Below are 72,089 nucleotides of genomic sequence, written 5' to 3' on the forward strand. Positions count from 1 at the left end.
ATGGACTCAGAGACTGCAGCTCCCATAAGATATATTATGTGCATATTATTTTACATTTATTTAATAAAAAATGAAAATATTTCAAGTCACACCACAAAATGCTTAATTTCCAGTTTTCAGAGGAAAACAACTTATTTTGAATAATTTAAATATATATATGGAAATTGCCAGTATTCTTAGGAAGGGAGAAATAAGAGCTGAGGAGGAAAAAGAGCAGAGGTTTCATTGCTTCATAGGAAAGCTTTTGATAAAAAATTCTGCATCAGAATGGAAGATTTTAAGAAGCTTGTATTTAGTACTGTGGGGACTCAGCTTTTAGGGTTCTGTAGGAATTAATCTCTACCATTCCTTGCATTTCTTAATTGATGTCTTCACGTGGATTTATGCTTTTGATACTGTTTAGTTTGGTACTGCTTACACTGTGTTGTCCTGAGCTGGCATCCAAAAGAGACTGATGCAGAGTACTGGGACATGGGCAAGACAGTTGTCCTTATTTTAGTTCCATACAAGTTTAACTTGAGAAGAGTGGGTTGCAAATGCTATAGACCTGACTCTATATTCCAGGATTCAGTTTTTGTACTCTAAATGTCATAAATTTCATAGATATCCTCAAATGATTAATGCCTTCTATTTTGCTGAAAGGTGACATATATTAAGACGCAGAGAACACTGCTGGGTTAGAGCCATCCGTGCAGATTCCAATACTAGGTTGTGTGAGGGCAACTTCTGTATCATTGTTGGTTACCTATTGCCATTACTGAGTGCACTAGCATCTTTCAGCAGCAGAGACCATGGTGATGCACTGGCTGCACATTAAGATGTTGAGCCTCATTGTGGGAGTCCAGTAGATAACTATTTTAATAAGAATAATCCCCTTCCAGGGATATTTCATAGACATGTGCCCTTAATGATGGGGGTTATCTGCCCTATATCTAATTCTGCCACAAACTATTTCTGTAGATAACTAAAGTAATTTCTCTTTCCTAAAGAAAACTTTCTGCATTGTTCATCCTATTCCATGCTGTCTATGCTATCCTGTCATAAATAATCTTAAGCTCCTCATGGTAGGTCTAATATGTTTAAAGGCTTCCAAAACCCACTGTGATTATCTAATCTAACCTCTTTCATAATGAAACTGTAGGACCTGGCAGTATTCATTCCTGTTTAAACCTAAACGTCTGCATTTGAACTAGAGGACACCTTTTGAAAAAAACGGCGACCCATGTTGAATAAAAGCCTTTCCACAATTCTTAGAAACCTAATCATTAATTACTTTCAGATGTTATCTGCTTTCTAGGTTGAAATTGTCTGGTTTCAGTTTCTAGCCATTGAAGTGTGTTAACCTACATCTGCTCGAGGGAGGTGTTCTGTTCTCTGTGTATCCACATACAGGTTGTGATCAACTCACCTCTTTGCTTCTTTTGAGATAAATACACTTAGCACTTGGAGACTTTTGGTCTGTAGATATTTTTCATCCTCCACTGATTCTCTGCTCCTTTGGTAACTCCTTTTCAACATTTTTCTTGATCTGAGGATATAAGACTAGACATGACAGCAATCATACTTGTGTTAGGTAGGTGTGCTCTTATTTGGTATTCACCTACTTTTACATCTAAAGGGTTGTGCTATTCTATTGGATGGAGCATCATATTAAAAGCTCACATGCAGCCTATTAGTCGCTGTAGCTCTTTAATCTTTTAGAGTCACTTTCTGACAGAACAGACTATAGTAGCATGGAGGATTTTTGCTGTTACCATGTGTCACTTTACAATTGGGCCTTGTTGAAATGAACTAAAAGTTCAAATAAATTTTTTTTTGCCTCCAGAATATCATCATATTCAGGTCCCTGCCTTCCAGGAGACTGATAATGATGTTAAGTAGCAGAGAACAAAGAATATATACCAAGAAAAGATCTCTAGAAACCCAACTGAAAGTAAAGCTACTTAGCAAAAATTTCCTGCACTTAGTGACATTTTGAGACATGAATTCCATGATTGTTTCATGGCATTTTAGTTGTCTAATTGAGACCTCTAATAGCAGCCAGTCAATCGCCTTGCTGACCCCTATACATTGCAGTCACATTGCGGTCTTTCACACAGTTGCTACAGTGACATTTTGCAGACTGCGTGCCTAGGTGTTTGATGCTGTATCCAAAAGTGTATAATTCACTTTCACTTTAGACTTCATTCCTGCTAGCTAGAAGCAGGGTCTATTTTGCATGGAAAGGGGTATCAAAACAAGTCATATGAGTGTTCAAACACAAAAATTGCAAATAGCAGAGCTGAGAGGCAGAAGAGGTACCAGTGTGCAGTTCCAGAAGGTTCAGTTGCAGAACTAGACTTGCTCCAAATAAAAAATAAGCATTTTCCTCTTGAACAGCCCAGTCTTTCTCTGATTTATCTTAATGGTGATCTACAATCACCTGTGTGCTTGAAAGCAGAGTACAGAATCTGTAGCTAGCATCTGCTAGGTCTGTCTGCTGCATTCATTTTTCAGATTAAGTGTTCAAAGTAAACCTTAATTTCATAATAGGTTAGGTCCAAGAAACAGCAATAATTTCCCCCAGTAAGCAGTGACTGATGTCAAAGAATAATCCTACTTTTAGAATTTTCATTGTATTTTGTCATCATATTGTGTTCTCAGTTATTATACACTGAGAGGGGAAAAATGCAATGTGAGCTATATCAGAAAGATGCTCCAAGGATAATGTTCAGGTTGAGTGGGGATCATCTGACAAAGGAGATAACACTGACCATTTCTCTCCTTCTGCGACAATGCTGTCAGGAACATGGTATGATTCTTGGGGATGGTGCTGAGCAGGGTAGGAGCTGGACTTGATGATGCTTGTGGGTCCCTTCTAACTCAAAATATTCTGTGATTCTATGTTTGATAAGAGAGAAGGCTAAAGAGTGATTCAGAGTAGAAAAAGCAAATGGAGGGAACTCAAAAGTAAAAGAAAACTGCCTGCTGCAGCCTTTAGTCTGTACAAAACAATGATGGCTTAGCTAATATTTCTCTGGATATAGACACTTTTTTATCCACTCATGCTGATCATCATGGCTAGATGACTCTTTCTGCTGCTGATGACTTCTGATGAATGACTATATGTGCTGATAGAGTCCATTCCTAACATCAACACGGACTTTTATAAAGCCACGCGTCACACATGAAAAATCAAAATGAAAGCAGAAAGAACAGAGACAAAGAAATCCAGAAGACATCAGACACTTACTGGAAAACATGACTTTTCTGATGCTCTCTAAACACTAGTTTTGTAGAAATGGCAGCTAAAATATCTGCTTATCATTGCACTGTATCCAGAGAGAAATGGGAGGTTTTTTGAGCTTTAGAAACATAAAAACAGCAGTTCTGTCAGGTAAAGGAAAACCCTGTAATTGAGTATATTATCATGCATAAAAAATTGTTGAGGACTTGTGTTTTTCTCCACCCTCTGTCATTCTTAGTACTGTTTTCATGTTATGTCTGTATCGCAGAATCCACCAAGCTGTATTTGTACTTGCAAGGAGCCTACCTGCATGGGGTGCTCTGTCCCTTTTGTAGTTAACTTCTCACTTTTGTTTCTTTGGGTACTGGTCTGTTGAGAAGTCTGAGACAAAACTTTCATGTACTGTGTGCCTCACTGCCTGCTAAATTGCAAAATATTTCATGTTTTCTGAACAAACATTGCTTCTGATCATTGTCAGCAATATGGACTGGTTGGTGTCTGAATCTGGACAAGTGGTAAGCAGGATGTTCAGAAAACCCAAAGGGAGATATTGGGGAGGATATTATGATTTCTGAAGGCAAAATAGGATATTAGGAAAAGGACTGGATATAGTAGATTGAGAGTGAAAATAAAGACAAGTGTTTCATGGTGCTACTTACTGTGTGCATGGTATATACAGTGTACATTTCAATGTTACATGTTTAATTCTAGCCTGACCAGGATGTCTTCTATTGGAAACAGATCTGTGATGTGTGCTCATACCTTTTAGTTGTACAACATTCAAATGAAGGAGAGGATCCAATTCCAAATGTAGACTGACATAGCTGTCAGTATGCTGGCTTTGAATTTTCTGGTGAAAGAAACTGGAGTTTTGGAGAGTGGTCGTAGCCTTTGGCCTTAGCCTCAAAGATGTTACTGCCTATGTGACTACACAAGTGTGGGTACATTAATGCTGTTAGACCATGACTCCACAGAATCTGCGAGAATGAGGTTTCTTTTTTTGAATTATGGCATTAAAGCACAGAGGATTTTTTGTCCTTGAACAAGTCATTATGGGGTGTCCTTATCATCTCCATGGGTAGTCCTCATTGTACAATGGAAATAAGAGGTGTTTTGTGTGGATATTTTCTTGCTTTCCAGAAATGCCTGAGAGATTTCAATGCTGTGACCTGCTTTGTTGTATAAATTCATTAGTTTACTATTGTTTCTTTAAAGACTAATTGTGATTATTGGTCTTTAGTTTTCTTTCCCAGCTGTTTATTTTTTTCTTCCGGGAGGCCAAAAGGCCTCCCGGAAAAAAGAGTATTTGTTGCCCTTTTTAAAAATTCCTAGTATGGTTTGCTAGACAGGATAAATGTTTCTTCTAATTATTGTATCATTATTTAAGTTTTAAGCATTGGCTTTTTCTGAGTTGCTTCTAGTGAGACTGCTGACCTGCATGCCTTTCAGAAGGAATTTCAGATTTCATGAGGTAGAAAACAATAGAGTAGCATCACTGGAGGAAAGGAGAGAATATGCTAAAACCAGAGAACTGTTACTAGCATTAGTTTAGAGGGTAACATCAGGATCAAATCCTCTAGAACTAGCCTGCAGCAGAAAAAGGGTCAGATTTTGTAACTTGGGGAGGAATGTTGCCTGTCCATGGAGAGAGTCTCAGATTGATGGCTGAATACACAGCTTGCTGATATAAAGTTAAGTAAAGCTGTAGATTGAGCTAAATAGAACTTGTTCTTCCTGGTTGCCTTGAGTTTCTCATTTCTCCAGCATATGATGTTTCCCCTCTGTTTACCTTATGGAAATAATTTAGTGGGATTGTCTGCTTACCAAGATGCAGTTTCAGTTTTTTGTTTGATTTTGCTACAGTTTTCTCTCTGAGCCTGTTGTTTCCTCTCTAGACTGTCAGAATATGGCTTTAAGGGTACTTTCCCAGATGCCAGATTTTTTCCATCAGAGTAGTCTCTTTCCAGGGTTAAGTGCCTTTCGTCTGCACAAAGTGGAGTTTTTTCCCTTTTTTTTTTTTTTTTTTTTTGTTTTGTTTTGTTTTGTTTTTTTGGTTTTTTGTTTGGTTGGTTGGTTGGTTGGGTTCGTTTGTGATTTTTTTTTTTTTTTTTTTTTTTTTTTTTAATCTTCTTCCTCATTTATGCTGTCTGTACCTTCTGGCTGTTGTGTGAAACATCTAGCTAACCCTTTGAGGGCTTCTCCCATGCACAACAATGAGCTGGGGCTAGCACATATCTGAACTCCTTACGAAAGAAGGACAAAGATGAAACACACCAGGGAGTACCATTGAACAGGTATCCTGAGGTTTTCAAACCACCATGAGGATGTACATTTGAACCTTGCCTCTGCCAGGCTTTCCAATATGCTTTCATGCTGCTGCTGAAGAGTGTGTTTCCCATTTGCTGAACTCACAGGGTACCAGGGCTCTGATCCTTCACAGGGTAACGGTGCACTGAGGCACATCTTTATGTACGGTGAGGCGAGGACCATCTGAATTGTGCTGGCTGAATGGAATTATTATCCAGCTGTCTATGAACCCACAGATGGCCTTCAGGGCGTTGGAGCTCAGAGAATAAGCACTACAAACAGAAAATAGAAACTCGGGCAATTGTAAAATGACAGTGGAGAGGAAAATAAATTTAATGTTGAGGTCTCAGCTATACTTCCATTGTAAAAGAAATGGATTAAAAACTGCCTTAAAGAAAAACTTGGCATGCTCCATACAAACCTTTGAGACATCCTGGGCTCAAAAGCCATGTAACAAGTTTGTAAAAGTTTTGTATGAGAGTGGTAGAGAGATTTTAGAATAGAAGTTTGGTAAGAGGCTAGTTGTCAGTGGCAAACCTGTTAGGACATAGACAGCAAGTATGCAATGCATCCTGGATCTAAAAAGTCAAAGTTCTTTTGTCAGATTAATTAATGTTTTAAGGAAAGATATTTTCACATTAAAGAAAAGTCAAACCCTTCTTTTTAAAATGCTCTTTGAAAAGAACTAAAAAAATTTAGGTGATGGTATAAATTATATTCTTCTAAAGGAATATGTTTGGTTTTTTTGTTTCAGAGAGAGAGATCAGGGAGGCCTTGTGGATCAATATAATCAATGTGAATAATTAATCTGTTTAGCATACCAACCATAGGGTCTCTGAACACAAGCTGCTTGTAATTCAGCAGCTACGATGACTTGGCTTGTGTTGGAATGTGTTTAGACACAGCGGTGTAGATTCTGTAGATTCATTTTGCACAGGAGGCACTGGCACTGTACATATACATGACATAAGGGAGCAAGGCTGAACCCTTTTATTCCCTAAAACAGAATTTGAAACCTAATGTATTTATTCTTCAAACAAGTATTTCACTGATCCAATTGACCACCCTCCCATTTTATTCAGTGTTTTCTTGGACATAAATGCTTGATAGTACAAACTGCACAAGATATATGGGGGGTGGGGGACCCTGGAGTGGGATTCAGTAATACTGGTGTGGCCATGGGATCCCCCCACTCCCCTTTACCTGCTTAAGCAATAACCACCAGTGATGGTTGTGGTGAATACACCTGGCTTACAGATAACACCATAGTTAAGGGCCTTGAATATTGCTTGACAGCTAAGGGCCATAAGTCTTCTTCAACATCTAAAGGCTAGCTGAGCATTCACCAAATGCAATTCCAAAACACAGCTGGTATGCAAACATATATCTTATTTAATTATCTCACTCCATAGACATAGTATAAAGCCAAGGGCCCACTGAGCACTCCAGCACGGCAACAGGTGCACACCAGGATCTCCCCCTGAGCAGGGATGACTCTCAAGGTTGCTTCTTAAGTCTGAGAGGTTCTTTGCTACAATAGATTCTCAGTAAGTGGTTGATTGCATGCTTAACTTTAAAATCGTAGCTAAGTGATATAAACATAAACCATTAAACCTTTAAACATAAAACCTAAAACCTTTAAACATAAACCATTGACCAAGACTGGGGCTACGTCTGAATCCAGCAGCACTGGACTCCCTTCTGAGAATTTTTAGACCACAAAGAGGTCCATCTGAATCTCATGACTTAACAGGAGGGTCTTCCTGGCAGTTTTGCCTGAAGCTGCTCCTTATGCAGTAATCAAGTGTACCTTACCATCGATTTTTGTTATACCATTGTCACATTTACTATCAAATTTTGTTAAATCACTGGTTTATATCAATAAACATAATGCTACTTCTCTAGTACAAGTGAAGTGCATCACCTTACCCATGAAAACTTTGTGGGCAACTAGTGCACAATGATACATAATTTTGGTGGGACTTACAGTACTTTGCATGGCATGATGTGAATAGACATGTAAAAGGATTTTAAAGTAAAGAATTACAAAGTAATTGTGGAGAAGAACACATTAAAGTCCTTTAAATAGTAGTAAGACATGACTGAACAAGATTTAATAATAGGTGCTACTGCATTTGTGTCTGAATAGTCTCTGACACTGAGGACTCATGTCCTTCGCATAGGACTAATGTTTTATATCTAAACCACTTGAAGCCAAGAGTAATAATACTATGTATAAATCACCTGGTATTTGGATTAAAACAATTCTTTCCCTAACTCTATGTCTCACATTTCTATTTGTGGACTGATTTACTTCTTCTTGAATGCCCTCTTTAATGAGTTTTTTTTTCCTTTCCTCATCATTCTTTTCCTCTCCAAAATCTCCCTCCCTGCTTTGAAGTATTATGTAATTCTTCTAAGAGCTCTGAGATGACAGAACATATAATCCTACAAAAATAGGGATTGCTATTGATACAGGTGATTGATTAATAAATCTTTTTGTAATTTTCTTATTTGTTTTAACACGTACCTATCTAAATGATCTGTTGTTCTGAGGATGTGTTTGTATAGCTCAAATTAATACTCATAAATAAAATCCATTGTTTATGATCAAAACTATCAGCCATTGTAATGTCAAATGGTTGTATACATTTTGAGTTTCACTTTTCGAACTCTTGTTATTGCACAAAAAGTTGAGAACTTCAACCTTTTACAACCATATTTATGTCTTTTATGCTGCAAAGGAAAGCCTAAGGATGGCTTAGGGGCATCTCAGGAAAATACTTCACCATTCTTATAATTTTTTAAAAATTAAACCAATATTCTCTCGATATGTTAAACCAGTGTTCTGTGATTTAGGGAGGGAAGTAAGAATTCTTAAGCTGTGGGTCTGAACCTTTGGGGCCAGGCAAAGGGGCCTTTTCAGGAAGTCTTCTTACTCTGTTCTGTGTATCTGTAATAAGCTACTTAACATTCCTCTATGAGTTTAAAAGAGAAAGCTTTGTTCTTTCCTCTTTCTATTTTCAAGTAAGTCACACAGAGCTTTCAGGAATAGCATCTTTCTGCCTTGTGTCAAAGTCTCTGTGGGATGAAAGTGAAGGCTTTCTAAAGAACAGTTATTACTGAAGCATCTTATAAGCATGTCAGAACAAAAGGCAGCTTCTTCATTTCCTATTATTAGTTAGGCTTACATTAAAATCTTTTCTGCTTTCTTAGTACCAGGAGTTTAGATTCACAATCATGCTCATATGTGTCTTCAGTGAATGTCTCTCCATCCCACCACACTCAACAAACATACCATTATCTTTTCCTCCTTAATTAAGAAATGCAACCAAAGAAACCTAAAATTTGAACTGTAAAAAGAACATGGGACCCCTTTTTGCCATCACTGTCTCATAAGTGAAAAAAAAAAAAAAATCATGCCCTATGACAAAATTTCTTTAAAGCAGGGCAGGCAGATCTGATGTTTCTGCTGTTTTCATTTGCTTCTGTCACCTGTCTTCCTGGGGCTCCATCAGTCTCTTAAAAAGCAAACTGTTCTACCTGTCAGCTTTCATCAGAGAACACAAACACATCAGAAACTAAGCTTTAAAAAAAATGCTTGCCTGTGATTTGTTCATTTTCACACTAGACTTGAGATACACCTTATTACTTTCTATACATGCTGTTTTTCCATTCAGCTTGGGATTAAAAAATACGTATTTGTTTTGGGTTTGAGTGTCACTACATACCCTGCAGTGCTGTAAATATGAAATTTAAGTAAGAGAAACTCAGGTTTCTGCACAAAAATAATGATAGCTGAGCCTCCAAAGTCCCAGTTTCTGTGTTTAATATGAACCCCTGCCACCCTGGTCTCCTGGAGGGAGTGAAGGAGTTCTAAAAGCGTCAGTTTACATACTTCTAAGTATAGAATTGTTTGCTTACTTTGCTATAATTATGTCAGCACTTCCACTGCCCGCTTTTTATTTTCATAGATATAACATTTGACTCTAGAAGCTATTCTGACTGAACCTTTTAATTTAATGCTGATCCATACACTGCTGCGCTGCAAGCCGAAGTTATTACACAGGAGCAAAGAAAGAAGGAAAAGAAGCAGTACTTAATACTGTATGCTATCAATTTCTGTTCCTATGATTAAAATAAACAGAACCCCAAAATCCAGTTGCACAAAGGCAGCCCCTTCTCTGTAGCTGTAGGAGTGCTGGGTGGTGGCACACATGCTTAATCTTTGGAAAGCAGAGCCTAAACATGTCCCAGTGCAGGTGATTCTGTCTCCAATTACAGCATATGGTTTGTGCATCACAAATAATTTTAATAATTCTTCATGCAAAGGAAGATGTTTGTCATTCACCTGCATTTACTGCAGCCTTTCCTAAAATTTTTAACCCTGGTAAATTGTATGTCATTTCCTCTGGACCCTCTCTCTGCACTCTCTGACCCTCACTGCTCTGGGCAGCCTTCTTTGTCAGCCTGCCTTCCCCCAGATGAAATCAGATGGAGGGGAAAGTTCAGTAAGCAGTGTCAACAATTTCTCTGTGTAAGGAGCCTGAATCTGGCTCTGCATTTCTCCCTGAGACCTGAGAAGGAACACATTAGTCCAGCATACTGAGTATTTCTTTGGCATTTCATGAATGTGGGAGGATGCATCTCCTACTGAGATGGAAATGCCATGTGTGTCTGGTGCAGTGTAGTAAATCACCTGTGCTGGTTGTAGTCCATTTAATGGGGAAAAAAAGAGAAGAGAAGAGAAGAGAAGAGAAGAGAAGAGAAGAGAAGAGAAGAGAAGAGAAGAGAAGAGAAGAGAAGAGAAGAGAAGAGAAGAGAAGAGAAGAGAAGAGAAGAGAAGAGAAGAGAAGAGAAGAGAAGAGAAGAGAAGAGAAGAGAAGAGAAGAGAGAGAAGAGAAGAGAAGAGAAGAGAAGAGAAGAGAAGAGAAGAGAAGAGAAGAGAAGAGAAGAGAAGAGAAGAGAAGAGAAGAGAAGAGAAGAGAAGAGAAGAGAAGAGAAGAGAAGAGAAGAGAAGAGAAGAGAAGAGAAGAGAAGAGAAGAGAAGGGAAGGGAAGGGAAGGGAAGGGAAGGGAAGGGAAGGGAAGGGAAGGGAAGGGAAGGGAAGGGAAGGGAAGGGAAGGGAAGGGAAGGGAAGGGAAGGGAAGGGAAGGGAAGGGAAGAAAAGAAAAGAAAAGAAAAGAAAAGAAAAGAAAAGAAAAGAAAAGAAAAGAAAAGAAAAGAAAAGAAAAGAAAAGAAAAGAAAAGAAAAGAAAAGAAAAGAAAAGAAAAGAAAAGAAAAGAAAAGAAGTTTAAAAAGCAAATAACTCCAACCTTTAACCTGTATTATCACTGGAATATGAACTTACTTTCTACACAGTTTTCACTCTGAATTCCAGCCAAGTCTGAGCTGCCAAAAAAATACAATATTAAATAACAAATACAAATGGACCAATTAGTCAATGAAAAGGTGATCAAGACAGATAATGAATGGGTGTCACAGAGTTTATGTGTGGCTGATAGGACAGGTTTCCAGCTTCAGAGAGTATAACTTAGGGCAGGGAGCTAAGTGATCATAGCTCACAGCTTCTCTCCCTGCCAAAGAACATCTCGGGTGTTTCATGGCAAAGGTACATTGTGGGAGAACAGAATAGTTTGCTGGGATGTGTTTTCCAAAGCTTACAAGTGAAAAGGGGAAAAAAGCAAGATGTTTTGTAAAAAAAAAAGAAAAAAGCAGCAGTAATAGAGACAAATGGTACCTATCCTTGCAATAATTAACAAAATAGGTATTTAGATTGAAAGAAAAGGAAGAGAAGAAAGTGCTTTATATTCAAATTGATCCTTCTATCGATTCGACTGATATCCCAGTAAGCTAAGGGGTCAGGAAAACAGGTTTTAAAACCTGGGGATTTGTCTTAAGGTAAAAGATGAAGAAGAGAAAGAGAATTTCTTGAAATGCTGAAAATTTCAGTAAATATGAAAAAATGAAGTATTTGCTTGTTCATCCAGGCAAAGTGCCAGGTGTATTTCTAAATTTAAATGTTAAAAAAAAAAAAAAACCCAAACAACCCTTTTATCTGGCTTGGTAATAACTCTTTTCAACTTTTTTACTCAAAATGCCCTTTTTTCTAATACTGTAGTTGCACTGACTTCTGACAGTTTGCTTACCAACAGCACCAAAGGAGGTGTTTTTTGTTATTCATCTTTATTTAAAAAGGATATTTAATTAATTACTTCCCTTCCCCTGAAAATAAGGCAGGTAACTTTCTTACATAATAGGAATTTCTAATATAATATATTTCTAATATAATACAAAATAAGGCCATTATAACTTAATCTGGGTGTATAATATATATCACTATGTATTTACACTGATGAAATACAAACTAATCAGAAATTTACAAAGGAATTATCAATGCATTTATAAAGAAATATCATAATTTAACAATATGAGCCTGGAAATATGAATTAATTCATATTATCAACAATGTTAATCATGTTATATAGTTTAAATAAAATGTTATATCGTTTAAATAAAAAAAAAAGTGTACATTTTGAATTTGTTTATAATTCTGAATGGATCCTGTGTTTATGTTAATGTAGGTGATAAAAAAAAGCAGAAATACAGAAATAAAATCCAACTGCTTCAGGCTTTCATACATAAATTAGAATTTTTAACTATCTTGCTCTCATAACCTCAATATTAAATTTCTATAAATATATGTAATATAAATTCAGCGGCTGCATACACTTAAATTACAAATTTAGTCACAATATTTACAATAAGACTGAACAGCAAACAGTTTGGGAACTCAGTGAATGTGAGTTCCTATGTTCCTTTTCAATATCTAAACACAGTAATCCTCACTAAAATATTATTCAAGATCCACATATCCACTAGTATAGCATGCAGTATATAATGATTAGCAAAGGAATTTTGACAAGGGAAGCATTTCTTGTACTCTCTGTGAAAATGTGAGATAATTTCATTCCACTAACGTTTTGACAGAAAAGATACAAAACCTTTGCAAATCCTTTGTATTAAATACTGTAGGAGTTATATTTGTAAGAAATTGTCAATTATTTATTAAAGAATAGGTGGTTTTCTCTTCATGAAGGATATCTTAATATGACAGCCTGTCAGAGAGCTAGTGTAACAACTATTGCAGTAACATTGTGTAGGTTTTGGTTAACACTAGTATTGTCTCAAAAAAGGAGAGAAGATGTATCTGGTCACATTGTTTCAGATGGCAGGCTAATATCTGTACTAACTGAAAAAAATATAAAAGGGTGAGAAGTGCTAATGAGCTGAAAATCTGTGTTTTAGATATATTTTCATTTTAGACCCAATTAAGTTTGTGAACTTCAACTGGGTGTTGGTGTTCCATTGATTGAAGTCATGGGACAATACTTTTTCACTCTATAGGAACTCGGGGATCTGAACTAGGTGCAATTTTTATATAATCTTATATATATGTTAAAATTGCTCACAGATTTCTACTTTTCTGAATGTGTAGGAGAGAAAAAGATTAATCGTAGATGTTTTGTTATTTTAAACTTCCATCCACTCTATGCAGAAGATGATGTTTTTTTAGTCTTACTGCAATTCCCTTTATCTGTTGTGTTTAAGCAGAAAACTTCAGTCTTATTCACACCTAATCTTTTTTCACCACTGCTTTAGGCAACTAAAGGTCATTATTTTATTATCAAAAAAACCAAAAGAATTTTAGCTTTTTTTAGATCCTTATGAGAAAATTTTGGCATATCCCTTGGTTTTAATGAATTGACTGATTGGTCCCAAGCTTCAGTTACTACTTCTGAGTTTAACAATGCACTTTTATTGGAATACAAAATGTTTTCTATGACATTTCATTTTCCTGTGCTGGTACCAATTATTTGTATTGCACCTATTGGCTGCTAAGAGAATACTCAGTGTGATTCTGGCTGTGCTAAATTGACAAAGATCAGACAGGCATTTAGGGAAAATAACAGAAAGCTTTAGTTACTACCAGTTATTCCTTGGGGATACCATTAAAATGATTGATGACAAAGCACAGCCAGACCTCAGCAAAGGTTTTGGGTGGATTCTACAAGAGGTCTGTGATGTATTCAACACACATACACCAGAGCTACTTTCTAAAGGGCCCTGTGGACTGTACATGGCCATTCTTGCTGCTCCACAAAGAGCCTCCACCTTCCACAGTGTGCAGTTGAATCTACTCCCAGCACAGGGCAGGGATTGCTGGGATTTCTTGTCCTCTCCTCTTTTGCAAAAGTGTGGTGGGGCAGAGGCAAGAAAATAGAAGGGGTGGAGCACAAGAAGATTCCTGAGGTTTGATTTAGAGGTAGGTAAGCTGGCTAGCTGTCTAGAGTCTGTGCACCCTAGTGTAGGGTGGTGGAAGATACTATATATCAGGAAAGCAGAATTAACTGCATTCTAAAATAAAGAAGTAAAAGGGAACCATATATTTTGGAATCACTGTGACAGAAGTGGCATTCATATGCATATGTGTACAATCAAAGAGCTGATTATGCATTTTTATTATACTAGTAGCTGTTATATAAACAGCACTCAATCATCATACAGCTAATTCAAAGATATAAGCAGAGACAAAAATCTCCCGGTCAGTACATTGAGGTGAAAAATCCTAACAACCACAAAAAATCCAGAGGCTGTATCATGAATTATCAAATTACATTGAATAAAAATAATTCCAGTATCAAAAAAAAAAAACCAAAAAAAAAAAAAAAAAAAAAAAAAAAACCAAAAAAAAAAAACCAAACCAAAAAAACCCAAACAAACAAAAAAAAAAACCCAAAAAAATAAACAACACCAAAACCCAAAACCAACCAAACAAACAAACACCAAACACCACAAAAAAACCTTGCAATTGCTTTTGTTTATGTGTTTGTGTATTTATCTTTAATTAACAATTCATTTGTTGTTCAGGCTGACTATTGTCAACATTGAGTACTTGAGGATATAATGGGATCTTTCTATACACAGCAATTATTTCATTCTTTTTTATTTTGAAGTTGAGATAAAAGCAATGAATTAACAAAGGTGAAAGTAATGACTTATAAAATGCTTGAGTTTTTACAACAGTGAGATTGATTGCATATAGTTTTTAAAAAAGATGTACTTTGAAGGTGATAGTGTCTTTCAAAATAACAGTTTGTAATTAAAATCTGTGGAGAATCCAGTTGAGAAATCTATGTCTTTTATTATTAATTGTATGAGCTGAAGATTTTAATAAAAATCTGAAGTAAAAAGGGAAGAAGGGTTCTTTTCTATGGATTTCAAATAAATTGTTCTGATTTTGCTTTATGAGTGCAATGAATATAGTATCTTTATTACTTAATAGAGTATGAGGAGGTAGACAGGATTCCAGATAGATCTTAGAAAATAAAATAATTCCTATTATGGGTTTCATATAACACCAGTTAACCTTACACATGGTTTATAACAGTAAGGTATTGACTCAGATTCATTTAAGGATTTGTAGCATAGTATTTATTTTCTGAATTTACTCTCTTTGGTCTTGGGTTCTTCATGTTTCATAAATACTTATAAGGAGACAAAGTATTGTTCCATCATTTATTGTGCCTTTATCATAATTCCCTTTGATTTAAATGCTTTAAAAGACCAGCAAAGACAGAGGAGCTTGTTAAAAGCAAATGAAAGATTATGATGTTGGCTCATGATTTGTAGGGGAAACATGATTTAGAGATTGAAAGACACATAATCTCTGAGTATTGGTAGTAGCAGGACTCTCAGAAGTCCTGTTAATGTCATTAGTTTAACATGAAGTTCCATTTCAGAAGATAGCCTTTGTAAAAACCACCATCTTTGCTTCCCTGTGTATTATTCTATGCATCTGCATTCAGTATTAAGACCCTTGACACCAAAAATTTCCTCATGTTTTGATTTCTGTCAAGATTCCTCCAGGGCATGTAAATGTATGCTTCTGGGCACACCCGCAAGCATATACATTTTGTCAGCTTTGAGTTGAAGCCTAAACCCTGTTGGGAATCAGTGTAGAAATTTTTGTGTCCATTTTGTGTTTATGTTCCAGTTGTGTAGGCACACATGGAGCATGTTTGCTGCAGTGGAAAATGAAAAAGTGCAAGTAAAGGAAGTGATTTTTTTTTCTTCCTGTCTTTTGATAAAGAAGCATCCTTCCCCATCCTGTACTATACCAATTAGTATTCTTGTCAACGATGGGAGAGACCTGATTTTGCTTCCATCATGAGTCTAAAGAAATAACACAGTGAATTCACCAGAAAACAATATTTTAATATGGGGAAATCATTCAATTTTTCTTTTCAAGACACATTCCGTGTAAAAATGGTTGAACATTTACTGGGCTAAAACAGGAGACAGACATAGCAAACAAACAAGCAAATGAAGTTAGGGCTTAGCATTTCTAGCTTTGGCTCTAATTAATACGTGTTATAAGCTACACAAGCATTGTCTTTGTCTTCCTTTATCCCTAAGCTATACAGAGCAGTAAGCCTGGATGCTAGGCAGTTGAATAAAATAATTTCTGGTTGAATTCTTGGAGAAAGAGATGGGATGCATAGCTCCAGGAGGAGAGCCTATATATTCCTGTCTTCCTTTTACAGCCTGGGACAGGCAGATCATCTTTGGCAATCCTTCTTGGTTACTATGGGGTCTTCCCTGGCTCTTGAGCTTTCTCTTTTTTGACAAAGATTCCCCATACACAGGAAGATTTCAAAATCCTAGCAGATCCTGTCTTCACCTTAACATTGCCATGAAGTGCTCTTTTGGTCTTCCCTGGCTCTTGAGCTTTCTCTTTTTTGACAAAGATTCCCCATACACAGGAAGATTTCAAAATCCTAGCAGATCCTGTCTTCACCTTAACATTGCCATGAAGTGCTCTTTTGGATGGGCATATTAATTGCTGCGTGTTTATCCACCATTTTTCTTTCTTCCCTTGTACTGACACATCATACTCCTAATACCTTGCAAATATACTCAGTAGGTAACAGAGAAGCAATGTTGGTCATATGATCTAAGAGTTCAGCAGTGTATGTCCCAGGTCAGTGATGAATTTACATTGTCTTGTTGGACACTTTCTTATCCTGGATAATAAAGAGAGTATTTAGATGTGGCAAAAATGGAATTAATGCTTCTCTGTTGATCAGTTGTCCATGGGATTTTCCATGATGTAATAGATCTATGTCTGAACTACTTGGAAAACAAGGACTGAAGTACTTGTCTCATGTTTAGGCAAGTACTTTGTGGGGGCATACACAAGCTTTGGAAGGCTATTAATTCCCATTTTTTCTTCAAATGCAGCTCTAATTGGTTGCCCACATCTCTGCTATTAAAAATAGCATGCCAGTCTCATCTAGTGAAAACCAGTAATACAGCTTTAATACAGATAGAAACTTGGCAAGCTGGATGAATAAGTGGTTGATAAAAAGGCATATTTACACAGACTGCAACCAGATTATGTTTTTTTACTAGGAGATAATTTGTAAAAAATATGCAAGATGACAAGGCAGATGTGCAGTGTTTTTTGAGTAATCATTTGTCAGAATTGACCTTTCCTTGGAAATACCTACAATTATTAGTTGATTCAGGAAAGAATCACATCAGGAAAGAAAGATTGTGCCTGTCAGTGAGTGTGGCTTTGCTGTAGCAAAGACTTCAGACCTGTTAAGGTCCTTCTGACTGTCGCATTGTAGTTGGAAATGCACACAGGACTAAGAATTCCAAGCAACTTTTCTGAGTCAGTGCTGTAGTGACATAAGTGGAAGATTTCTTTCCTGTATGCTCCAAGTAGGACACTCAAGTGTGAAATGTCTTGGACACAGTACTGGAAGGGATATGAAGCATTCAGAGATGATACAAAACTGGGAGGAGCTGTTGACTCCTTCAAAGGCAGGGAGGCCCTGCAGAGAGACCTCAACAAATTAGAGGGCTGGATAATCTCCAACCACATGAAGTTTAACAAGGGAGAGAGCTGGATTCTGCACCTGGGATGGGACAACCCTGAAGGTACATACAGACTGGGGCATGAGATGCTGGGAAGAAGTGTCAAGGAAAGGGATGTGGGGGTCCTGGTTGCTGGCAATTTGAACATGAGTCAGCAGTGCCCTGGCAACCAGGAGAGCCAACCCTGTCCTGGACTGCATCAGGCACAGCATCACCAGCTGGGCAAGGGAGGGGATTGTCCTGCTCTCACTAAGTGCTGGGGGCAGTTCTGGGTGCTATAATATAAGAAAGATATTGCGCTATTAGAGAGTGTCCAAAGGAGGGGAAGCCATGTGAGGAGTGGTTGAGAACACTTGGCTTCTTTTCTCTGTGGTGATCAGTGATAGGACCCGAGGGAATGGACTGAAGCTGTGTCAGGGGAGGTTGAGGTTGGATATTAGGAAAAGGTTCTTCACCCAGAGGGTGGTTGGGCACTGGAACAGGCTCCCAGGAAAGTGGTCAGAGCATCAAGCCTGAGAGAGTTCAAAAAGCACTTGGACATTACATGGTGTGACTCTTGGGAATGGTCCTGTGCTGGGTTATGAATTTGATTTGATGATCCTTGTTGGGACCTTACAATTTAGCATATTCAGTTATTCTGAGATAAACTGAAAGAAACCAGCCAAAACCCCCATTGTTTCCTTTACTCAGGAAGGAAGCCTTTATGGAGAAATCCCTATAGAGGGCATCTGAGTCCATTTGGCCATGAACCAAAGCTCCATGGCAGTCTATGCACAGCACCATGTATTAGGTTATTGCAATTGATCTGGGGAACTGATCCACTAGTGCTGGAGTAAATCTCACTCTTCAATTCCACAACATGGAAGCCTTCTTCCTTAATTCCTTGTTTGCATAAGGAGAGGAAGTCTCTAGCTTTATCAGATTTATGTGTGTGGTTGAGAAACCAGGTTTTGCACTATAGCAGAGGATCTGGATTTTGAAAATCTGTAGTCTGTGACTTTGACCATATGATTTTGGTTCACAGCCATCTCTGTCATAAATAACTGGCTAGACAGAAGAGATGAACTTGAAGTGGTGGTAATAGCATTTCAACAACACAAAGTGAGAGCAAATTTATTAATATGTATAAATAACTGAAAGGGAGTTTATATTAAATAAGATTCTCTCCAAATGCAAAGGTAACTAAATTCAATTATCAACAAGGATGTAGAAATAATTAAAAAAGGATCAAGAATGCAAATTATAATGCTAAGTGAGCACTGGCAAAACAGACAAAAAAAGGAGGAACGTTTTAACTAATGAAAAAATATATAAAGTCAAAAAAGGAAAAAAATACAGTTGAAATGAATTCATCTAAGGAGCAAAAGTCTATGTACACATTTAAACCTTTATGCTTTATATACAATTGTTCTGCATTGATTCATTTTTATGAATCTTATTAAAAACTTTGATATGCAGAAGATATTGCACTCAACATGAGATAATTCTGAAGGTAAATAAATCACCTGGATTTTAGTGATTGCCTAGAGACTATTTTTATGACCTGATTTCTTAGAGTGCAAATGAGCAAGGGAAAGTGCCAATCAGAGTACATATGTATATACATAAATATGTATGTCTAAATAGCAAATTGATTCAAAATCAGAAGAGTGTGACTGGCTATGACTAGTAAAAAAAAAAAGGAGATAGAGTGAACAGGAATTAAAAAGGGCAATTCTTTTACAAAGTTTATATATATGAACATCTGTACAGCTACAGTGAAAAAGAGGACAGCTTTTGTTATATGCCTATGCTTGTTTCAGGGACCAATAATGACAGCAATTAGAAATAAAGAAAATTCTAGTGGTTTTTAACCTAAAATTAAATAAGGCAACAACTTTTGTAATTTGAAAGATTCATAAGAAAAAACAAACAAACAAACAAACAAAAGATGTCAGAATAAAATCCATAGCTAGTATTTCTGATATTAATATGAATCAAGTTTTATAGTGTATTAGATACAAAATTAATCTTAAGTTTGATGTGAGCAGTTTAATAGGTGAAGATGGTAAAATTGTTAGCAGTGATGTAGAAAATGCAGAAGTGAAGAATGAATATTCCTTTCTTTACTCGGAAGAATAAGGATAATACATTCATATAAAATGCTTTCTGGTCCATTATTAACTGGAAAGAATGAAATGAACTACAGGTCATCCTTTTACAATCTCCAGAACCCAGTAGCACACAGTCCAGGTACATCTGTGGCCTACTGGTGAAAATTAATAATATAAATTGAAAACTAGCTATAGTGTAGGATGCAAAAGTTTTAGAACTGTGCTACTGTTTAAAGAAGGAAAGTGGAAAACTGGACTGCCTAGTCTAACTGGCAACATGCAAAAAGTTATAAAATATTTGATTTTTAAATGTGAGAATGAAAGAATGTTTATAGAGCAATCAAGAAGGGACATGATTTTATGGAAATTAGGATCTATCAAACACATCTGAGTCTGAGTTTTACAGATATGTGTGTTTTATTGATAAAACACTGAGGTTTCTGTTGCACAGAAAAAGCTGCAGGAGAAAGCAATGAAACATGTAGCACAAACAAGGCTGAAAGATGAGTAAAAATATAGATAAAATTAGAAAAAATATTTTTAGTGGTGATAACAGTTCACCCCTTGAACAAGATCAATGGATTATTTATTTTGGTGTGCAGCAGAACCAGATGGTTTTATGTCTTTTCTGAAAAGATACCTCACCCAAGCAAGACCCAGACTGAATGGCAATTTAACTAGATGGATTGAATGGCCTCCAGCTCTAAGAAGTCAGAACACCAGTCTATTCTAGTTGCCAACTGTTGAATGTGCCAATACATTATTTGTTTTTTCATTTTCCAGCATTTCTCTTGTGGCAAAAATGAACCTCTAGCTTGAAAATACTGAATCTCAACCCCAAAAGTTTTGTAAAATTTTTAAACAGTAGAAACAGTACTGGAAAAGATATTAGGAAGAGAATTCAAAGTAGCAATGGAATAAAAATCAAAGAAAATGCCCTAAAAAGTCAGTACAAGATCAGTTATTTGAAGTACAAAAAAAAAAAAAAAAAAAAAGGGGGATGTGCTAGAAGAATAAAATCATGCAGTGTGGTAGGCCTGGAGCCCACTTTATTGCTAAAAGCATCCCTGCAAAAAACTAATGTGCTGTATAATGGCCATAACTGTATTAACAGCTACAAGGAGAGCTAAAAATATCTCCTATCTTTGAATTGCTTTGCAACATAGCAGATGTCACCTTGAGGGTAGAAAGAAAACATTTATTTATTCCAGAAGAGCAGGAAATAAGTCTTGGCTGCAGCTATGCCAAGTGGGCATTTCCCAGTTAAGCACGGTGCAGTTAAGGTAGAAGGGCTTTGAATAGTTTTGCTGCCAAGAACTCCTAATGGTCTTGTTCACTTCTATTTTTAATGGTTTGCCAAACTGAATTTCTGCTCTCAAGTGGTTGGTGTGGGTAACTAATGATGATTATAGGGTTAGGTTCAAGAGCAGCAGTGGAAAACCTGTACATTACTATACAAAGCAATCCTTTCTTGCCCTGCACGAAGTGCCAACAGCTCTCAGAAGGATTTTTCTCCCTTCAAATGTATGTATTCATATCTCTTAAAGAATCACTGCTGGCTACCGGTTGTGCACTACTTGGATTCAAATGGAGATAACTGAGAAGGAACTGCCATTGCTGCTGAAAATGTCACTGGAAATGGTTAGAAAGAAATACCAGAGACTCCCTGTGCAAGCTTCCTCACCACTGGAGCACAGAACTAAGTATTAGAGAAAACAGAAAAAAGTATCCCTCATATATTGGCCAGTTCACTTTGATCTCTATTAGCTAATTTCTTTTTCTTTACAGTCACAGTATTTTGTGTTTGTCTATTTTCTGGTATTTTAGAATAACAGGACTGTCTCCTCATTGAAGTGACAGGTAATGAGTTGGACAGCGGCACTGATGCTAAAATACTTTTGTAGTACATATACATTTGGCTAGCTGTGCTTGAATTAAGTTTTAATAAAAAGTACATTTAGAAATAGTTTCCCTTTGGATATTATCACCAGTTGGAATGAGATAATTAAATTAAATTACCATGGACTCCCTTAAGGAAACTGCACTTTTCTTTCAATCAGTCTCTTAGATATCATGACTTTACTTTATAACAAAGCAATTATTACAACATCTAAAAATGGATTTAATTCTAGATAGCATTTAAATAAAATATTTCAAGTCACATTTAAATTAATAGCATGAAAATATATCTGAAGAACTTGAATTTGAGAAAGCATATTTCTGCTGTGGCTGTATCTGCTTTGACAATCTGAGGTTTTACTTAGAGAAATCTTTATGTAAGAAGAAATTTGCTCAAGGTGACGTTTTCTTCCTCAGATACATAGGGACTTTACTCATTTTCTGAAGGCTTGTATTACTTACTGCAATGGTCTAATAGGCTAATGACCTTGCCATAATCTTCCTCATTGAAAACTGACATTTATATTTGTATGGTTAAATAAAACATGTAATGAGGGAAAACTCAAAATAGGACTGATTATAATTCAAAGAAACATTTCATAGATTTTATCATCTTTACTGACAATGAGAACCCATGTGTAATGATGATGTCAACTATAATCTCAGTTAATTTGATCTCCTTTTATATTAGGCTTGATCATTCAGAACTATTGTAACAAAATGAAAATAACAGTGCTACATATTTCAGAGCTGTAGATCAGAAATGTAGTTGCACTTCGTTATGTTACCAAACCATCATGTTGACTGTTATAATGATTAGGGAATTCCTGAGTAGTATATAAGTGCCTGAAATAGAATTTAGGCAATAATAACATAATATTGAAATGATATGGCACTCTTAGGCATCAATGTAAACATCTGGTCCTTTCAGCTAACTTGACTTTTTAACATCCTATATTTTGTAATGTTAAAATGTGTTTTTTAAAAAAGTATTGATAGGTTTCCAAGCAAGGCTTATTAAAAGTACTGGATAAGGTCCTTGAAGCATGTTCCATTCAGCTGTTTGATGAGCGTGTGCTGTGCAAACAGCTGGTGAGAGGGTACATGGCACAAAGAGGGAATTAGGTAAGTGGAGGGTACTGAACCTGAGAAACTGATCCATCTCTACAAAGAGACAGTGGATAACAAGAAAAAAATATTTTGGCTTTGTCCCACACTTTGAATCATGCTCAACACATTTTGAAAGGTTCTGACAAGTTTTCAGGAAATTCTTGCTTTCTCTTGGGATTTTAGTGTGCAGGGTACTGTACCATGTAAGTATAATATACTATTATTAGTAACAGGGCTTAGTCTTTGTGATGACTTTGCAAGCCTTTACAGATGGGTTTGTTAGACTTTCTCAAAATTTTCTTTGCCTTGCTTGGAGTTTTGGGGCTTGGTTGGTTTAACTGGAGAAACAATTTTTCTAATGGCCTGGTGTCTAGGCTTGGTTTGTTTTATTTCAGGTTATTTTTTAAAAATTATTTTGGTAGCAGTCTTGACTTTTTATATTCTGGAGACTGAATTATTTAGGGATGCAACCCAATGATAGTGTGTAGGGTAACAGGAGAATGGGATATCAGTAGAAGTTGTGAAAGTGAGGTGCCCTGCAGGGTGCAGTGTGCAGGAAGGAGATTGTTAGACAGTAAGGTAGACACCAGCACAGAATATTCTGAGTTGGAAGGGACCCACAATGAGCCATCAAGTCCAACTCTTAAGTGAATGGCCCATCAAACCCACATCCTTGGCATCATTAGCACCATGCTCTAAATAACTGAGATAGTCTCAGAGTTTATAATGCAAGGATTCTGTAAACATATCACCAGGTGATAAAGAATTGTGGGTCTAGAAATTGAGGAAAATTAGTTTTAGGGTAACAAAGATAAACCAAAAGTATCTAAGTGTAGAGTCTCCCTCACAGGAAATGTTAAAGAACCATCTCAACACAATCCTGTGCCATGTGCTCTGGGATGACCCTGATCAAGCAGGTAGGTTGGATCAGATGACCCATGGTGGTCCCTTCCAACCCGGCCCATTCTGTGACTCTGATTCTGTGACTGATATACAGTAACTGTGGAAGCAGTCAGAAGACTGCTTCCATACTTATCATGAATAGAATAGCTATAGTTTCAGAGTTAATGTATTAGTGATTATTAAGACAACTTCTACAACAGTGATTTTTTTCAGTGCTTTGATTTGACCTAATTATTTTTATTAGTTAAGATGTCTATAATTTTTGCCATTACACTTAAGGTGTGTATCCTTTTTGCTCATTTCATGAGCTTTTGCTCATTTCATGTTGTATGATGTAGAGATTTTTGAGTAGCAATAGGAATTTGTCATATTTAAATATTTAAATAAAAGTTCTGAAGTGTAATGCCACATTAAAGTCTAGTGGCCTTAGGTACAACATTGGTGCTAGAATTAAGTTCTTGCATAGACACATACATGCTGTACATGACACATGTATGTACATGACACATACATGACTCTAGCACATGGGTCAGCTAAGTTTATTATCTTCTACCCCAGATGAAAGCATTAAAGTAGTTTTAAAATTAGTCTATTTTTCTTTTTAAATCTCCTTGCACTCATACACTGTTCATAACATCCAATGTCAAGAACCACGGGAATATAAATGAGTGATAAGTGGTGTAGAAAAGCTGGAAGAATCTTACCTGTCTAGAGGTGCTTTTGTGAAAAGAATCTATTGATAAACCAGATCCTCAGTAAGGGATACAGAGATTTTTTTCCACAAAAGGCATTTTTTAAAAAACAAAAGTAACAGATCATGTTATATGTAACTTAGTGATCATATATTTCTCTCCTCTTCCTATGCTTGCCTGAAATCAGCCAGTGGTCTAAAAAGTTACTGCACTGTAACACAAAGGCGCGCACACACACACATATGTAAATGTGTAAGTAACATCTTCAAACAAGCCTTCTTTCTCTAAGAAACTAATTATTCCTAAGGAGTAAAATTAGTCAACTTGCCATAAGAGACACTAGTATAAAAGTTTTAATAAGTCTCTGATATTTGGTATTTCAGTAAAAAGGTATTTTTTGTGCAACACAAATATGGCATACATTTAGGGAAGAATGGAGCTTGAATAATAGTTGCACCCCGAGTGCATCAAGTGTTGAGAGCAATTTATATTTTCATGCAGTGATATTCTGTCTCTCCTTTGCAGTAGAACTCATTAAGCCAGTAAATGATGTAGGACTCATATGATTAGTCGTGCAGGAGTACTGTATGAGTTCATGCACGTAACCACATCAAAAAGGTAACATAGAGAAAACGATATGATTTTCTGTGTTTGGCCATCCTTTCCCAAATATCTCTTTTTATTGATAAATGGTTTACAACTCCTGCATCTTTACTAAGATTTTCTCTCAAGGTTTCATATCTTGGCCATTACCCTTCCTACTTTATTTTTATTGGTATATATCATTCTGTCTAGTATTTGTACCCAGATTCTTTACTTCCAAGTGACAGGTCTTCTATTTGTATTGCTTCCCTCAGGGGAGGAGTAACTTGATTCTCTTATTGCGGTTTCTGTAACCATAATATTTTCCTTTTTCCACAAACTTGCTCAAACTCAGAAGCCTCCTACTAAGTTCAAGAATGTTCTGATACATGTCCAGAGCTTAGATGTTCCTGTGTATATTGGAGTAATATGCAATTTTAAAATGTAATTTCTATTTCAAAATTAAAATTTTAATTCACAAAAAGATCTCATGGTTGCATGGACAACCTTTATGGGTGGACTGAACTAACCGTGGCTGTGCCTAAACCTGAAAAGAGACTGTAAAAGAGACATATACGTGTGTATGGGTCTATTTCCAGTGCCCTTACTTTATGCATATTGAGGATCAGGGTAAAATGTGAGCACCAGGAATCTCCAAAGTTCTGGTGACTCAAATATCTTAAATCCTCATAGATTAAAAAATTTCCAAAAGGAGACTGAACTCTGCCTGTTCTATTTGGGATTTTCTAAGTGTGAAGTGAAAAAAAGCCTCTCATTATCCCAAAGAGAGAGTTGAACCTGGTGTGTAGCAAGGTATGCAAACAAATGCATACCTCCTCAGGTGGAGGAGGAGCAGACAACCACAGCTGCTTGCACAAAACACCACACAGAGAAAAAGGGTGAGATGCCACCTCAGGGGTTGTTAAAGGCTAGAAACTCCCAATGAAGCTTTCTGTACACTTAATCAAATAGAGACCTCTATTTTGCCCTCCCAAGGCAATGTAAAGGATAAGCTCTTCTGAATAGCTAGAAGAGGAAGGGTATTCTTAAAGAGCTTTTATCATTTTCTTTCTCCTGAAACTCAGGAGATATCTTTTCTCTGGTGAAGGTGTGGAAGGAAAGCATGGCTTCTTTTTCTAACTATGTATCTGCATTCCTGATAATTGCACAGGCTTGTAAAAACTCATGTGATAAATATACTATGACAGTAGAGGACTGTCACTGACAGCTCTACAATAAGTTCTTTTTAACTGGACTATAATCGGTTCTCTTGAAAAATTGCTATCAGGTGTAGTTAATTTTTAAAAGCTGCCTATATGCAAAGGTATATTTATTGCATAAATTGGTCTGTCCACCAGTAACTTGTCATTTATGCATAGCCGTATGCTGTATTATATATCTATATAAATTAAACAAAAGTGGTGTGTGATTCTAAAAAGCCGCTTTCTGTCTTTTAAAGACTACACATAATTACCTTAAAAATTTTTGTTTGTGTGTATTCTGCTTTGTGACTGCTTTTAGTTGAATCTCTGTGATAACATTCTGTTTCCAGTCTCATCTTTACCATATACTTTTTGTAATAAACTGAAACAATTTATCAGTCCATAAACTAAAATTATTAAAAATTAATTAATTTGTTCAGCTCCTTAGTATTTTCTCAACAGTATTTGCATTAATTTTACACAGCTTTTAAATCACACAAGAGCCCATGCTTAAATTTGCAATGCATATGAAAGCAATGAGTGAATGTCACATTTCTTCAATCTCTGTTATGTCGTTTAATCAGACTAGAAAGCAGTTTTGTTTCAGGGTCCTGAACCTTCTCCTTCCAAATAAATTGTACTTTTTGGCAGCATCATTTGATTTCAGTGCCCTGAATCCTGTTTCCCCTGATAGTCAAGCTGATGATCTCCATTCAGTCCTTGGCTGTGCAATCTTATATGTATAATCTGCAAAGTTTAAGAACTCCTGCCTACATTGTGGTAGAATCAACAGGCCCTGAGTTAGAGGAGGGGCCCATGATCCAGATATACCCAATGGTTTTTTCTAGAAAATGGCAATCAAAAGCCAAGGGCTTAGCCCATGATCTTACCCACTGCACTTATGCTTCAGACAAAAGCAGTAAGGAAAAAACTGAATTACTATTTCGGTTTATGACGACAGAAATTATACACAGAAAATTTCAGTCTGTTTCAATAAAGTGCTAAGTTAGGCAGACATTTAAATAATCACTTGATCTAATTCCTATTCAGTAAACTTAAATAAGTGTGTTCTTGGCATCTAAATGAATGAAGTCATTCACATGTGTTTAGAATTCTGTTCTTTTTCAGTAAACACTTCTATTTATAAATAAAGAAATATGAGTGAGTTTAGTGTATACTTACAACTGCACAGCTAAGCTTGGCCTCAAATGGTTTATGATCCATACTTGAGACATGAAATGAATTAGTTTTCTGTGATTGCTAATCTAGATTTACCATTAAAAAAATCTAATGATGAATTTACATATGGGAAAACTCATAATTTAGTGAAATTCATATGTGAAAATTCTCTTCTTTGTATTGAAAAGTAATATTGCAAGACAAAAGGGTACTGTAGAGACTGAAATCACAGAATAAAGTATGTCTGTAATTTAATCTCTTCTGAGGCACGGAAACATTTTTTTATTTAATATGGAGGCATCATATTTACTATTTTATTTTTGTTTGTGAATCCAGCTATGACTTTTGGTATATGAAACAATTTTGGCTGCCATTGACTGACCTACACATTATTGGTTTTACAAGTGCAGCTCTTTTGGGTTTTCAGGTGCCCTCACATCTATGGTGCCCTCACATCTCTTCTATTGTTACATGTCCTCTTAATTCCATTCCTCAACACTGGGGTGGCAGTATGTGCCCTCCAGTACTCCTTGCTCTTAGTGTGCTATTGAATTTACCATACTTTTCCCCTGTTTCTGCCTACCTTCTGCAAAATTCTAAAAAACATAATTCCCTTGAGCCTGGAGTTCTCAACTGCTTTGTATAGTTCTAATTGTCTAATTACCTGTTCAGTGCACAATAGGGAAGGATTTTAATATTCTCCTTTCTCCATTTGGTTTCTATCCCCTTTTCACCTTTTTTTTTTTCTTTTTTCCTTTTTTTTTTTTCCCCAGTCACATTAACCATCTCAGTTTCCAACTACTAGAATGTCCCATTAATTCCCTTTTTTTGTTTGGTTTCCATAACTGAGTAAGTAGAAGAACTTTTTATGATATGTGTTTTATTTATATGGTTTTCTTTACATTATTAACTGATTTTTCACCACCGTCCTTATTAATTTTCTACAGTCCTTAATGATTTCTTATACACTAATAATTATTTTTTTCCCTAGGATTTTAAGTGTTCGATAAAACTATTTTTTTCTCTGAATACTCTTTGCTTTGTGTTATTTATGCCCACAGTCTGCCTTTTACCTGATGTATTTTTACCAAGTAGCACTATTATGCGTGCATCATTTTTCTTTACCAAATGTGTTTTGTAGGTATCAGGTTGTCTTAAGGAGGTTTTATTTTTATTTTATTTTTTATTTTGATTACAAGCACAGCAATATTGCCTCCTTTGTCAGATTATCTTTTACCTTTATGTCTTCAAACATATTCTCTGTGCCATATCAAAAGAACCACTGTGTTATTTATATGCAGAGTTGAATGTGAACACTGATATTACATGTGTGCATCTGCCTGTTCTTCCAATCTCATTACCACACTTAATGCATTCCAGGTCTTCCCTAGGAAATAAAACTCACCCTTTTCTTACTAGCATTTTGTCTTTTATATACTTTATTTGCTTAGTCAGTTTATAGTCCTTTCTTTTTAGATAAATTATAATAGGTTTCTGTAATTACAATACTTTGCAATTTGAAGCATCTACAATCTTAGGCCAAAAAAAAAAAAATAAACTAACGTAGGTTTCATCTGATCCCAATTACCAATAGTGGTAAGTAGAACTAATAAAAATACATACAGTTAGCAAAATATATGGTTTTACTGTTTGCATTACACATTTATGCCAGATGATATTTAGTGAGATAAATGGTGTTGTAACCTTAGATAAAGTTGCTTCACAATCAACTGAAACTTGACAACTCCCGTATTGCAAAACACCCTGATGCCAAGGAGGGAGGTACTGACCTACTCTCCTCTGCTTTTTTGGAAAATGCTATTCTAATATCTGCAACTTGTTCAAGGTGAACCTTAGAAGGGATGCTGGATTAGGTGATCTGTAGAGGTCCCTTCCAACCAGAAGCATTCCATGATTTTGTATGAATATGTGAAACGATAATTTATATTGTGTTTGATATGAAATCCCATCTAACAAGAAAAGAGAAAAGCTTTCTATAGAAGCAGGAGTTCTGTGTTCAAAAGGTGGTGGTATTTCAAAGAGCATTAAAGACATATGTAGATATTAAGGATCATTCTTTGGTATTATGTAGCTGAAGATCACTATATGAGCCTCTTGTGTGAGCACTGTTAGTAATTCCAGTACACGTGCAGTATTGCTGCTTCATATTTCTGCTGATTTTTTTTTATTCTATCTCTAGGAGATGTATTCCATTGATTTTTTTGTGTTATCGTGCCTGCAGAAAATGTGCTGCTATGAGATATACTGATTTCTGGATTTTAAGGTTTTCTGCAGTATTATTTCAAAATAACTTTTGCTGAAAATTCAGAACGTTGAGTTTCAACAGTATTTTCTATTTTTTTTTTGCAGATGCAGTTTCACAAAACATGAAACAAATGCAATAAAAATATTCAATAAAAGCACACATAATTTTACATTTTCTGAAAAATAATGTAAGAAAAATATTAATGTAAGAAATCACCAGGCCCACTTTTCTCAAAATGCAGGTGATAAAGAGGGTTTTTTCCTTCTCTGTGTAAGAATGTACCTCAGGCAATGATTAATTGTTTGTTTTCTCTCTTCAGCATTACTTCTTAGACTAACCAGTAGTGGCAATCATTACTTGCTGCTTCCCAAATGAAGCATAAATCTCTGTCACTTTAGAGACATAGATTCACTCTGAAACGGTATTGTTTCCATTTCACCCCTTGCAAAGCATATTTACCATCATTGCTGATGCTTTCTTTGGTGTGCATCACTGTTCACACATCACTTTTTTATGTCTCTAATATATTCCTAGCAGAAATATTTTCCTGCCCTTCCCCTACCCCCACCTTTCTCTCCCTTTTTTAAAAAAAGGGATAATCTTAATATGCTGACAATCCTCACTCTAACCCCCAGTGTAAAATAAAATTTCTCTTAAGGATGTCAGTTTTTTGCCATGTTTTGGCATCTCACTGTCTGATTTAAATTAGTTGAAGATTTTAATTCCTTTTGTATGAAGCCTTCCATGTTATTTAATATATTTTTTTTTCCTTTTGGACTTATTTGCTAGTCTTTAAACAATAGGATCATTGGTTCTATTACTTTTTAGATTTTATGTGCCCCTAGTTGCAGTAAACTAAAAACAACTAAACAACTTTTAAGATGTTAACTGCTATTTCAAAGATGTTCCTTTTGGTGTTAGTTGAGCTGATAATGGTAGGACTCACCTTGCTTGCTGAAATGTTCCCTGATGTAGCAGACCATGCACAGCACAGATGGTGGAATGAGGGGAACAGAGAGTAATCTCAAGAGACACTAGAGATGTCCATAAAGTGTGATGCACTGCTGTGAAGAAATCCCAAAGCTCTGAATTAGATGGTTTTGGGTCTGGAAACATAATGTCATATATAAGGTAATTGAGAACCCAGGCTTGGCAATATTGGATATCCTGTGGATATATTAGTTCTCTTGGCACTAATTCAGTCATCATTAGCACAGCACTGCTATGAAACATCTGTTCTTAATTTCCTATCCCTTTCTAATCTGTGGGATTAATGCTGCATGCTTGAAGAACTGCTGTGCGGGCTGTATTCCATATTAATTGGAAGGGTAATCCAGATTTGTGCAAGTGGGTGTGTTTTTTAAAAGAGTTCAAAGGAAACTTATGGGAAACTCATTTTCCTGCATGAAAAACTGCCAGCTATAGTTGACATGCCACTGTCCTACTGCAGCACCTTCTTGAAGGTGCTGGACAAGCCAAAAGCCTGCAGGAGTAATTTTTGAGTTGTTGGAACTTGGCACAGTGTCCAAGGCTGGGGTCCAAAATTTCCTTCTAGATGCCAGTCATTCCAACTCGACCACACTTGTTCAAACAAACAAACTTTTTTTTTTTTTTTTTTTTTTTTTTTTTTTTTTTTTTTTTTTGGTTTTTTTTTTTGTTTGCTTTTACACAATCACCATTACTACATTCCTGGAGCTGGAGAGCAGCTGGCAACACTGCTATATAGCAGGGGTCAATGGAGTAATTGCAAATGCATTGCTCAAGTAATTCTCTACTTCTTCTTTCCACAAACTGAGGAATCAATCACAGTGTCTCTGAGTGTAAATGATTATTAGTTGAGCATTTGCCAGATGATTTGTGTAAGTAACTATGTTTTAGCCTGTGGCTCTGCAGAAAACACACTACGCCCTTTTCTCATACAGTGTGTAATCAATTAAATAAGCCAATAATGTGGATTTGTGTTCAAATATTTTCAAAACAATGGGATAATAATTTGTATGAGCATGTAATGACATTTTGATTATATTTGATAATATTTTGACTAGAATTTGTTTTCCGTGAACTTGGACAAGAGTTAGATACCAGAAATAAAGTGAAGTAAGCATTCTTTTCACTATACTTATAGTTAATGATTCCTGTATCTATATATTCAGAAATCATAATTTTCAGCATTGAAAAGTGAAGTATCTTCATTGCATGCCAGAGAAGGGCCTATCCTATAAAGTGTCTTTGGTTACTTTCTTTGAGATCATCCATCTGCTTCAGACAGAAGGTATCAGAAACAGTTACTATGCTGCAGCAAAATGTTTTCTTTGCTACTCCAGATATACATTTGTTACAGCTAATCATAAAAAGAAATGTGCAGGAGGTAAATCAAATAAAGAGGGATTCAGGGGAAATAAGTAGTTTAAATTGTGGGATAATATTGTGAATATGACATTTAAGTCCTATGTGTTTGTGGGTGCCCAAGTATTGTAAACCGTTACAATTTATACACACACTAACTGGACAGGTTATAAAACCATAACAGTATTTTTCTTTCATGGTTGTACTGACATGAGAAAATCACTTCATATTGACTATCAAAGTCTATAGTGTCATCCACCATTATTTCTATAAGACATGTTTCTGTGCAGAGCAAAGGAATGTAATTTGGTTTATGCTCTTACACTGGTGGTTTTTTTTCAGTATATGAAGAAATAGAGATCATTAAGTCATAGGTAAGCAAAAGAAATTACAGATCTTTGGCTTCAGATTCAGTGGCACAAACGCTGCCATTTTTAGAGTATTTTCCTTGGGCTCAGTTGCTGACTGAAGGGACAAGAACTGGCATTTTCTGGATGCTGTGATGTCATAGACATAGAACAAACCAAAGGGACAATTTTACTTTACATACTTTTATCCCCCTCATGGGTTTGCCTTTTAAAACACAAACCTATGAATCTATGAATATTAGTCTCTGAAATTTTGGCTGTTTGTACCACTCAAAGTTGCAGATTATAATGATACTTTAAAAAAATGAGTGTATCTAACTGTCTGCTTTGATTAAATAGGATAACTGTTGCTGCCCAATAACTTAGTAACAAGGGCGATGCTCTAGGTGACAACAACCTCCCATATTGCTTTAACTATATATATATATATATATATATATATATATATATATATATACATATATATATATACATATATATATAATTTTAGCACTTTGGCATTGCCTAAAATTATATTGAATACAGGAAACAGTAAAGCTGAGTTGGTTTATATGAATCATAGGAAAATGATGCAGTTTTCTAACAATGTTCAGTTCTTCAAACTGGTTGGGTACGATTCTCTATGTCATCAAAGTTGTGTTTCTCAGAATATTACTTTTCTGAATGATTTGTTTACTTGTCTGTCTCCCTCCTTCTCTTTCCATCTTTGTTGAGTTGATATCTAAAACCAATTTTAGTTTGTGATAGGATAAATCATCATAGAATTTTTAAAGTTAGTCCCCCTCTCAGGATGATTCCTTTAGAAGTAGTCTTTTTTTTTTTTTTTTTTTTTTTTTTTTATGTAACCTCAAGCAAATCATCAAGGTCTAATAGAAGGAAATGACTAGCTGACAGGTGGAAAAGATCAATCTGATCAGCAGTCAAATATTTTAAGTATGGCTTCTGCATCTGTTTGGTCAAATTCCAGATCTGCTTCAGTAAATTTGGAAGAAGTCAGTTGTATCCTTACTTATCTGTCTCAGAAGTATTTTGGAGCTCTTTGCTGAAGTAGTACACACTGAACTTTAAGGCTGTTTTTTTTTTTTTTTTTTTCTCAGTGTCTTTATTCACCTCTTCAATCATTTGGTCTTCCTAAGATGTCTAGAGATCTATTCTGAGTCTCCATTTTCAAGATGGATGTTGTTATCTGGGAAATACATCATTTGTACATTTAGGAGACAGCTAAATAGCATCCATAGTTCAGCCTATATGCACAAAAGTCCAGGGATTCCTAGCATGGTTGAAATTCAGGTGTAGTATCCTTTCTATTTCCCCTGATGCCCATATTAATTCCTGAACAACTTCTATCATGACAATGTAAGCATTTTGAGATGCTGTTAGGTTTCCATTATTGCCATCTCTAAGGAAAGTAAGGCATGCTTTGAGTCTATGTGGGTTTCATGAAAATGACTAATTATAAAAGATTGCATCAAAATTACCTTGTCAGATGTCAACACCAGCATTGTTGATACATTAAAAAGCCTTTTCTAAGTGGGATACAATTATCCTGTAGTCAAGGAAGACTTTATTTTCATGTTAGGCAAATGATTTAGGACTTGAAGAGCTTGTCTATGTGGTTACAAGGATATCTTGCCATTACTTCTCAGACAGATCTCTGATGCAAAATTCTGCATGAGTTTTTTGTTTTGTTTTGTTTTGTTTTTTTTTTTTTTTTTGCAAAAGTTCATTATGGAATTTTTACTAATATTAAAGAAAAGGTGAAAGGCATTTTGTCACCCTGTCAATAATATTTAGAAATGCAATGGAAAGAACATATAGAAGGAACAGAACTTTATAACCTGAGTATTTATTTTGATGGAACACGCAATAAAGACAATTTTGGAAGATGGACTCAGAATTCTTCTGTCCTGTTTGGTGCCTCCCATTTATCTCAAGAAAGAAAATACCTTTTTTTTTTTCCCAGTTAGAGATGCATTAACTTAAAATACTTTGAAGTTGAGCTTCATAGGACAAAGTATGAAAAATGGTGCATTCATCCTAATACATCCAGGCCTATTTCATCCATAAATCATTATTAGAATTCTTACAGGCCTTGAGGTTTGCTTAGGTTTACAATATATCTTGATTCCCCTATGATGAGGTTATTTTATGACTTTTCACACCCTTGACTGGCACCCTACCTATGTAAATATCAAAGCCAGAAATCTGATTTTTTTTTTATCTAAGATTTAAGAACCAGAGCTCAAACAGTTATTACTTTTTAAAATATGTATATGATTTATTTAAATCATGCATGTAGTCTATTATTAACATTATCACAGGGGTATCATGTCACACTTGTCTGACATTGTTCATTCTTCTTATAAACAGTGCAGTCAGTGAGTGTAATCTGCTCTTAGCCTATTTTGGGTCACAGTGATGTAAAATGAGCATTGTAGCTGCATAATTTCAGCTATCAGAGGTATCTCTTGCACATATCAGCACACAGTTTGTCACAGATCTAACGGTGCCAAGACGGGAACAGACATGTGTCATGAGTCAGGTGAATTGGCAAGATTGTGTGGAATCCCACTCAGCATCTGTCTGCAGTACAATAGCTTCCTCTCATGAACAGGAACATCAATTAATTAGATATACTATCAGAAATTCACCCCCAAATGTTATTTCTGGATGTCTTAATATCCCAATGTCATCATGTCAGAAGCCATGGCAACAATATCACTAGACATATTGGGAGGCTTATCAGTGGTGTTCAGTGGAATTTAGGAGCTTTTAAGGAGCTGACTAAAAATAATTGCTTGTAGTCTAAACACTTAAAATGCTGTGTTTGATGTCTGCCACGATAAAGGGACAGACTGCATATGTTGTTTCTGGCCAGTACATATAAGAACTAGATATGGATTAAAGATAAACGACAAGTAAGTACAAAAAACTGCTATTCTTTTATTTCAGAGGTGAGGGTTCTGTTTGAAAAGAGAATGCTGATAACTTTTATGTGCTTGTTTTTCAAAGCATTTGTATCTTATGGACCAAAACATTTTTTTACATTCAAATTTGGCTGTTATGATTATGTGGCTATATAATAGTTATGGTTAGAAAATAAAATGTGAATTAGTCAGTGCTACTTTAGTCAGTAGTTTTCAAAAGACAATTTTAAGAATATAAAATGAAAGAAATCACACAGAACAGATTAGACTGATCTTCTAATTTTAGATTCAATCAACTGCAGTCAGAGATAGAGGTGAACAAATGTCTTTGACATCTAAAGTAAGACTAAATTGATGTATGCACATTTTATTCAGCATTGAAAAGTCCCTGAAAAACACAAAGAAAATTATCAGAATCAATTAAAAGAAGTACAAAGTTAGTGGAACAAATTTAGTAGGCATGTATGTACAATCACATAAATCAATATAACCTACATGAAGTGAGTCAATGTGAAGGGGAAATTTACTTATTGCAGGTTTTGAAGGTATCGACAAATGTCTGTAAAAGTCTTGCTGATAAAGCATGCCAGACTTCTCCTATGCTTCTAGAAACTTCCTTCACCAAAAACTTTTAAGGAACTTAGGCAATGATTTCAGGAGTTTCCCCACTAGGTTAATCATTATTTAAACTGACCAGTCAAATAGTTTTAAAAATTAACCAGGTGATAGGAATATAGGTTTCTGGAAAGGAAGGAGATCACAGTGAGGTTTTGCAAGGGGGCAGTATTGGAACCTGCACTCTTCAAAACAGTCACAGTGACCTGGGAAAGGAAGATGAGCAATGGGATGGGAATATTTGCTGATGATACAAAATTATGCACAGCAGTGACAGTGAGAGAATGCGGCGTTGCATTCTTCTCCCTGGTCCCGGGCAGCTCTGGGGAGCCCGGCTAGGATCTTCCTCTTGGCTGGACTGGGGTTGCCGTGTTCCCGGGCACTCTGGCACTTAGTGCACTGGCGTGGGCTGGCCGCGCTCTGTAACCGGCACTGGGAGGAGATGAAGGGGCGAAGGAATGGCACACCTTGCCTTGTGGTTGGCTAGAGAAGGTTTATTCTCGCGTTGCCACACGGTGGCCGTGGTAGAGGGCGGCATCTGTCCCCCAGCACCCGCATGGACAATATGGCGATGAGAAAAAGGAACCATGGGATTTTATAGGGGGTGGGCAGACACGGGTGGAAGCCCCCTCGCCCAATGGGGACAGGCAACGGGGGAGTGACGTGGACCACAGCAACCAATGGGAACACGACAGGGGTGTGTACAGGGTTCCGGGATGAATGGGAATGCAGGGATGGGGTAACAGACACAGAACTCTCAGGAATGAACAGGGGGGTGGTTACAAGACTGACATGGGAAGGCTCCAATGGTAAGTGACCCGGAGCAAACCATCGCGGGGGCGGCGGGGGGGGGGAACGGGGGTATATAGAACTGGCTAACTAACATTTATCAGAACCCCTAACTAAACCAACCCGGGATGCAACAAGAGAACACAACAATTAAGAACACTATGAAGATGAGTGACTGGTTAAAAAAATGGCATATAAAAATCCATTGCAGGTAAATACAAAGTGATGTTCTAAGAAAAAAAACACCTTAATTTCACAAAAGCAATGATGAACTTTCTGGTGACTGTTACCACTCAAGATCGACATTTTGTGGTACTATTAGAAAGTCTCATGGTAACATCAGTTCTATACCTAATAGGAGTTAAAATGCATATCAAATTAGTTATTGAAAAAGAAATAAAAATAAATTAAGGTCCTTATTGTCCTCTTGCCCATACGATGAATATTGCAGTTCATAATGGTGACCACTTCTCAGGTTATCATAATCAAGCATCATGAAACACAGCTTATGAAAAATCATATATGTGGAGCAAAAATGCTGAGATTCACTTCACCAATGTCACAAGCAATGTGTCTTCTGCCTTATTACATTGATCAAATTCCTCTCAACTCTTCTAATACTGTAAAGTATAATACAGTATACACTGTGACTTATTTCTACATGGCAGTATGCTAACGGTTGATATATTAATTCAATTTCTTCCTTGCAGTTATGAAGAGCTTTGCCATAGCTCCTGAGTTAAAGAATTTGATTCTGCATTTAAATCAGATATTGAACATATTTGCTTTCTTTGACCAAGACTCCATATTCTTCATAAAATTGCAACATTCATTTTTTGGGCAAAGAGCTGCTATCATTAATTAACTTATATTAATTATACACCGGCTCCTTTAGGAAATTTATCATCTGTGTTCATCCTTTCTGTGTCACTATAGATAAGACTAAAGCAAAAGTGTCTTTCTCTGTGTCTATAGAGTTGAAATGAATTGAAACCTCATCTAAATTCTGCCTACATGGTAATCAAATTAGCTTATTAAATATTGTGTTTGCAGTAACTGTACAGACAACAGATACTCGGAACAACATCTCAGCAAACAGTTGAACAGAGCTCTCAGAGCCAGAAGCAGGGTGAAAATCACCTGAGAGCTTCACAGGAAGCCAACCGGCCCCAAGTTGATGGGTTAAGCACACACCCTGTGTGGGCTCCATGTGGCTCCAATGCCCCACATCCCTCCCTGGTTACAGCCCTGCAGGGACGGATGTGTGGCTTTCCTGGCTTTCCTGCTCTGTTTCAGCAGCACCGTTCATGGGTTAGACCACCCTACTTGCTTTTCACTGGCCAGATGCATCTGTAAATCTGCTCTTCAAGCAAACAGTAATAACAATAATAAAAAAAACTTATTTCTAATAACTTGCATTTTCACCCAGCTAGGGATAGCATATACTAGCATGCACTCTGAACTACTTTTTAATTCTGTAGGGAGAGAATAAGAGTCCTAAAGCAGGAAATGTATCAATAATATAAAGAAGCAAAACTTTATAGGAATTTTGCAATTATTTCCATTGTAAGGATTCAAGGCTTCCAAATTAAACTTAATTTACCCTTACAAGAATTCTAATAATTCTAAAATCAGAAGTGTGTGATTAAAGTCACCACACAGTCTTAATTTGGTCTAAAAGTAATACCTAGTGAGAAAAAAAATTATCTATATAATAAAAAAATATGCCTTTAAAACCCAGCTAAATCTAATCCAGCATTTCAAACTTTAAAATGTATTTTTCATAACCATATAGTTATTGCCTTGTGTCACTATAAAGCTGAGATAAGGTTATTGCATGTAGCATCTTAATATATATTTTATCTGGAAGATATATGCATAATTCATATTTATTAAAATAGTTTATTAATATGACCAAGGTGAGTCAGTTGACCCTGAAAATCACCATTTTAGGCTTTCTAACTGAAGTTAATAGAACAGTTCATCTAGTGCCCTTAATGCAGGCAGTGTTACATAGATCAGAGTTAGTACATCAAGTATGCACTGGGATTTTCTCTCTTTCTCTCTCTTCCTCTTACAGTCTGTCTCTCTCTAGAATTGCAGACCTGGTGCAGATAGTAAGGCTGAGAAAGGAAAATGAAGCCTTCCATGGCAAGGCATAACTTACTGTTGAGAAATATAATTGGCTTCTGAAATTTTCAATATTTATATTTATATTTTTTTGGAAATAACTTTGGAAAACTGCCTGATTTTTCACTGAAGTTCAGAGTTTGCCATTGAAAGTCTATTGATATGGATAAGCCACATTTTACAGTATATTAAAATAACAAGATTACATATTACTGAGTGAGATCTGTGACCAGATTCTTTGTCCACTGTTAAAAGAAAACCTATGGAGCAAAAAATTAAGCCAGGAAGTCACAAAATAGATACTCCTTTAATGGATATTCGGTGTTCCTCTCATATGAACCAGTACAGCTTATTCAGTATGAGATCACATTTTGAGACAGATGAAACTCTGAAAAACCTGTCATCATCCACCTTAGGCCTACTCACAGAGAAGATTCTCCTTTCCATTAAAACTTCTTGTTTCTTACTTGCTCGTTTTTTGTTTCTGAACTTTGGAGGGCATCCTAGAGTTCAGAGTTGATATTAATCTAATCTTGGCATTATTATGAGGATAGAATATTTGACTGCTCTCATTCATAATTAATGACAAAGGTGTCCAAGAGGGCACTATGCTTAATTAATGATTCCTGTACTTTGAAGGCAAAGAAACTACCTTAGAAAGGAAATAAGGCATCAAAACTTCTAAAACCTGCTGTTGATAAGCCAGGGAGATTAACTAGAAAATTGTTAAACCCTGGATGCACAGCCAAGAGGGGAATGCTATGGCTAGGATCTGGCTTGTAGCATCCACTGACTGGCCAGATCTGATACTGGCAATACCCCTGACTCCATGCTGTAGATGGCTTTGTGAGGCTGCTCAGCTACCCTTTTCCCACTCTAATCCAGACTTGCAGTCTCTGGAATCCCAATAATAAATACTATTGGAAGAGTGGAAAACTTAACTGATATTATGAAAAATAAGAAGGATGTTGACATGTTGGAGTCCAGAGGAGGGACATGAAGATGAGGACTGGAATGCATCTCCAATGCAAACAGGCTGAAAGAGTTGAGCCTGTTAACCTTGGAGAAGAGAAAGCACCGCAGAGACCTTATAGGAGGCCTCCAGTAGCTGAAGGGGACCAACGAAAGAGCTGGAGTGGGACTTTAGACAAGGGTGGGCAGGGATACAACAAGGGGGAATGGCTTTAAAATGGAAGAGAGTAGGTTTAGAATAGATATTAGACAGAAATTCTTTACTGTAGGCCTGTGAAACACTGGAACATATTGCCTGGAGGACTTGTGGATGCCCTGGTCTTGGAAGTGTTCAAGGCCAGGTTGGATGAGGCTTTGAGCAAGCTGATCTAGTGGATGGCATTCCTAGGAATGTCTGATCTAGTTGGAAATAGCTGATATTTAAGGTCTCTTCTAACCTATAACCCACTCTATGGTTCTATGATTCCATAAAAATGAGCAACAAGACCTCAATGTTTTCCCAACTGGTGAAGGATGCACCTGCTCATAAAAGATGAAAGTCCAGAAAAGATAATGGAGAAGGTGGTTAGGATTAGTTACCAGTAGCTGTATAAAGTAAAGAGAAGACATATTTGATCCACCCTAATAGCTTTTGCTTTCTCAGCTACTTTGGTTATTTTCCAGCTACTTTACGATGCAGTGAGGCCAATAAAGCCCTAGCAGAGTTGTACATATACCAAGTCTTGACACTTTAGCATATATTGCTCATTGAAATAAGAGATACTGGCAAAAGCACTTTTTTGCAAATATAGTAAAAATCTGTAAGAGAGTTTTAGTGGTAGATGTCTGGCAGTAAAATTAAATCAACCAAACACTTTAATGTCGACAAGTTTAGGTGCACAGGATCCACCAGAAAAAATATGTAGACAAGAAGTTAGTGTTTGGGGAAGATGTAAGAGAGTTAGGAAAGTAGTATAGATTGTTGCAAATGGTCTTTATTGTGGGTTTGTAGTTTTGGCTTTTTTTTTTTTTTTTTTTTTTTTTTACAGTAGCTTTTTCTTCTATTTAGAATGGTTTGTAGCACTGGAACTGATAGAAAAACTATGTGTCCAAAAACTACAACATAAAAAAGTGTCTACCATACGTGAAGTGATAAAGTAAACTTCACTTTAGAAGCTAAAAGACCTAGGGAATTATCTTTTCAGCAGAACAGGAAACTTTGCTTTTGTGCTGTGAATACAATAAAGGTTGAGAGCAAGAGGTTGGGGGGTTATATTGAGAGCAAGAGGTTGGGAGATTATAGGTATAGCAGTCTTTTCTTTATGTCTGTTCTTTATAAATCTACCTTCTGAGTTGACATTGTGCAGCCCATTCAAAATTCTTACCTGAGAAAGACGCTACTATTTAATGCTAAGCAGTCAATGACATTTGTGTCAAAATCAGCATTTTCACTTAAAAAATCTTGAAAAGAAAACAAATGTAAATAGGGTGACCTTTAGTAATAAAATAAGCTCCTCCCTAATTTCTCCCGTGAATTAAATGTGTCCTAATTTTTTAATGTGAAGTAATTTTGTCTGGGACCTGCTCAACATGAATCTCATGAATTTGCATGAGCAGCCATCATGATCATAAACGAGAAACAGGGAAAAGAGGCTGGGGGGCTGTCAGAAAGGCAGCCATATGGCTCTGGAAAAAACTGAGTGATGAAAGAAGGTTGTGAAACAAGTCTGAGATGGTATGTGAAGAGTATATGCATCCTGTACACTTCAGCTGTTCCAGGTCTAAAGAGTGATGTAAGGCATGTAATGGGTCAGTGTTGCATCATTGTGTAAGGTGGGTATTAGCTGATGCAACTTGGTAACTCTTGACCTTTCTGCCCCACAGATGCCTTTTCAGTCCTTCTGTCCATGAGAGACATGGCTGTTGCTCACTGTTCTCAGTAATAAGGATAGGGCAGGCAATCAGGATTTGCAGGTTGAAAACTCATTTGTTTTCCTCTCAAAAGATACTTTTATCTCTCCCAATCCAGAAAACCTGTACACAGCATTCATTTATAGTGGTTTTGTCTTTCATATCTCTCCAGGAACAGCAAACAAGATAACAAGAGATCATCAGACCACTTGCTGCCTGGAAAAAATGAATCTTTGTAGAAGAAACCTAGCAAAAATTCTCTTTATAGAGCCATCCCATACAAAACATGTCATATGAATTGAACAAGAGTTCCCTGCAGGTAAGATAGCTCTGGATAATTGAGATCTGACACATACTGCATATCTCTAAAAATAATTTAATCACTGTCTGATCAAAGTTTCATAAATCAGATAGTGCTTAAGGCTTATGACAGTTAATTATAATTTTGATTATACCTCCATGCTTTAGGCTTCTTTATATGTCAGAAGGATTGCTTCTCTTATTAGAAAGAAGTATACTGTAGTTTACTTTTATTTTGCTTTGATGAATTGCCCCTAGAGGACAGGTACCTGGTGCCTACTCATTTGGGGGCATATGTTCAGTAATGACATGCTGTGAGTAATTTTTTTTTTTTTTTTATTTTAGCTTTGCCACATCATTTATAGACTGATTATATGTGCTTAGTCAAAATATACACAAATAAGACAGCTGTGCTCTACTTTTGTTTTACCAAACCTAGCAAGTATTTTATTTGCAATAAAGAAACTGAAGGGCCATCAAAGTTGTATACAGCCATCTGCTTCTGGAATTAGTTTCATATAAGGGATTTAAGTCTTGGTGATGCTCTTCTGTGCAGGAAATTGAAAATTTTCTCTGCCTTTTTTTAAGTATGCAGTTGAGTATTAAATGTATTGTTAACAAGACATAGCTTACTCCCTTTTGTCCTCATCTCAATTTGTGACACTGCTCTTCTGTATGACAAAGTCATAGTAACAAGTTGAAAGTTTTGCATGAGAGATAAGTTGTTCCTCTAGTGCTTAGAAAAGTGCTGACTTCCTGGTTACATAATAAGCTCACTGCTGAATATGATATGTAACATGTCATAACAATAACACAAAACATAATGTTGTTAGAGGCTGGTAGATGAGAGATCAGGTGTTTGTAAAAGCCAATGGACCCAACTGTGGTTTCTGCTATATCGAAATATTAGTGCTAGGATACCAGCTCCAACTTGTTAGACTAGCAGGAAAACCCATTAAAGCCCCATATATTAAAACATTTAGAACAGTCTTATGGGGGATAGTAAAATGGGAGTTACCACAGGGCTGTTGATTTTATTGTGAAAAACATGGTATTAGGTGAAGGCTCACTACAGAGACTTAGATTCTTAAAGAGGCAGTTAGGTTACTAACTCCAAATTAAGGATCACTGGCATGCAAAAAAAACCCTTTTCAGCTGCTGAATTTCCTTTGTGATGTCTAAAGTCCCTCAAGACCGAATTTTCTGCCAGGACATGTATAAAGCTGCCTAAATCTTTAATTACCTGGCTTTTGCTGTATTCTTAGTCTGCAGGGGATGCAAAAATAAGGCATTTTCTCATTTTATCTCTTTTGGACTGCTTGAGTCAGGAGTGTGATAAGAGTACACTGTGTGTGCACTTGTGATTTCATGTCTTAGAAGTCAATGACTAAGAAATAGGAAAAAAGTTGGGAAATTCTGTGAGGGAAAAGGAAGAATTGGATGAGGACAGATATGCTTCTCTTCAAAGGCCACAATTAGTTGAATTGTCTGGACCACAGGAGAGCCAAATCCCTGCTTTGAAGAAAAGGTTTGAGCTTTATTGTACCACCTTCTAGAATACTCTATAAATAGTCAAATGGGTATCCTGTCAAAAACCTCTCTTTCAACATCTTTATCAATGTTGCTTTATATTGTATAAAATGCATACAAAAATTTTGGCAAGACTTTGAAAAACTCTTATAATTCATTAGCCAGAGAAGTGAGACAATGCTGCAAAACAAGCTAATTAGTTGCTAGTTGAGATATTGAACGAGTTATTGTAAATTCAATTTCTTTTTCCAGTGACTGCAGAAAATAAGCAGAAACACCTTCAACAGTAAAGACTTAATAGGACACTGCTATTTTGGGATGACACACCCAGGATGATCACGCCTTTGGAAGGGGAAAGAATAGACTTTGTCCTGCCTCTGTGAATGATCCTCCTTTCCAAAATAGATGGGAGTATTTCACATAATTTAGCAAATATTCTTGTTGGTCAAGACATTTTCATTTTTTAGTATGGTTGCAACCCTTTTTGACATCTCAGGTCTGGGATTGGTCTGGGTGTTTCAATCCAATTGGATAGAAACATCTGTTTGTCTCTCCAGCTACTACTCTACTTTAGCTCATTGGAACCCACTTGTGAATCTCACTGTTGCAGTGTTTGTAAAACTCCCAATTATTGGCTTAGATGACTTTTATTTTAATGAAATGACAGTTTATGCTGTATAGCAGGTTTCTTTGCCAGTAAATCCAATTACAATAAGACTAATTGTCCCTGGGGCTTGGCCCATATCCTGCACTCTGGACTGACAACTTTCCTACCATCTGTAGCTATATGTTCTCTGAAAGTATCTTTTTTCTGCACTGCCATAAAACTCAGTTTCCCTTCTCAGTTCTCTGCTGACAGTCCTCTTATAATTAGCCACAATGTCTTTGTAATTTTTTCCACAAGCCTATGCAGGTCTTTTATCCATCAATTTATGTCTGTGTACATCTTCTTGCTATGTGTCTAATGAGTGTTCACAGTAGTACTAAATTCCTCATTTAGTTTTGGAACCAGGTCCAAGATTTATCTCATATACTTTTCTGCAATTATGCACTTCTGTTCCAGAGTACCCTTATTAGCTATCAGGCCTTTTCATTAGACAACACTGGTTCCTGGCCTGCTTTCTCTGTTACTTACCGTAAACAATGCAATTGGATGGGACAGTGGGAAACTGGGTTCAAACATACTTTGATTGACTGAAATGTATTTTCCTAGCTCGTCTGTGCTTCCAACAGACTCTATAATGCCTCAAGCAGCCTTTCTATAGTCTTTACTTTTTATGGTAATCTGGAAGCCTTTTACTTCTCAAGAAGGAAAAAGCTTTCAGTTCCGAAATTGATGCTCTATTACACCTTTTTGTACTTCTTCTACATTAAGTTTCTCTGACCATGACAAGATAAGCACATGGCTCAACCTGAATTCTACTCTTCTCTGTTTCAAAAATGGATAAAAAATTGATTATTTAATTAACATACATTTAATTTTGGCATCATAATTTCTGTCCATCTATGAAAAAAAAGTGGCATAATCTACCCACTTAGGAGTCATTAGAGTAGCTTTCCTTTGGATGCCTCAAAACATCTGAGAAGAAAGAAAGAACTAGAATGACAGGAAACATCTTGTGAAATTCATATCTTTATCTTCCTTTATCTAGCATTTTACTGTTATCCTTAAAGCAAAACTGTATCTTAACTCTTACATATAAATACCACAAACACTCCATAAATCTCCATAATTTCAGCTACTCTTAAAATTCAACCATGACATAGTAATATATAGCTTCATATAATCTAGCCAACATACATGAAAGCTTTTCCACATTCTTCATTACATCTTTGTCACCATAAAATTGTTCTTCACTGTTTCCCACTCTATGACAACTTTCAACCATTCTCATAATTTTTAGCACTGAATAAACACCATTATGTTAAAAAAACTGACTGATGAATATCAGAAATTTCTGTCACATCATATGTAAAGAGTTTATGAGTTTTAAGCCTTCAGCTTTCATCGTGTACTTTTTTTGTGTCCCTTCTAATGTGCATTCCTTCTTTCTTGTTCACTTCCTGAAGCAGATAAAAGCTCTGCTTTTACTTTAGTACTACATATTAAAAAAAAAAAAAGATTAGTCATCATATTTCCAGTCTTCTTTATCAAATGAGCAGAAAAATATCCAAAGATAATTTCCAAATATTGCTGATTCTCTGTCTTTAGCTTTGCTGATTATCTCAGTAGTTCAGTATCCTAACTATCACAGTAGGAAGTTTCAAGTCCTTTCTCGTTCAGATATATTATTACTGACTTGCCACTTTCTCCTTAATTCTCTGGTTTTTTACTTTAGCCACTGGATCTTCCTGCTGATGTCTTTTTGATGGCTGATTTATTTATTTCCCACAACATCCTCTAATACTGCTTTATAGTCATGACTACACCCTAGGGTGAATCTTGCTAAATTATTACTTCTTAGCAGTCATCCTTTCAGGTAATATATTAACAATTTAACAGCCTAAGTACTTCACAACACAGAAAATATCCTGCTGTTATTTTGCTTAACCTAGAAATATTTAAAAAAATAAATTTTAAATATCTCTCTAACAGATTTCCTGCTATAGAAGCTTTTCATATTGTGCATCTTCAAAACAGCACCAAATAATTCTGAATGTGCTTGCTTTAGCACCATTATTTTTTTTTTCTTAAGTTATAAAAACATTCCTCTTGCCTTTTTTTCTTCTGTGAGTCATCATAGTCTATGTCTGACACTTCCTATGATAGGACTCATTGTAAAAGGATGAAGTTGTAACAACATAGAGCAGCTGTGGGTGCATTTGTTGAAAAAGGTGACTTGCAGCCAGATATTTATAGAAATAAGACAGTGTTGCAATGTTTTTTTATCTCAATATATGTGAAATCAATTGATACAGTCAAGAATGAGATAGCAAGATCAGATATTTTCAGAGATAGATTTTAAAACATTTATTGTTTGACCACAGTAGATTAAAATTGACAGTTTATAAACATTAGAAAATGCAACAGAAAAAAAGGAAGGTCCACTCCATTTTCCTAAGGTTGTGAGAATAATGTTTATTTCAAAACTAAAAATATTATTTTGATGTTTGTATTCTGTGAAAAGTTGTTGGAAAGTGAGTTTTTAAAATCTATGTCACAATCCTCTTTTTGACATGTATATTTTAAGAAGAAAGAGTTTTATTTCTGGGATACATTGTGGTTCAGAATGGTCTGTGATTGTGTTAAGGAAAAGAGGAATAGATTTTTTAAATGCAATAATCTTTACTGTTAGAATCCTCTTATAAGATGTTATCTTCCTTATGCAGTCTTTCAGGTATCAAAATATTGAAGCCATTCTTCCTCCTGCACTTGTTGAACACTAGCTATAATCCACATCCAGAAGTATATCCAAATCATAACCTTAGTTGAACAGTAATGAATTTTTATTTGAATTATTGTACTGTTGGTGAGTGAGTCTCTAAATGAGCCTTAGCACCAGGTTAATAGTTAATTAGGTGAATTGATTGTTCCACAAAAGAAAGAGCATTTTCTTGAAGGAAAATTATGATAAACGAATAGGTAAATGTAGACAATTTGAACAAATTGTAATTATCTACTGCTACGTACCTCTGTGTATAAGGGAATGATTATTTTTAATGACTTTTCTACTTTTCAGTGATTATTTAGATATTATTTAGTCCTATTTCCTCATAGCATACTGCAAATTATATCCTTCCACAATGATGGCATTATAATTAAGAAAAGAAGTCACATTCATATTATCCTTTGCATATTTTGACAAAGCACAATTAAAAAACTTTCTGTGGGGAGCAATAAAATAAAGGAAAGAAAATGTCCTAGCAAATATTTCCCTTTTGGTATCCCCTGTTAATATTTTTATGAGTCTCTTAAGCTTATCTAAGAGATTTTTAATGCAGCAGGGTATGTTATTAGGTTTGTATTTTTTTCCACGCTATCATACATTTCAGTCTTTATCACAGTGGGAACAATAAAGTAACAGACCGCAATGCATTAGCATCATAAAGAAAATGTAATAAATGGCTTTATAACTGTAGTAAAAGTTGTATGAGCACCGGCAGCTGTAACAGAGATGTTGCTACACCAGCATTTTATGACCTAATAGCACTCAGTGGGCTGATAATATTATGTGTGTGTGTGTGTGTGTGTGTGTGTGTAATGCCAGCAGTTTCCCAGACCTAGATTTCAATTCAGATAAATAATTGAAAGCACTTTTAGACTTTTCCATAAAATGTTTAATAAGACATCAAATCCTCCCTCCCTGTAGTGGAAAATTAAATAGTTTTTACAGGGATGTTTTATGATGAAACTCTATTATTAGGAAGACATGGTATTTGTTTTATTATTCTTTTTTAATTCTGGTTGTTAGAACTAAAATATGTTTGAAGGAGCTCTTGTTTGCTTTGTTTCATATTACTGGTAGTAGAGAATGGTACTTGTTTTTACACTTGTTTACCATTTCCTGATATTTGGAGACAAGGACCATGATAATAATATTTACTGAATTACTTTCAATATGATAATAATCATGACAATGTGTCTGCATTTCTAGAATGAGAAAAAAAACCCAGAAGAAAAAAACCCAGAGAAAAAAACTGCAGAAGAGTCAGTTTTAGAAAATGGGACTGATAATCATATGGTACAAACATGGAATTCATCTGGGGTTCTCTAACAAAAAAAGTAATAATTACTTCTGTATCTCCTCAGTAGAGATTAAAAGCAAAATGTACTCTGCACGAGTGAATGAAAAGATCATCCAATGTACTACCTGCAAGATCACGTTACCACTTAAAGCACACAAAACAATATTCTGTGAGGTTTTGTTTTTTGTTGTTTGTTTGTTTTAAGAGGATTTTGGAATTGCTTAATTTTCTGTTTCATATGGGAATTGCTTGTTTTATAAAAGGTGAAAGAAAGTGTGTGAGGTATGTATATTAAATCAACTACTGTCTTGAATATTTTTGTTTGGCACAACAACCTGCTTTTGCTGTCTCACTGTTCTGAATACTTATGTAACAGATAATACAAGACTACTTGTTTGCCAAAGTTCTCCTTCTTGGGCTTTCTTGCTTCATTTACATGATCTTAAATCATCTTTCAAAATGATGAAACTGGAGAAATGTGGAAACTGTGGATATTCTGAGGTCTCACTTATTTCTCACTTGGAAACTTTCTTTATCCTTTGTATTTTGCAAAAGTTAAAAGCGGGTGGTGAAACATAAATCCTCCAAATATTATTGCTTTTCTTTGTGTTTCATCTTCCCCAAAAGAAAAAAAAATCTTATGGTTTATAACAATGAACTTTATCAGCATAAAAATTAAATCGCTTTAAAAAAAAATTATATTTGGACTCTGGGGAGGCTGAAAATACTCAGATAGAGGATAATGTCTCATGAAGCAGAGAGTAGAGAGAAAGAAGGACAAGAGGACATTTGGAGGTAAAAGAGAAGGGAGTTGAAATGTACACATTGAATTACTTTTGAAAGTATTGCTCTAATGTGTTTCTGAATTTTTATATTATGAATGCTATAATAGATCATCTAGATCCTCTGAAAGGACTTCTTTATTATTTTAAATCTAAATGAATTAATACAGTAATAAAAAAGAATGGAAATATAAGTTTTAAAAATTTATCTCTCTAATGAAAAATACACATAATTATTTTTGGAGGGGTCTAATACAGAGTTTGGTGGGGCAAGGTAATTCCCTTGTCTTAATCAGATATAAGTAGGTAGGAGCTTATATCATCACAGGTAGGTCAGCTGAATTTTTTTTTAATGAGATATTCAACCTTTAAATTGAGACAAAATTTAAGCTACATATTTATCTTTAACTGTTTTCTTTAAACTCATTTGGTGAGAAAAAATGGATGCTCTGGCAACTTGGTATTGTGTTTAATAGCAACATTAGATGAACAGTCAAGCTCTGATTTAGTTGACTTACTTTTAATAGAAAAACATCTTCTGTTGCTGACAGGCTCTATGAACCACACTTGAGAATAAAGAGCCCTATCCCAGTGAAATTTTGTTTCTCTTGCAAGGAGCTTATTTCAGCTACATCTCTGCAACAGTAAAAACTACAACTTTATTAGGATTACCTTAAGAGTCACAGATATCTCTAAACTTAAAGGCCTTCCAGCACTTTGTCCAAGATCACTTGTTACTTACATAAAATGGAAACTAAGACAAATGACCAGCTTGCTCTGACCCTGTCACCCTCTCCTGAGACAGAAGACTCCTATGCAATTGTTGCTTTTTAAAATAATCTATATGCTAATTTATAGGTAAGTACAATAAAAAATATTCACTTTTTCTATCAAAAAGTGGGAGGTCCTGCTACATAACAGAGGTAATATAATGTGTAAAACTGGAACATGCAAAAGATTTCTAACGATAAGGTAACACAAACCTGTAATTTCTTTTGATTGAACTGTAAAAACTGAGCACTAAATATTGATATTTCTCCAGCTAATTAAATTGGATAAACATAGGTTTCACAATTGGAACCAGGTATTTAAATTAAATTTTAGAATATTTCAAATATAATGGTTGAAAGGATTTACAAAGGATGTGGTAAGTGGTCTGTTATCCAGATTAGGGCTCTCAAGTTTTGTAATAAAGACTATATCTTCAAAATAAGTTTAACTTATTTTAATGGCTACATGTGTAAATATTACCAATTCAGTTTACTTACATATCATTAAATAAATATTCTTGTGTCTTCTCAGAGAGCTAAAAGATCTAATCTAGCTAAAGGCATAAACTGAAAAACACAAAATGACCTTAGAAAAACCCCACATAATTAGTAGCTTACTTGCACCTATTTTTTTTTTCCCACTTCCTGGCTTATTTTCAGTCTGACCCTAAGCACAATATTTGAAGGCAATGCTGTCAGGCTTTTTTTTTTTTTTTTTTTTGCTATAAAGTTGTTAAGGTTAAATTTTCTTGGGCTGTGCACAGCATTTCATATTGTTAACCATTGCTAGCTTTATATAGGTAATTTTCTTGTAAGCATAATCTTAAAGAAGCAGAAATGAATGGTCTTATTTGAAATTCCTTTGTAAGCTATCAGACGAGTAATCTTTCTGTCCTTTGGGAGGTTCTGCACCATGAGCATTAAATTGATACTTGCCTTCACCTATTTTCCTTCTGAAACTTGGTTCCTTTCTCCTTTTTCAGAACTTGACTATAAACCAAGGTGTTCCTGCAGCAGCTCATACCTTGGAGATTTGGAGACAGAGAAAGTGATTGGGAAGTCTCAGAAGAGATTCTTTTAAAGCTGGTTGACTCTATGAGAGAGAATAAAGAGATCCTGAGAAGAGAATGAAGTGTCCACAGAAAATATTTTCCATACCCAAAAAAGTACTTAATATACATGTCTCTTTCTCAGCCTTAGTCTCAATTAACAGAGACAAATCAAGCTACAGCTATCAACAAGATATGAAGGAATACATACATTCATTATCTCACTCAGTTATGCTCCAAACCCTAATTTTCATACCAGCTGCAGATTTTGATTTACAAAGACCTTTATGGTTACTATCTTGGTTTCCTTAGAAACCACCTTAGACTCACACTCCATGTTTTATGAGAAAAAGGCCAAATCACCTGAGGTTTTTTTGGAGCCTGGATATTTTCTCTGAAGGTACTGATGGCAGAGCTGTTATGACAGACAGCCCTTACAGCAGGTAATTTTTTTTTTCTAGATGGATTCATTTTAATGATGGTTCAAGTATGCTTTGCCATAAATCTATGTCTATAATTGGGTTTTACCTAATCAGGCTGTTCATAGAACTGATGAAGTTCAGTTTGTTTGACAATGGCTGGTACATTGTATATATTTATATTGGTCCATTTGCCCCAGCGTAACTAATGAATTTAGCAATGAAGATATTTTCATTTATATCTTGATGAGTCTTTGTATTTTATTTCGGTGTTGTTGATTCATTTCATTAAAAAAAAAGGGATGTTTGATATGTCAGGGTTCAAGTGTCAAGGCCTACAATATTTGGCATATTTGTAAATAATCTGGAAAAAAAGAAAAGTGACCAACTGTGCCAATGCTAATAAACTGCAACATAAGACTCTGTGGAACTACTGGTGTATTCATGATACCGAGACATTAAAATGACAGACAACATTCAGTGTCCAGAGACAAAAATGAAATCTGTGGAAATACTGTTTTAGGGAAGGGCTATGAGCTTAGAAAAGATATTTTTTTGGTTTCATTTTTCTATTCTATAGCAAGATCAATTTGTTGCTGGGTGATATTTAACAAAGCAAAAGGTAGCATTTACAAGGAGTGGGATAGAAAATGTTATTATGGTCAAAATACTGTGCATCACTTTGCAATTACTGCCCATCTTGGACCTATAAGCATACTGTTCCTGGAATGATAGAGCTGGAAAAGATATGGAGGGAGATGATGGAGGTGAATGAAAGATGCAGAGAGATTACATACTGCAGAGAAATATTCAGGGATCTTCAGTCTGGATAATAAGTTACTAAATTAGATATGATAGAAATCTATACATCATGAGCAATATAGATATTAGAAACTATTGTAGTTCTTTTTTAATTTGAGAAAGAGGGGTATAAATTGAAATTATCAGACAGCAGAATCAAAGCAACATAAGGAAGTACTCCACACGGTGCACAAATAAGCTGCAGTGATAGCCAGCTGCAAAGTGTTGCAACTCTGACATGAGACACTGCGGATGCCAAATAAATGCATGTTCAAAACTCCAGTAAGGCCAAGTTATTTAACGAAAATCATTTAAGACTCTAAAAACGCAAGACAGCCACATTCACCGCAGGAAATACAAATTGCTCAAAGCTGGGAGGACATAGTTGGAAGTATCTCTGGTTGTGTTCCTTGTTTGTATATTTTATTTAGGTGTCTGTAGGATGTAGAATCTCCTGGACCTTTCATCTAAACACAATGTCCAATCTGATAGTCATATGCTCATATTAATATTACCCTCTGTTGTGTGTGACTTCAAGGCTATTTATTGTTCTTTCCCTCTTTAAAAAGCAAACAATCTGTGTGAAATTCCATAACACATTTTTAAAGAACATGGGGTAGCTTCAATGTATTTTGTGTGTTTTTCTTTCTTATAATAAAGATTTTTGTTTTTTTTTAAATTACATTTCTCTCTATGATTATTATTCAGACAGATGCTCATTTACTCTGGCAGAAAAAAAGGACACATTAATGTGTCATCTATTTAGTCTAAAACCTGCTAAATTAATTGAGAACTACCATCACTGAAGCAGAAAATAAGGTTGAATTTGAGTAATGAATGATGCCTGGCTAATGATACTAAACACCATTAGAGCAAGATACTTTTTTCTCGACATAGGCTGATTGGGGAGGGGGCTGGAGTTGGCAGGAGGATGCAAGACTAAGTGAGAAGAATGTGTTATTCACATCAGAGAGCAAACACTAAAATTTGAGAAAGAAGTTAGAAAGCAAGAGAATCAATGGAGGTCAGAGGTAGAAAATAAAGAAGAATAAAATTAGGTGAAAATTGAGAATCTGACATAAATCTTTGGCATTGTAAAAAACAGTATTATACCAGCTATATTTTCTCTCTCAATTTCCATACGTTTAGGATGTATGTTGACCACAAGATCCTGGTCAAAATCCCATTCTACAGACTGGGACAACATCAGAAAGTCAATCTAAGCATCCTTTTTTTTTCCTTATCATTCACTGGATGGTGGGAAAATCTTGCATACAGTTCTCACTGAAAGTTTTGGAATAAATATAAAATAACAGGACTGACTTTTCAAGTGTCTTGTTTACCTACAGTAGGTAGGTGTTTCAGTTGGAAAAAATTATTCTTTGATGTGATGAGATACAACTTTTTCAGAAATTATGTGACTGACACGACAAAAATGAAGTATTCTAGTTTGCTTAATTTCTGTACACCATCCTTTCAATTTTTAAACTTTTAAGTCACTCATTTCAATGCTTTTCCGAATCCAAAAGGCTGATGAAAAGATGAACTGCATGCTTGACAAATTAACTCCCTTTATAACATTATTTTTCTTTTTCTCCCTGAAGAGTCTTATGTCTTTAAAAGCAGACTTGAACTGCCATATCTAGAATGAAGTGACTTAGAAGCTGATGTGAAATAAAAGAGTTTTCTCCCTAATTAGTGTCAGAAAAATGGCCCAAACTTTAAAAAGTAGTCTCTGCTACTGTATTCTTCCTGACCTCTTCCCCCCAAGGAGGCAGTGAAAACTCTGTGGGCTTTTATCATGTAGGACCAGTATTGTTTCCAGTACCTTGTGCATATAATGAGTTAGCACCACAGACATCTTTCATTTCAAACCTGATGCAGTCATAGAAATATTTGAATATTTGCTCCCTCTTTGGCTTAAAATTAAGTAGTTATTTTTCAGTCTCATTATCTAGCTTAGCTCTACAGAGACTGACAAGACTGCTACTTGGGTGATGGTAACTGAGCTGACCTTACTCTCACTCGTGTGTAGCACTGCATGTTCTGGTCTTTCACACTGCAGCAGAGAGAGCCTCACAGGACTCTTTCCCTCTGATCTCTTGATTAACTTGTCTGTACACTTGGGTGCAAGATGGAGATTGTGAAACGGGATAGGTAGACTGCAGATTTATTAAGACAACAATCCATGACTTGTGCTGATTTGATTGAAATCTTGCTCACAGTAATGGGCTAGGTAGCTGCAGCACTATTACATTAAGTTTATAACTCATGTTATATTGTGCATAGCACCTGACTAAATTTACTAATTCTTCTTAGCTTCTGATTGTTCTTGCTTTCAGTTAGCTAAATATTTTAAATATTGAAAACATCCAAAAACATAAATTATTGTTTTAATATTAGAGATGTTTCTTCTCCCTTCCATGGATTTTACTCTAGAGTTATTAATAAAGCCACTATAGAAATTACTTCTATTTTATATCTGTAAGAACAAGGAGATTAAGACAACTGCCACAGCTTTGACTGACATAAGGTCTAAGTGCTTCACCTGCACTTCACATAATTTTCCTCCCTCATCTATAGAACAAAAATAGACCATGTAAGTGCCTAATAACTAATATACTGCTTTATAAAACTCCTACAAAACAAATAAAAGGTATGCACATTTGTCATTCTGCTGAAGCAAACAGGACCAATGTGAAAATGATGTAAAGTTTGGGAACTATTTGGCTCATACATAAGGATTGACAGGAATTTAACTACCCAAAAAAAGTGAAACATAGGTTTCATGTATAACCTACCTTGAGTTTCCAGGGTAACTAATCAAATTGCTTCTTCCTGTGGATGTTTTCACTTTAGGACAACCTTGCAGCTTTTTTGCCTTTCTCTTGCTAGACAGTATCACAAAAATTTTAGGTATGCTTTTGTCTCATAATACCCTACTAATTTCATTCAGCACAAAGGAATGGGAAAGCATCCTTGTGTATTTCTCATTTTAGTTGTTCATATTTTATTGTGAACAGGAAAGGAGGTGTTGAAAAGCACTGCTGTGACACTCAGTTATTGTTCAAAACAGAAGTGTATTATTGGCTTGGGAAAGCAATCTTGGATGACAGGATGTCTGTTCTCTTTAGGTCCAAAATTAAGCTATTGTCAAAAAGTTAATAAAGCCCACAAGAATTTTTGAAGCAGAATTGTTTATGCTTTATAAAGTCCTTTATATACCAAATGGTCATTAAGATAAAATGATAGCACCTGCAACTCACCGAACATAATTTACATTTTTACTTCATATATTTCTTGTTTGATTTCAGTTTTATCCTAATTAAAATGTGGGCCAACATCCATGAGTATGGGGTAGAAGAGCAGTGATGCAGAGCAGTGAGAACAAGGCCACTGATGCGTGGCATGAATCTGGGGACACTGATGTGAGACATAAGTGAAACAGTTTTATGGAGTAGCCTAGAGAGGCTCCAGGGAGAAATGATATGCTAGAAAATGTTACTGAAGTCCTGTAGTCTGCAAATTACTAGAGGAAGACAGATGGATGGGATGACCGATAAAGAACAGAAATCTGTACAATGGCTGATTTGAGAGAACTGGTAGGCTGAGTCTATCAGAAAAAAAAATCAAAACATGGAAGCCCAGTGGAACAAAAGACAAGTGCTAGGAATCACTGAGGTACAGAACAGGCAAGCTTTCCAAAAGCTTGATTAGCAGAGCATAGGAAAGTTATTGCTTTGACTGAAAGGGTCAGCCAAAGCAAACTTTGAAACTTAAATATCACTCATGGTAGCCAAGAGGCTAAAATACGCCTCCTGTGTCAGGTCAGAAATGATAGACCATAGAGAAAGAATTGCACCCTTATTTCCATAAGCAGCTGTAGTGTACTCAGCCATGGTTCTCCTGGCAGACCTCACTCTGTTGCACACAAGTGGAGGTGAACCTTGTGGCCCCAGAAAGCACTTGGTGGCTACAGGGGGAGGCTCACAGTCCGAGCAGGTCTGTGTGTGGTGCGGCAGTGCCCTACCCTTTTGGAGGTCGCCATGCCGCAGAGCCCACTGTGCCAAGTGCCCTTTGCATTCTGTTCAGTGTCCATGCCAAGAAACTGAATAAATTAGCCTGTAAAGAGCTGCATGCTGCTGCAGCTATTCTGCAGTGAGTGCCTGAACTATTTCATTTGCATATAGCTTCACTTCCATGTAGTTCAGGTTACCTTGCACTGAAAGCTATCGCATATATTTACTTATAAAAGAATAATAGTGGCATTTTAGTTACATCCTGTATATATATTTTTTTTTTTTTTGTATCAGCCAAAACTGTATTCAGAACTCAGAAAACCGATAAGAAGTTAATATTCATTCCAGCATATTGGTACAGGCAGATTCTTAACTGAGTAACTGCATGAGCTTTTTCTATTATCCTGCCAATTTTCTTGTGCTTGTCACGTTATTAGAGTTTCTGCGTGAAATTAGATTGTTATGCCTTAGGAAAATCGTCCTCTGTATATTTAAAGTATTTATCAGTTTTGAGGATGTTTCCCTGATGCTAATTTTTAAATCTCGTTACGTTATAAAATAATCATGGAAAAAACCCACAAAACCCAGACTAAATGATGGTGAAAATAATTTGGAAAATATACCATAAATTAGTACTTATCTCTCATTTCCTGATTCTGTTCTCATAACCATACCAATTGAAATATTTTATAAAATTTACTTCATGTCAAATTTTCAATTTTGGCTTTGGATTATGGTATATATTAAAAATTTCTAGTTAGGCACATAAAATTTCTAAAAGCCAAAGGTTCCTTGTCTGTAAATGAATGAATCAAAATTAGTGAGGAGCTTACTATTTTATGTTATATACGACTTCTCTTTCCCTCTAATGTGCGTATACATGTTTTCTTTAATACTTATATTTATGGTAGGCTGGGAAATACACCAGAGACCAGAGCTTTTCCTTGATTAACAGTGTTCTGGAAAGGGCTTTTGAGAGAGGCTGAAATTGAATTAGGATCCAAACTTATAATTCAATGCTATGATAATCTATAAAATAAGAAACACTATTAAATCAACAGGAAATGAAAAAGGCTGCAGTTAGCCAAGCAACCATCACTCAGAACAGGAGCTAAGTGATCCTTGAACCGGATGAATCAATCCAGACTGCCAAGGTCAATGGTTGCCATACTCGAGGAAATATGAACACATGTAGTAGGAGCCTTGCAATAAAATGAGCCATGCTGCCATCTTTTGTTAATAGCAGCTTTATCTGATTAAAGGGCTGAAGGCAGCCCTTGTATCAGCAAATTTGCACTAGCATTTGGAGCAAATTGACTGACAAGAGATGATCCAAGGAAGAGTTATGAAGTAGCAACGCTGCAGTACAGTCATACGCTATTAAGCTGAGCAGAGGTACTGCAGACAGTAGATTTTAGTATCTCCCTACAGCTGAAAGGGGTTTAAATAGCTGTGTTTAGTATAAAAGGGTTTTGTATGCTACTTTATTTTCTGATGAGTAAGGCACAAAGCTGAGAATCAAAAACATGAACTTGGACTTTTAAATACTTTTCCAGCAGCACCTGAATAGAAATATTCTTCTTTTCACTCTAGTGCATTATCTCTTATAACTTATAGCCTCTTTTGCCTTTCAGCCTCAATCAGTTCTGTCACTCTCACATCTATTTCAGAAAATAGGATTTGCATAATGAACAATTTTGCAGAGATTCAAAACATAAATTAGGTTTTTCTGACACTGCAGTGAAAGAAATTTGAAAAGATTTGATCTTTGTGACTGTCAGAGTCAGCAGGGGTGAAAGTTAAGCTGTGTAGAAAGCATAGCAATCATACTTTTCATTAGGACCTGCATATTTTCTCATTGATCATTCTCAGTACATCATGCAGATGGAAGACCTATCTCAAGCATGACCCTTTATAATAATTCTCTTACATGAGCATAATAATTCACTGTCTTTTCAGTTACAGTATAAGATCTTAACACTGACTTCACTCATTTCTGTAATCAAAGAAACTTAGTTACTGAAACACCTAGAAGTGATAATAAGCACTGACGGGAATTACATTAGTGCCTTTAGCCATTAAGAACTCTCCTTCTTGATTGAAATTTTGGATTCTGGCATGGTTATATGAAAGAAGATGGAAGAGAGACTGTTTTAAGGATAGTGATTAGAAATTACAAGGTTTGCTGTAATGCAGAGAAGCAGATGAAATGGAAATTATTCCATCCTGAATGCCAGCACCTGCTGTTGGTAAAAACAAAAGCACTTGCAGCACACTTCTGAGTGCTTTTTCAGAAGCACTTGCAAGAGATTCCAGGGAGTTAGTGAAGATTGTAGTGTGGTTCTGAGAAGAGAGAGAACTTTTGATTTTAATGCTGGATAAAAGGGAGTTGAAGTTTCTGAAGAAAAATTTATTTCCTATTAGATTCCTTTTACTATTAGGAAACTGTTTTAGGGTCTCTACAAGTAAATAGGAATGTGAAACAAATATATTGAATATTATTTTTTGCTTTGCAAGACTTAGGACTTCAGAAAAAGGGATATGCTCATTGAGGAACTTTGCATCAATGAGCACTGATGAGCAAGTTCTCCTAACAAAACCAAGAGGTCCTAACAAAACCTGTGGTCCAGAGAAGCTTGTACAACCTCTGAAATACTGCTTTATAAAGTAGGGTAATACTGCTTTGTAGGCAGGATAAACATCCCCATGGGACTCAGTAACCAGTACTGGGTAGGTAGTAGGTTAGCCTTGCTGTAGTAAGCTAGGTGATTTCCCTGTCCAGCTAGTAGGCATATTGGGCAGCCTTTCAAATGGGAACTCTTGGCTGCATGTGCAAAAAGATGGGCAAACTTGGTAGGGTTTTTTAGATTTCTTTTGAGATTATTAGAAACATGTAAGCTTTAGACACCATGAGAGATTAAACACTACCTGTTTAGCAATGACTGAGAGAATCTGGGAGACCACTTATTCTAGGAGAAAAATTTTTCACAACCAGATTTTTTACTGGCCCTAAATAAGACAAGGAGCAAATCTGTACTTCAACCAAAGGTGAAACTAGACTATAATTAGAGCCAAGCATTAATCTACTTTGCATGAGCAGTAATATAAATGAAGATATGATAAATGGAAAACCCTGGATCGGGCTGCTGCAGGATAAAAATTTGTCAGCCTGTCAGGTTGGTGGTGACTGTCAATACCAGTGTACAGATGCTATGTGTCACCTGTGTAAGCCAAGTGACTGCAGTGAAGGCATGCACAGAATGCGTTTTCCAAGTGCTTTAGCGTATGTTGAGATTAGGAGGCCTTGGTGAAAAAAGCTGTCTCCTCACCCCTTTTGAAAACAGAAAAGTGGTTCCTAAGGTATCATTTTAGCTGCATTAGTAGCTTTGACAGAGGGTGTTGTTTATTGGACTGAAATCTTTCTAGCTGTTCGCTGATTTCTGGGTAAAATTACTGTGTATCCCTTTAACTATCCTGTCTCTTTATGTTTTAAGATCTTTCTCTAACCTATGGTCTTCAGTGAAGCATTTTAAAATATTTCTTCAGACTAATACTGGTGTAGCTGCTCAGGATCTCCAGGACTTAACAAGACGCAGATGGTTCTCAGAATAATTAACATATCTATGTTGCCTCTGTAGCCAAGTAGCAGGCAGCAATGTTTGCTGAGAGTATTGGCTCCAAAGGTTGGTGGTGGCCTTTTTCTGGGACACTTTTCTTTGTAATGAGAATGCAAAAATGAACAAAATCAACCTCCTCTTCTCACATTTATTGTTGAAATCATATTTGATAGTGATGGCTTTCTTTATTATTGTCAAAGATTTGTTTTTACCTTTTATCTGAAAATGTATAGCTAAGCACCCATGATTCTGCTTCAGTGAAAACCTTCACATTTAATCTATTTCATCACAAACATAAAGAGATCATCTTTTGAAGATTTTGTGGAACAAGAAGCTAACTCAGTCAGTTACCTTAATGTCTCTGATAGTCCTGGAGTGTCTGTCACCCCACCTGTCAAGCTCTTGGTAGCCAGCAAACAGCACAAGTTTTAGACGCAGCTTTTCTACAAAGAGTTACTTGAGAAAAAATAATTTTAACTGATATGTTGCATAAAAGGACTAAGAAAACTCAGCAAAAGAAAGAAAGATGTGAAAGGAGAAATTAACCACAGTAAATCTCCAAAACAGGCTATGTACAACACACAAGGAATATTGTTTAGGACTGTAGACACTAAACAAGATGTGGATAGGTAAACTGAAATAGATTTATCAAGATTTTATTCTATTGTGCACAGTTAATATTTTTCTCTTAACAATTTCAGAACTGAAATATTCATTGTATGTGCAACAAAGTGGTATATTTGTGGTGCTAGTCAAGCTCTTCTCCCATCTTTCTGCCAGTATCTTGAGTTTTTTGTACATCCTTAGTTCTTAAAACCAATGTGAAATGGGAAGAAAAATATTTATATATTAAATTTGTGGATTGTGCTTAAAATTGTTGTTTGTTTGAAATAATCTTATAATAAAATTCTTTGAACGTGATCAGCATTGAGAAATTTTAGGGACAATAACTGAAAATTTAATCAAAGAAAGAAATATAATGCTGGAGAAACAATAGTTGAGAGGATAGAAGTCACTGTGATTGATTGAAAAGTGAAATTTGTAGATGTTTCATGTGAAAGAAGACCCAGTTACAACTTTAAAATGTACAAGTCTTTGCTGTCCCTGGAAAGAATTGAACCAGCCTACTGACTATTTTCTGTCATTTAAATAAATGTTAGATATAATATATCCAAATAAAAAGGTCTATCTGCAGGCAGAAGAAATTGCCTTTTCACCATGAAAAGATTAATATATTTGATTATGGATGGATATAGTTAATTAATGTAGCCATGCAGTCCAAAGTAGTAGTATTTTAAACACTTTTTTAAAGTCTGAAATTTGAAATACTACACAGAGTTTTCTGGAGTAAAAATAGCTTTACATAATTTTTAACAGCTGATGTTTAAGATAAATTTATTAAAATGACATGTAAGTGCTAATTAGTAATAACAGACCAACATAACACATTGGAATTCTTTATGCTCTCCTGGAAGATATATATGTTCATCATTGCTCTTTTTAATAATAGAAACAGGAACAAAAATAGGAAGTTGCACCAACAATTTTCTTGAACACAGGCCAAGAAAATTTAAAATTACCCTGGAGATAACAAGGCTGAACACAAATAAAATAGTTAAGCATGCTCATTACTGATGTAGAGCCCATAATTAAGCTTATTTATATCAGACTTAAGTCTTGTAGTTAAGCATACTCATAGCTGGCTTTTATGCCAGTGGAAATTGGATCAGGTTCTTAGAAAACATTAATAGTTCTGTCCCACCAGGGTGCTTAAGGGCTGACTTCTAGTTTAAAATTACCTGTTTTTTTAAGAGAGGTGGAGCTGTCTTCAGCACTACTCACCTGCATGGATGGGGCTGTGAGAAAGCTCCCTGTGCATGGCTGGGGATTGCTAGGCTAGGACAGACCCCACTGCAGGACAGACCAGGGGCAGGAGCTGCCATCCTGATTTCTCTCTGCATCCTCCCTCCCACCAGCCTCAGATTTCTCTTGCCCCGTCAGACAAAACCCGGACAGCTGGAGTAAGTGACAGATTCAGACATGAATCTGGCCCCAAAAATAAACCACTAAGACCAAAACTTTCCAAAGAAACTGGCCAAGAGAGCTACACAAATGGCCTAATTCCTCAAAAGACTGAAGCACTCAGTCTTCAGGTATTTGTCTGAATACCCAAACTGCTTGAAAATGGTCTACATACTATTTGAATATCAGCATTACTAACTGTCATCTCAGTTTTATAAAGATTGCTTTTGAAATATCTGGCACTGAGATGCCCGTAGCTATCACAGCAATGAGTGTTCTGTAAACATAATTAAAAAAAAACCCTATTAATTGTATGTCTGCCTATAGCTCCTGTATTCTCAGTTCTTCTACTTTTCCTCTACAGGATGCTTTATAATCACATTTTTACATTAATTTTTATAGCTATTTTAATGAATATAGAAAAAACCTCCTATAAGTGTCACTACTTTTGTCTTATACATAGAATAATAGTTATTCATCTAGTAAAAAAGCACTAGCATATTTTAAAGAACCCTCCTGAGCATATTTGGACAAAATATTTATTTCTTAAAAATGTAAATGTGTCATCCATGCTGTATACTCTTGTAACTTTACAGCCTGTTTCAATTTGTATATACCCACACTGATCACTCTTACTGCATCTGCTTTAGTGAGCTAATATAATAAAAAATATTATCCAAATTATTCATCTGGTTTTCTTTTCTTTGCTCCTTCCCTCTTCAGCAGGACTGATAGCTCTAACCAGTAAATTCAAATGTACATTTTATGGCTTATTGCTGTGAGAGCAGGGATTCTATTGAAAATACTCCAAAGTGTTTCAAATGTGTTTTGGAATTAAGATTGCAATCACTGAAGAAGTGTACAAGGAGAATGGATTTATAAAATGTTAGAGGCCTAATTAGATGGAGGGGTATTGTGAAATTTCTCCTTTTCAGATGCATTAAAGCATTAGATGATTTTCCCTGATATTTGACAGAGTGACTTTTATATTGCATCTTTTGTGAAATGCCAAATCCTATTCTCCATGGCTATGAACAGAAACTTCAAATATTCCTGGGGGTAAGACATTCCTTGGTGTGAGAAATAAGTGTAAATTCTGCAGTGCAAGTGTTAACAGCTAGGATCACCCAGGATTGCACTGGGGAAGGCCTTTTCATCACTACATACCAAACTTGCCTTTCTGTTTTATATCCTCAGGGTAAATGTGAAATCCTGCTCTTTGTCCCCTCCACCCTTTTTCAGGAGGATACTACTTTGAAATCTCTGTATGAACAGTAGAGCAAAATAGGCCTTATCTTAAAGGGGGAAAAAAAAATTATTGACTTTGAAAATTGAGAGGAGCATAGTCCAGAGGAGCAAACAGCAGACTTGAGAAAATTGCAAATGCTTTCTTCCCTAATGCATATACAGATACAAAGCAATCAAACAAAAATGAGATTGTGCAGCTAATAAAATCAATCAGGCCAGGCTGGCTAGAGCCATTTCCAGATGGCCGTGGAGAGTTCCTTATCACTTCTGAATGGTTATTGACGAATATGTACCAACACTTGATCTCTCTTGGGAAGCTATTTAATTTATCTCCAAATCATCTGTCTAACTCCCGGGTGGCTGTTTATCTTGTATCAGTATGTTTTTCCAATTGTTAAAGCATTCCTTCCTTGTTTGCCTAGATTTTCCTATGTTTCCTCTTTGCAGATTGTTTATCTCCAGTTTTCTCACTCTAGGGGAGCATGTGCATAATTTGTTCGTCAATAATAAATAATGAACAAATTTTATTACGTGTTACTAATGTTTTGGTGTAGAACAGAAGTAAAAACCTTATAAAACTGCAAATTCACTGAATGTGTATAAATATCAGTGGACACCTGGCATGTTTATTTCTATTTGCCTTTTTTTTTTATTTTGTACATCAGTATTTATATTTTTCTCTTCCTTTAGTTATACATAAATAGCATATATATAGATTGTGTGTGTGTGTGTGTATATATATATACATAGTTCAGTACATAAATTGCATGTTGGATATGTTTGAGCTTTTTCTGGGTAGAGACAAGACATATCTGGTTATTTCACAAAATCAACAAATGGCTAAAACTTTTGCCTTTAGCATCAGATGCCAGTCATTTGATATACTCTAACATTTTACTGTGTCCCTGACTCTCAGCCTGAAAAAAATAATCTTAGTCCTCTATTCACAGGTGCACTGAATACCTTCTGATTTCCTCCTTTTAAAGTCTGTCTTCAGTGTCGGCTTGAACTCACCTATCTGTCTCTATTAAGTGTCTTATGGGATCAACCCCTTTTGTTCACTCACTTTTGTTCACTTATGATAGTGCCTTGCTTTCACCTATGATTTCCTTGAGGTAGTTGTATGGAGTATACTGGAACCCTGTAAGTAAGTTGCACTTCTGTTTCTGCCCAGGTCCTGTGACACAAACAGATTGAACTAGAGTATTTGGGCGCTTCTTCGGGTCAGACAGGGAACAGTACAGCAAAATTTATAACAGAAGCAAGACTGATCAATTGTCAAACACAAGCAAAGATACCAGAAACTGTCCCATGGGGTTTAGCATGAAGGCTGGAATGGTGCAAAATACCAGCGTCATCAATTATGTGATTCTGTATTAAGGACAGGAGAATCCTTCTGAAAACATGCCAAGCACTTTCTTTTTGATGTCTTACTCTTTGATCCCCCAGTTGCTTTGTAGGTTAAAAACTTTTTTCTGAGTTATGATATATGTATGCACAGGATTTTTTATCTCCATTTGTCCTTGTTTCAGCACTGTCCTTGTCTTTAATGTGAGTGCTTGACATTCTCTTCTTGATGCACAAAGACAAATCAGTCTTCTCCCTTTTGTTGTACATTTTGGGCTGCTGGACAAACCCAGTCTCCTAGTGTGCCTTAGTAAGACAGGCCATACAGTCCCTTAATCATTCTTATGTGTCTGTACCAATTCCAATCCGAATCCCTCTTTTGTGGTAATGGCTCTGCACAGTGTTCACTGAACTCTTACTGGCTTTCTGCACAATAGGCTGAAGATTTCCTAAGCTTACTTGAAAATAGCTTGATGGCTGCATTTTAAACTTTCACTTTTCACAGGCACTGCATTGATGAATTATACACATAATGAGATCAAAACAAGGACCAATTTATTTTATTCAGTCATCACAGTCCATTATCTCCAGGCTCATTGCAGAAATCAACATTATTTTATTCTCCCAGTGTGAGGCTTTGCATTCTGACTCTTTCTGCACTAGTCTATTCTCATATTCTGTACCTTTCACCCCATTTTTATTTCAGCTTTAAGGTGATGCTTATGTTCTTTCTGTACAGTCTATCCTCTGTTCATAATACCTCTCTACTTCATTCTGTCAACAGATTTTGTTAGGACACATCTATATTTTTCAGGAAAAATGTCTCCCAACCCTGTGATTTCAGTAGGGTCTTTCAGATTAATTCCTTACATACTTTGCCTCACCTCTGAATATAAATTCATTTCTTGTCAATAACCTGTCTGACAGAAAATGGTAGCTCTACTCAAAGGGAACATTGCATTGGAGGGCTGCCTTAATGACACACCACAGGCAATTATAACCCAAGTGTTCCATATCAGGTTTGGTTGGGAACCTTCTCAGCACCAAGTTAGATGGCAGGTGTTTGCTTCATGCAGCACCTATCTTCCAAGTCATTCTTTACATGAGTCAGTGACAATATAGCAGCTTGGTCTGGCTGGTTTTTAAGCACCTCTCAAAGGGACAGCTCTCCATGATATGCCGACAGCCATTTCTTCATGTGACCTTAGCATTTAAACCAGCAGCTAGGGTTCATTTGTGTGGGTGGAGAATTAAGATCTGATTCAGTCATTTCCTTCTGTCATATGGAAAGTTCTGGCTGGGATATTGCCTCTCCAGGTCTCACATTTATCTGAGATCCTGCTTGTGTTTCTCCATAGCATGGAAAAAAGTTATTTTGGATCAACTCTTTATTTTAGATCACAGCTCTTTAATGATCTTAGGGAGACTTTCAATTGAAATAAAATAATTTTACTTTATGCATCAGAGACAGTGTAATAACCGCACTCCTGTGCTTGTGCGGAAGCAGGAAAACATAAATTGTCACATATTCTATCATTTTTAATCTTCAGTCCTTTTGCAGTCATAGAATGCAGAAGTGTATTTTGATTGATTGTTCCAAGTCCAAATTCTGTAGGGGTCAAAGAGTTCTGGGCTGGGCAGAAGTCTGGATTAGTTGTGTATGGCTGTTGTCAGGACTTATAACCAAAGAATGACATAAAGAGGCTGCAGTAAAGCATTTTTAAAGTAGAACAGTATGTTGAAATTCCGTTCTTCTGTTTTCTTTAGAGAGGGACTATATTTTAGTGAAAGATACCTTGGGCAGGTGTTGGCACCTACCTCCTCATGACATGTGATACAAAAAAGCTAATCTCAATTATTTTTCATTCCTTTGGAATCTTTCTAAACCAGGGTTGCTTGTGGCTGTAAGAAAAATGTGTAATGGGGTTATCTGCCTTTAATGGCATTTGTATTTGGAAAACAAACTTATTTCTGAGATGATCTGTTTCTGTTTGCATCTTTATCATATTTTTTACTAACAACAACAACAAAAAGAAATTAATCCTAAAAATCAATCCACATATTGGCCCAAAAGCAGTATCAAAAATCAAACTAAGAGCTTAAATATGGACACCAGAGAACCTTAGCAAGGTACTTAACAAGGTGTGACAGCTAACAGATTTGTAACAAGCAACAGATATGCAATGGAAGTAACAGGAACTTGACAGTCTTTCACAAATTAAAGTATGGCTCCTCCTCAGGTGTTTTTGAAGGCCTACTTTAGATATTCCTGTTTTTTGGTACACTAAGTTAACCCCAAGCTAATTTAAAGGTATTAGTACCTAATCTATCAGATTGTTTTCACTGGTTAGAGACAAGAAATGAATTGCAATATCACTTGACATCATGCACTATAGCAGCTACATCACGGCCACAAACTTCTACATTTGTTAAACATTGCATATCCAGCTGCAGGACTGAAAATGCATCTTCAGGCATGAATTGTTCTTTGCTCAAAATCCAGCACATTACAGTTTCTCAGTGGTGGTTTGTTTTCCTGCTCTGACAGCACAAGCGCTATTAATAATCTGTTCATACGGCTACTGGCAAACCAGGAAAGCAAGTGATGTTGTGGCATAGTAGAAACAAGAGCTTTTAATCACACCAGCAGTGTTGTCTGGAGGGAAAAAGAGTAAGCCAGTGCTAGATGTGCAAAGGAAGTAGAGAGAGACTGAAACAAGCTCATGGAGAGTTTTATAATCAAGAAGTTCTTTTTGCACTGGGTCCTGAAATTAATGAGCAGCCACTGGAGTTGCCTGACAATGGGGGTGATATGAGTTAGTGTCCAGGGATCACAGAAGTTATTCTGAGCCAGACACACTGAATTGTTCATTGTTTTCTCCCACTGAACAGTCTTATAATTCAAGTACTTAATCATAAAGAACAATCAAGTTCTTTCTCACTGGCTTTTCTACCTTTCTCAGCGGGCTGATCATGCCTTGGATAATCAGACCTGTCTCATCTCAGACGTATACACCTGATGGTTCCCTTCTCCCTCTGTGACTGCCTCTCCTTCGTATTATAGTTCTATCTTCTCCTTCATATTCCATAGCTGTTATTTGCTGACTTCTTTTGCAGTTTTCTTGCAGTGATGGCATTGCTTACAGAAATAAAAGCAGGAAAACCTTAATTCTGCCCCCTCCCATGCTATTGCTGCCTTACTTACACTATTCTGTCTTCGTTCCTTTTTTGCACCTTGGCATGCTTTTTCATTTGCGACTTGTTAGGTAGAAATGACCATTTGAAGCGCAAATATCAGGACATTACAGATTTCACTAATCACATTTCTGTTCATGGTCTTGGGTGTTTTTCAGATTGCATTTCCCAGCCACATCTCTAGTCATGGCAGCACCATTAATTTGACTGAAATTCTGTCTTATGCACTCAAATGAGATTTCCTTGAATGATAATAATGAGAGTTTTGTTCTCAAATTAGTCTGATTTGCAACATTTACTACTGAGTATGTAACAATTACAGAATTGTACTTATCAGCTGGTAGTGCTGCCTGATTTCTAGACTCAGATTTGTAAAATCGTTTAAAACGGAGTGATGTAAAGTGAGGTGATAGGCATGTTGGAGAACTAAAAGTATCTTGGAAAAGAATCTTCAAATTTCACTTTTTCATGGCTAATTATTTCTAACAGTAACCAATCAAATACAAGATATTGAGATATTAAAATACTTTTTTCTTTCTTAAAGATGAAAGAAAAATGAGGTTTAAAAAATTCAGAAGGCTTAGTAACATACAAGTCACCTCGACTTATCAACAAAAACATCTCTTTAGGGTTAAGGGAAGAAAAACCTATTCTGGCCCCAATGGGCATTAAAAATTATAAATCTTTGGCACAAGGAAAGATTTTTTAAATTAAATTAAATTTTCTTTACAACTTAAGGGCTTTTTTTGATTTATACTATCTAGCCCCAAGCAAGGTCTTAATTATTTTTTATTTATTTCCTTCATTCCTGAGAAAGGTCTTTTAGCTTTTCTTTATTATTTCAGTTCTTCTTCTGTAGGCATATCTATGTTTTCTAGCTCTTATTTTTACTACTAACTTTTCATGTTTTATTTCCCTCTTAGGTGAAATAGTCTGGTGAAAGCCTTCAAGTCATACAAAATTCAGCTTGCTTTCACAAACATAATGTAAAGTTGGAGTCTTTTGATTTTAATTTCAATTTGTTAATTTGTTTCCCCATAACTTCTGCTATGCTACTATAAATCAGATATCCTGTCCCACCCTAAAAAAAGTTCTAAGTTTCCTGAGCATCAATATGGCCTCTTTTCCCTCTCAGATAATATTTTTAGGTAAAACATCCTATACAAGCTTATGGACTTTTTATCCTAGTGATAAAATGGGATTTAGTTACATGTTTTCTCTTTATGAGAAATAGTTTTGTTTTCCACTTATTATGTGTATAAATCTACTTACTATGTGTATAAATGGAAAAAAATGTCCTGGTACACTTTCAGGATAATGATAGGAAAATGTCCATGCCCAGCACAGCTCAGTAATTAGAGCATTCTCCAGGACTGCAAAATCCTCAGTCAGATAAAGCAGTTGAACCTTTTCCTATTCAGATTCATTAAGCTGTGGCTGTTGCTATATAACAGAGAAAAACTGCTTTTTTTGCAAGAAGGTCTGTAGGTGCTTTCTGAGCCCTGCCAGGGTGCAGATTCTCTGCTTGGCAAGAGGATCCTCCTGGCTGAGGTGTGAGCTCTACCCAAAACTGACAGGCAGTCCAGCCAAAATGGAGAATTGTGATGCTGAGTGCCTTACTAGGAAAAAGAAAGCACTGAGAGATTTTAGGGATTTCTCAGAGTTTACTGAGTGTGAGTTTGCTCTTTGATATAATATCAGGAGTTTGACTCGCCACAGTACCCTCCACTGCAGCTCATGTCCAAATACTCAGCAGTTACTTTCCATCTAAATCATCAGAAACATGAGTTTGCCTGCAATGCAGTTTGAGAAAAACAGATTTGATATGACAGAGGCTTAGAGTGCATAAAGTCCACAGGCCAAAACCAACCACAGAATTCAAGGCAGCAGTAACAGTACACATGTAATGAATTTTTTTTTTGTTTCAACAAAAACCCATTTACTGTATGTACAGAAACTTGTGGCCATAGCCAGTTCAGTATTTTGTGTGTATCAAACACTATAAGTTATTTTCTTTCCATGTGGAATTCAATGGTGACCTTTTTTGATTGAAACAAATGCAAAATGGGAAATAATGGCATTGCTATATGCCCTTGCAGGATCAAGAGGAGCTTTTCCTTTGATGCAACTGAATACTTGGTTTCTATTATAATGCCTTAAATGCTTTAAGATGTGTTTTAATATAAAATAACAATTTAATATGGAAAAATTGTTCAGAAAGGAAAATACAATTATTTTCATATTTTTCAATATCATAAAATAAATGCTAACAGTAAAAACTATATTTTTTCCTTAAAAAGTTTGTTTATTTTTGCTTGTTGTAAAGTCAAAATATAAATTTAAGATCTAAAATTATTCAAATCTGTGTGATCACTGTATAGTTAATGATTAGGAGAACAATTTTTGAAGCAGAAGCCTGGTAAAGCATTGCTGCACATTTTGATTCCCATTGCATATCCAAGACCTCAGTTAAAGGCAAAACATCCATTGCCTTTGCTGAAAACAGCCATAATCTAGAAGAAGGGTTATGCAGAAGATTAAACTACTTGCAGACCTAACATGGGAAAGTATCCAGTTACTGGTCTTCACAGGAAATTAGACAGCATTTTGCAGCATTGTAAAGTGCCTAAAAACACAAAGCAGTAAAAGAAGCAGAATTAAATGCAGGAGAACTGCCTTTTGCATGTTTTCAAAATTCCTGAAAATAGATTGGAACATTTCATATCCAAGGCCTGAAGTTAACTTCAAGTCTTACAAAATTGTGTTTGAGAATGTTTTGATGAAATGTTGTTCAAGACAAAAGTTCATAGATATGTGTGCTGTTACACTATCACAGCAACACTAGTGAGGAATAAAGACAGCAAAAGTAAAATGCTAACACACATGAGACTGCTAGAAAAATTTAACCACTGTTATAACGTGACAGATTTGCATCAAGGTGGGATTAGGAATTTCAGTTTTGATTGTTTGTGGTTTTTTGTTTGCTTGTTTAATTCTTCCTCAGAAAAAAAAAAAAAAAAGTTTAAAAAATTAGCTTTGTACTACGAGAATTACAGGGACATATCTGTTCTGACATGAAGCAAGGGAGGACTATGTAATCTGTGTAGGACCACTAATTCCAGCAGTCAGTGTCCATTCTTACCTCCATAACCAGGGTTTACAAATTCACCAATTATCAATTCACTCCTTACCAGCACAGCTGAATTGTCAAAGGTCATTTGCACTGTAGAATAGTTGCAGTTCTGGGATAAATCGAGGAAAAAGACAAAAGCTGTAAAAGTATATACAAGTTCTACAAGCCAAGGCAAAGCCAGTGTGATGGCTCCTTTGTATGAAGACAGGGTTAACTCAGGAAATACTTTTGACAGGTTTTTTTTTCACTCTGATAAATTAATTTTTAGTGACCCAGGGAGAAAGCAGAGAAATGCATTTGCCAGGATGATGCTTTCTTCCCTTCTGTTCAGCCTTCTGCATTTTTCAGTGTAACCCTTCCTTTAGGAAGGACTAAATTCAGAATTCAGAGCTTCCAGGCCAAGAACCCTCATGCTCTGCCTGGAAAAAAAAAGTGTGGATAGGCAAGGGTTGCAATATCTGTGCATGAAAATAAAGGAGCACAAGGCACTGAAGTTTAGTAGGGAAAGACTCTGCTTTTACATAAGTAAAAGCCTTTATGTTAATATGACACATATCTACAGCCATTCTAAGTTCCCTACCTGTCCAACCACCAGTGCAGAGTTGGTTCAGTTTGCTCTTAGGATCCAGTTACAAGAAGGTTATAAGAAATGCTACTATTTGTCAAAACCAGACATATAAATGGAAGGTAATAAATCAGAGAAGAGGGCTTTGAGTGGTCTAAATGCTGTTGTCCCCATTTCATCTCAGAACACCCTGGTGTAAACACAGCACCCAGAACTGTTTTGTAACAGGCAACAAATAACATAGTGAAATTGCTTTAATAATAATGAGATTGAAAGAGGAAGGGAATTATACACTGAAACTAAGCCTTACATCCTTGCAGATGCTGGAACAAGACTTTTGTGCAGCGCTGGGTGGAATCCAGGTGGACATCTAGAGTGTGGCTGTGGAAAGGTTCACTGACCTACCCATACCTCTGCTCTTTAATGTAGCAAACACAAACACAACTATATATCTTGTCTGGGGACATAGGGATTTTGTCTCTTCATGCCCACCAGAGCATATCTATCTACGAGCATCTAGCAACTGTATCCAGGAATGGCATGTATCCAGGGTATTCCAGCACATTCCACCATATTTTTTGTACTTATATACATGTGGGATTTTACTATGGTCACTCATGCTAACATATGGGCTTGCCAAGTGCTAAGTACAGGGCCTAGTAAAGAAGACATGGCTTGCTCAAGACTACAGACTCCTTGAATGTAATGTCTTCTGCCAGAATTCCATTACAGAGGATCATATCTATGAAATAGAAAAATTCATAGGCAAATCAAATACATCTGACAGCTTGCGGCTCTCCATTGTTTCTCCCGGCTCCGGGCAGCTCTGGCGCCTGGAGTGGCACCACTTTCCTCCGGACACCAGGTTTGCCACTTGTTCCCAGGCGCTGCACGCTCCGGGAAGGTGGGCTGGCCAGGCTTTCTACTGCCACGTGTGAGGGACGTTGGCAAAGAGGCGAAGGAAAGTCCAATTCACCCACAAGAGGGGCTGAAAGGCTTTAATGGCCACGGTGAGCTGCAGCGGAGAGGCTGCGACCTGAGCTCCCAGCGCCCGTGTGGGGGAAATGGCGATGGGACCGGGGAGGTGTGGGGTTTTATCAGGGGCGGGGCGAGGGGAGCAGGAGCCCCCCTGCCCACTGGGGACAGGCGCCGTGGCGATGACG

At 36.2% G+C, this 72,089-nt stretch overlaps 1 long non-coding RNA gene across 2 annotated transcripts; it reads left to right on the forward strand.

Moving 5' to 3' along the window:
• The first annotated feature begins 36,283 nt into the window (after window positions 1-36,283).
• Window positions 36,284-50,610, forward strand: LOC128805874 (uncharacterized). Of its 2 annotated transcripts, none has more exons than XR_008436613.1 (3): window positions 36,284-36,359; window positions 41,616-41,762; window positions 50,495-50,610. It is a non-coding gene; the product is annotated as an uncharacterized LOC128805874 (long non-coding RNA). The 2 variants fall into 2 exon arrangements; XR_008436614.1 differs by lacking the exon at window positions 36,284-36,359 and adding an exon at window positions 36,410-36,471.
• Window positions 50,611-72,089: the final 21,479 nt, after the last annotated feature.

The sequence above is a fragment of the Vidua macroura genome, chromosome 4, assembly GCF_024509145.1.
Source record: "Vidua macroura isolate BioBank_ID:100142 chromosome 4, ASM2450914v1, whole genome shotgun sequence".
In the NCBI taxonomy this organism is placed as follows: domain Eukaryota; kingdom Metazoa; phylum Chordata; class Aves; order Passeriformes; family Viduidae; genus Vidua; species Vidua macroura.